Raw genomic sequence first — 71,200 nt, forward strand, 5'->3', positions numbered from 1 at the left:
TGACATCCATCTTGCCACTTTATTCCTAGGAACTGAGTTTCCTGTGCAGGCCCTTTCATTTGCTTTGCTTAATAGTGAAACCTACACCCAGAAGAATTTGGATTACTTGCTCTCCTTTCTCAAAAACTTCCTCTGCTGTATCTCCCCCACACTGCAATGTCATCAGTGTACTTCAGGAGCTTGGGAAAAGCTCTGCCATAAACATGCAGTCAGTGCTGGAAATGGACAATGCCAGAGGCTGGGGGTGACAAATGTCCAGAGCCACCTTCGTGGTCTGCCCATGTCCCCAAGGGCATAGACAAAAAGGGAAGAGTGGAAGTGCAAAGAGAGCAGCACTGCAAGACCGTGTCCTGCTGCTGTCTGTGACCATTGGACCTGGGAAGCAGCAACCCCGTTTCAAACACTGATGAGAGGACAGGCCCACTGGGCAGTGAGGGGCAGCCCCCCATGAGCACTGAGGCCGCTGCTCTGTGGTGCAGATGGGCTCTTGGCCCCTGAACTACTCCTGCATACGTGAGTTGCTCTCCCAGTTTCAGAGAAGATGGGAAAACATGGGAATGGAGACATGTATTTCTGCTGGCGTCTTTATTGTATTTATGTTCATAAATACAATTTATGTATGAGAGCCTTGATCTATGGGTACATGAGATAAGTGTGTTAAAGCATGACAGAAATGTGGCAGGCCAAGAAGAAAACTTTTTAAATCAGTCATGCCAGTGGAAACAATAATGAAGGCAAATAATAACGAGGGATTATCCAAATGATTTCTGAATTACCTTGGGGCTCCTGTTAGGCTGACGTGCATTTTTTGGAAGTTGAACAAGTACGTATTGCTCACTGCATTCTTGAGCTTCTGGTTCCTCAGGCTGTAGATGAGAGGATTCGCTGCTGGAGGCACCACTGAGTACGGAAATGATACCAGTAGGTCCAGGGATGGAGAAGAGAGAGAAGGGGGCTTCAGGTAGGCAAACGAGCCAGTGCAGACAAAGAGAGAGACCACAGCCAGGTGGGAGAGGCACGTTGATAAGGTTTTGTGCCAGCCTTGCTCAGAGGGCATCCTCAGCACAGACCTGAAGATATGCCCGTAAAACAGCACCATGAAAACTAAATATACATTAATAATGCTAAAATAAATAATTTCCATTTCCCTGAGGCAGTATGATTGTGAGCATGAGAGCCTAAGGATCTGGGCGATTTCACAGAAGAACTGGTCCACAGCATTGTCCTGCCACAGTGGTATAGGAAATGTATTGGCAGTGTGCAGTAGAGCATAGAGAACAGCAGTGCCCCAGGCAGCTGCAGCCATGGTGACACAAGCTCTGCTGCCCAGGAGGGTCCCGTAGTGCAGGGGCTTGCAGATGGCAACAAAGTTGGTCATAGGCCGTGACTGTGAGAAGGAAATACTCTGCTGTCATGAAGAAGGGAAAGAAAAAGACCTGTGCAGCACATCCTGTGTAGGAGATGGCCCTGGTTCATAAGTTCATAAGTTCATAAGGTTGGAAAGGACCTATAAGAACATCTAGTCCAACCATCCCCCTATCACTATCTCTACCCAACTACTAAATAAAATCCTTTAACACCTCATCTAAACGCTTCTTGAACAGCGCTAGGGATGGTGCCTCAACCACCTCCCTAGGCAGGCCATTCCAGTGCCTGACCACTCTTTCAGAAAAGAAATGCTTCCTCAGGTCTAATCTAAATCTTCCCCGGCGCAGCTTGTGGCCATTCCCTTTCGTCCTGTTGTTATTTATCAGGGAGAAGAGGCCAACCCCCTCCTCACCACAACCCCCCTTCAGGAAGTGGTAGAGTGCAATAAGCTCTCCTCTGAGCCTCCTCTTCTCCAGACTAAACAATCCCAGCTCCCTCAGCCGCTCCTCATAAGACTTGTGCTCCAGACCCCTCACCAGTTTTGTTGCCCTTCTCTGAACACGCTCCAGGGCCTCAATGTCCTTCTTGTAGTGAGGGGCCCAAAACTGAACACAGTACTCGAGGTGCGGCCGTACCAGAGCTGAGTACAGGGGGATGATCACCTCCCTGCTCCTGCTGGCTACACTATTTCTAATACAGGCCAGGATGCTGTTGGCCTTCTTGGCCATCTGGGCACACTGCCGGCTCATGTTGAGCCGAGCATCAACCAACACCCCCAGGTCCTTTTCCTCTCTACATTCTTCAAGCCATTCTGCCCCAAGCCTATAGCATTGCATGGGGTTATTGTGGCCAAAGTGCAGGACCCGGCACTTGGTCTTATTGAACCTCATCCCATTTAGCTCAGCCCAGCTAATCAGCCTATCCAAGTCCCTCTGAAGGGCCTCCCTACCCTCAGGCAGTTTGACACATCCTCCCAACTTTGTGTCATCTGCAAACTTACTGAGGGTACACTCATTTCCCTCGTCTAGGTCATCAATAAAGATATTAAACAAGATGGGCCCCAAAACTTACCCCTGGGGGACACCACTCATAACAGGACGCCAGCTGGACTTAACTCCATTAAACACTACCCTCTGGGCACGGCCCTCCAGCCAGTTCTCCACCCAGAGAAGAGTGAACCTGTCCACACCACGGGCTGCCAGTTTCCTTAGGAGAATACTGTGGGAGACTGTGTCAAAGGCCTTGCTGAAGTCCAGGTAGACTACATCAACAGCCTTTCCCTCATCTACCTGTCTGGTCACCCAGTCATAGAAGGAGATGAGGTTGGACAAGCACGACCTGCCCCTGGTAAACCCGTGCTGGCTGGGTCTGATCCCCTGGTTGCCATGCACGTGTCGTGTGATCTCCCTCAAGATCATCTGCTCCATAACTTTCCCTGATACCGAGGTCAGGCTGACAGGCCTGTAGTTCCCCGGGTCTTCCTTACGGCCTTTCTTGTAAATGGGAGTCACATCGGCAAGCCTCCAATCTTGTGGGACCTCTCCAGATAACCAGGAATGCTGAAAGATGGCAGAAAGTGGCTCAGCAATCACCTCTGCTAGCTCCCTCAGCACCCTTGGGTGGATCCCATCTGGCCCCATGGACTTGTGGCAGTTCAGATGGAGGAGTAGATCTCTGACCATCTCTGCTTGGATCACAGGGGGTGCATTATGCACCCCGTCCCGGACTTCCAGGTCAGGGCAAGTACCGTGTGGATAACTGTCCTGTCTATTAAAGACAGATGTGAAGAAGGCATTGAGAACCTCAGGCTTTTCCTTATCATCTGTGGTTATATTGCCTGCCTCGTTGAGTAAAGGAGGGAAATTTTCCTTAGTTTTTCTCCTGCTGTTAATATATTTGTAAAAGGGTTTCCTGTTCTCCTTTACAGCAGTAGCCAGCCTAATTTCAAGCTGGGCTTTAGCATTTCTAATTTTCTGCCTGCAGATCTTGGCCAGTTCTCTGTAGTCACCCCAAGTAGCCTGACCCATCTTCCAGAGGACATAGACTCTCTTTTTCTCTCGGAGTCTCAACAAAAGATCCCGGTTCATCCACACTGGTCTTTTTCTCCTCCGGTGTCCCAGAGGGCATTGGCCATGGCTTTGGGGAGAGTGGTGGAGATGCAGCCCATGTCGAGGAGGGCGAGGTTGAGGATGAAGAAGTACATGGGTGTGTGCAGGCACTGGTCGCAGGCTACGGCTGTGCTGATGAGGCCGTTGCCCAGGAGGGCAGCCAGGTAGATGCCCAGGAAGAGCCAGAAGTGCAGGAGCTGCAGCTGCCGCGTGTCTGCCAACGCCAGCAGGAGGAACTCGCTGATGGAGCTGCTGTTGGGCTTTTGGCACTTCTGGGTATCAGGACCTGTGGGCATGAGGACCTGTCCAAGGAGTATGAAAGTTAGAGACAGGTCTTTCCAAGGGTGAAATGTTTGTTGAGGTCAGTGATGTAAGCTACAGTTCATGACATTGAGTTTGCCATGAAGGCCTCTGCCTTTCTTCTCTCAAGGAAACAACCACATCCCTGTGAGGAATGTGTTGGTGCTGTGGTCACAGATTTTCTTTTAGAATTTGTCAGTTGAAATCACTTCTAATGCAAAAGTACCTGTAGGCGTCTGTACAACTGACACAAGAAGTCTTAGGGATGCTTTTTCTCCTATGGTTTCATCCTACTCATGATGCCCAAAGGGTGTTCAGTGAAGTCAGAAATCCTGAGCACTTCTGCTGCACTCAGTGTGAACGGCTGTGATTGAGACCTGGGAGGCAAAGAGATTCACTGCTGCTTAGTGCAGGATAAGGGGAGCTCGTGGGCCTGTTTCCAGTTGCTGTGAAATAGCACAGATTGGAGATGGAAGGCAAGTGCATTCACAAGTTACCTTCCAAAGAAGCCAGACCCTGCTGAGAGAAGAGGAACCGACTGCTCATCACACAACGCCCACCCTTTCTCAAGGGACATGAGCAAGACCTCATCACTGCACTTCTTAAAACAGACACCTAACATCCATTTCACCAACCCCACAGCATTTCCATGCATATCGTATCCTCTGCTTCTTCCCTCGACTTTGTTCTTCAGGCCATGGGAAAGATTTGCATCCTGAAGGTCAGACCACAGCTCCGAAGGGCCTCAGGGAGATGCATACTAAAAATGACCTCTCATTAAGGGAAAGCCAACTCTTTTCCAGCTTCACAGACTGCATTGCCCACATCTGCAGGTACTGCAGAGGGTGACGGACACATGCCTGAGTAGATGTTCCTATACTCTGAAGGAGCTCTGGCTGCAGAGGATCTAACAGCCGTGAGGGCTGTTTCTGGGTGGGGGCTTGCTCTGAAGAAGGTGTCCACGTTAAAGGCAGTTGTATGTTTTCTTCTGGGAAATTCTTCCTCTCAAAAGATTAAGCTATTACTTTTCTCTCTTTCCCTGATCATATCTCTCTTGCCCGCAGACTTTTCACCTGGAAAGTGTTTCCTCATCTTTTTCCTGTCTGAACCTACAGACACCAGCTCAGATGCAATGCATTCCTATTTGTTGATCAGAACCCATCCTGTTAGCAGGCACTGTGTAGGTGCATGCTCATGTTTGCAAGTGAGAAAGGGAATCATAAGAGAATCTCAATTGGATCAGCAAGGAAAATACATGCTCATAAGAACAAAAGAGACTGAAAGCATTTTAGGACTCTCAGCTGTGTGCTCAAACATGGTATATGATGTTCTGTTTCTCACTTTACATCTTTACACTCCCCTGGAAGCAGAAAATAGGAAACACAGCAGAAAATCCCAGTATTGGTCTTCCTTGTGGAAATTCCCCTTTGGTGCAGAGTAGCTGTGAGCTCTTTGCCCCTGGGCAGCTTCCTGGGCAGGCTGAGTGCTGAGCCTGGCAGGCGGCAGAGTCCCTACCCTGGCACGCAGCCCCTGGGGGTACAGCATTGACCCTGCTCTGCACGACAGCCCTGGGCACCCGGCTGCACAGCCTGCGGCCATCCTGGGTCAAGTGTGGCTGGGCAAGGCTGGGATGCTGGGGGAAGTTTTCTGCTGTGTGCCTTGCTTTCATTAGAGACATTCTTCTCCTGAGGGAAGGCCATTTGTAGCACCCATCTTGGTATATGGATGTGCACTTCTAGGAGCTGGTTTGGAAGGTGCTGATAAATTTTGTTCCCAATGGGGTGCTCAGCACGTGGTACAGCATGGGGAGCTGGAGATGGCAGGCTCGGGTGCTGAGAGCACTGTGAGGAACAGGAATTGTCCAGGAATTGCACTTGGTATCTACAGGGAGACAGTGGCTTTGCACAGGAAAATCCAGAGGCATTTACAATTGGTGGGAGCTGATTTCAGCCCCCTCGTATCAGAAGGATAGTCCTGACTAGATAAGGCCAAAGTGGAAGTTAGGAGAGGTGCTGGGGGCAGGAGGGGGGAGTTAAGGCTTTCATTTCATTACCAGAATCCCAAACAGCCTGAGCCAAACGCGTTGCCTCTCGTTCAGATGGAGACCTCAGCAACCTGAGGCAGTCTGTGCTCAGCACTGCAGGACTGCTCCTTGTTATGACATATCCATCTTGCTCTGAGAGACACAGAAAGATGAGAAAACAACAGCTTTGCACAATAACATAGGACCATAAGGTGCTGTTACTGAAACAGCCCCAGGCAAGGCTACAAGACTAAAAGAAGCTGAAGACAGGTCAGCTACTAGAAGCACATCTTTTTATGAGTCAAAGTAGCCATGAAAATTCTCTTTAAATAAAAGAAACAACCCCACATCTGATGTAAGCACCCTTTAACTTTCACAGCTGTGACCTAACTGCAGGACCTCCAGCTTTTTGATAAAACATCAGAGATTCCAAAGTTCTTTAGCCACTCGGAACGGGAATAGCCTTGGTATTTATCAGTGAGCATTTATAAATCCTATATCTCTAGTATAGCTTGCAATCCTTATCTAATGAAATGGATGTGCTTTTATAAGGCGGGGTTGTAGTTAGTCCTGGGAAGTCTGGGAGTCTGCATGGGGTGGGTGCCTGGCTTTTCTTACAGTACAGAAAGCTTTTAAATTCTGAGGACAGTGGTATTGGTGTATTACAGAGTGCACTGGCCTTCTATCCCTACTTCTAACTGAATGCTGCTATCAGCTACACTTTTGGTACAGGAGGGAATACTGTTTCACAGCGCACACATAGCACACAACTATTCTGCATGTGCCACGACTTTGCAGGGATCCCCTTGCCAACACAGAACTGAAAGGTTACAGCGAGCTGTGTCCTGCGGCCTTCAGCTTAAGGTCAGTAGGAGCACTCGCTGCTCCAAAAGCTGCAGGACCTGGCCTGGGGCAGATAGCTGGCAGTGCCGCTCACTCAGACAAGCAGCCCTCAGGGCTGTGCTCTGATGCTGCAGCAGGGAAGCCCTCAGCTGGAGCAGAGGTTATTCCCTGTTGAAGAAACTTACAGTCTGCAGCCTGACTTGCAATAGTATGTCCCAGATTCAGTGAACCCTCCAGGAAAAGTGGCTTCATTGCCTGCACTGAGAGACTTACCTTGCCAAGGGCTGTGAGAATTGTTCCTGTGGTGAGCTCTCAGCCTGCTTATGTGCCACACAGCCTGAAAGCTCTCTTCCTTCTCTTCTCTCCCCTTCACGGGCAGTTCAAGTCCCTAGCCCTGCTGTGTGCTGCACGAGTGCTGCTCCTGGGCACAGCTGTCTCTCTGCAGCACTGCCCACTCATAGAAGCTCCATGTGTCCCAGGTGCCACACAGCTCAGCAGCAGAGGATGTGATTTCTTCTTCCCAGTCATCTCCCTTGAGATGTCCTGGGGATTCCAGGGCTGACAGCCCCTGAAAGGCAGCGGGATCATCACTGCAAAACATACTTTCAAGTCAGATCATTTAATCACCACATGTCCACTGGATTCCAGGAGCATGGTTGGACACGTCTGCACATGAGAGAAGCAGATGTCCAATCTGGAAACCTCTGCTCGTGGCATGTATGACAAAGGGGACAGATCAGGACAGGGAGGGGTTGGCTTCCCTTATATATCCCAGTGATTCAGCTCAGGCAGTGCAGACATAACATTACACAATCATAGAATGGTTCAGGTTGGAGGGGACTTTACAGATCGCCTAGTTCTGGCCTCTAACTACAGGCAGATTTATAAACCATTAGATCAGGTTCCCAAGGATCCCATCCAACCTGGCCTTGAATCTCTCCAAGTTTGGATGGTGCTTACAGAAATTTGTCCTATTACTATCAGATACTCTCATCCTAACTCTAGGGTTAGGCACCTCATCCACTGATGGAAACCCTGGGGTTGAAATTGGATTAAGTTCCCCACTGGACTCTGGCACTCAGGAATCCTCTTAGTTGAGTTCAATGTGTACAATGAGGTGTCTGCTTGTGAGCCCCACATCCAATCCTTGGTCTTTATTCAACAGTAACTCAGTCGCTCACACGCTACTCAGTGATGATGAAGGTGCATGGGGTGCTGGGGTGCTGTGTGCTAGTGCTTGCAAACTGTGGTGGAAAATCTCTGAGATAGAGACCTCCTTCATGAGCATCAGTTGGAGCCAGAAGGAGGTATGCTTGGCCATCCTAAATGCCACCAGAGCCCTGTGCCTTTTGCACCTATCCCCATGCAGCATGTAGTGTTATTCCGCTGAGCAAATGGATGAGCTCACAAAAGAAGAGCCGGATCTTCCTCTCTGCTCCATCTGTGGCATACTGTGCAGTTGAAGGCATTACAAAGCTATGACGCATCTCCATTCTTTCTGTGATGACACTTGAGTTTGCTCTGGGCTCTCATTTTAAAGGCATCAGAAGAAGCCTAGGGATATGTCTGTTCCCAGTTGACAGGAAGGTGGCAAAAAAGGTTGTTCCAGTTTTAAAGAAGAGCAAGAAAGAAGACCCCAGCAATTAAGGACCTGTCAGTGTCACTTCAGTGCCAGGTAAAATTATGGTTAAAGTGATGTAGAGAGTTATTGAAAAACAGTTGTTTTTGGTCACAGCCAACTCTGGTTCATGAGGGGAAGATCCTGTTTAACTTCATGTCCTTTGGTGACACGGTCACCCATGTAGTTGATCAAGGGAAGCCAGCTGATGTTATATGTTAGGATTTCAGTAGAGCATTTGTTTCTCACATTATCCTTTTGGAAAAATGGTCTGGCATATGGAGAGATAGAATTGCACTGTGATACGTGAGCATTCGGCTGAAGGGTCAGTAAAATAACCCAGTGGGTTATTGTAAATGGGATTCCATCAGCTTGGCAAGTGGTCACTAACAGGGATTCGCAGGGCTGTGTTTTAGAGCCACTTCACTTTGATGTTTTCATCACCGGCTTACATGAAGAACTAGAAGAGTTTTTCAGGAAATTTGCTGATGATTTTGGATCGGGTGGAGCTGTTGACTCCACTGAAGGTGCATAGGCCTTGCAGAGAGATGTGGATGACTTAGAGAACTGGCCAATCACCAACCACTTGAAGTGAAACAAGAACAAGTGCCTGATTCTGCAGCTGCGTAGGGGCAACCCTGGCTGTACTCACGGAGTAGGGAATGGGACACTGGAGAGTGGTTCTGTTGACAGGGATTTGGGAGTCTTGATCAACAGCAAATTGAACGTGAGTCAGCAGTGTGCCCACTCAGCCAGGAAGGCCAACCTTCCTTTGAGGAGCAATGAGGACAGCAGTGCTAGACAGGTAAGGGAAGCAGTTGCCCTGCTCTGCTCTGCATTGCTGTGGCCTCACTTGGAGCATTGGTTGCACTTCTGGGCAATGCAAAACATAAAGGACATAGAACTATTGGAGAGTGTCCAAAGGAGGGCATTGGAAGAGGCCTCCTAGGGAAGTGGTTACAGCACCAAAATTGCTGGAGTTCAAGAAGCAAGACAACACCCTCAGTCATATGGTCTGTTATTTTGGATGGTCACACGGAGCCAGAACTTGGACTCAATGATCCTTGTGGGTCCTTTCTATTGCAGGATATTCTAGGATTCTGTGATAGTGGATATGAGCACAGTGATGTTGGAGTCACTGTGCTGTCTCAGTGCACAGGAGCTCAGTGACAAGAGCCATGAGACAAGAGACTTGGTGTTGTGGACATCAGTGTTGTCAGAATAACTGAGTTGTTGCAGTGGTCTGTATTACAGTGATGCCAGAGTCACTGGGCTGTCACAGCAGGCAGGAGTGTGTTGATGTTGGAGTTACAGCACAGAGATGCCAGAGTCACAGTGCTGTGAAGGAGAGACAAGGAGTGATGACACATCAATACAGACTGAGGGCTGATCTGCAGGAAAGGAGCTCTGCACATGAGTTAGCATCAAACATGGCATCCCCAGAGCCAAACTCTCCCAGTGAGGCTGTGGTGCCTCCACCTTGGGCCTGAGAGATCTGAAGTTCAAAGGTTCATTGTGCTTGACTACTACTTTTTCAGACTGGGCCCCTCTCACATCCAAATCGTGTGATGAGACACATTGCCCATGTGGGACTTGGGCCTCACAACATCTTGCACCCCACGCAGAGAGCTGCTGTCCCCTTGTCTTTCACTTGATATCACACAAACCTCCATCCCTATGCCACAGGAAGGTCCCTGAGCCAACATGAGGGACAGGATCTCCCTTTCAATTCTCTGGGGATCAGGGCTCGGCCTTTCTGCTTCGTGAGATAACAAAGGGCATCACAGCCACCATCACAGTCCCTTTGTCAGCCTGTAACCATGGCTTCCAGTGATCTGCTCCAACAAGTCCCTGGGGAGGCTGTGTTGATAATGGCCCTCCATGGGGCCTATTATTACTCCAAAGTCACTGCTACTTCTGACTTTAACTTCTTGAGCTCTTTCTGCTAACTTCTCTCTGCACTGGATGTTGATGAACTCAGCAGCAAATTTCCCCTGGGGCCCATTACAGTCTAAAGAGCCCTCGTGTGCCCTGTGCCTTCCTGTCATCTTCTTCAAGTGTTCAGAACTTGTACAGCAAGTTGGAGAAGTGTCTGGAGACAGTCTAAAGATGAAGAGGCTCATGAACATCTAATAGGCCAAATTGTTTATTTAATTACAGTCTGGCTTCAAAAAGAATTTGGAGCGGCACTCAGCAATGGATGTTGATCCAGGATGTCCCCGAATGAGTTTGTTCTGACACTGTGCAGACAAACATCCTCCTCAACTTTGCCACCCCATTTCTACTCACATTGGCCCCATGGGGAATGCATGACTTTTCCTCAGAAGTCACCCTCTCAGTGTTAAACCTCCTTTGCACGGACTTCAACTTGCTTTCCTCAGAGAACCAGCTGCACATGGACAAAGAAAGATTTTTTTCTTTTTTTTTTTTTTTGTGAACAAACAGAAAGGAACACGATGCAATTGAATGAACAGTAAAACAGTCTTCAACTGCATGCCATGTCCAAGCTGCATCTCATAAAGCTTGTCTTTCACAGGGAACATTTGTATAAGAAATGAGTTAGACAGAGATAGGAAGGGATAGATATAAATACAGTTAAGGAGTTGTCAGAAGAGTTCATTTGACTTTGGATAGATGGATGGAGCAAGTTCCAAACTCCCTGATGGTCACGAAGCAGCCAGGGAATTGGGAGGTATCTGAGTGAAGACCGAGCAAGAGATGGGGAAAATCTGGAGAGCAGTGGGAAGAGCATGTGTCCAGATGACTTGCTGAAAACATGCCCTGACTTGTGGTCATTTATTTTTTTATTCTTTTTGCAGTGTTACTGACATTAGCATCTTTCAGACTTACAGCTTCAAAAAGGAAAGAAGGTCCATTTGTGCCTTGCACAGAGCCTGGTGCCCCCAAAACATCCTGCCCAGAACTGCCCGTGGCAGCCCTCAGGGTTTGCACTGACTGAGTCACACTGTGTACCGATCTCTTTTCATTTCCTCAGATCTTGTTTTAGATGGTCACAAACAGCACAGGATGCTTCATGCTCTGTAAACATCTGCTCTCTTCCCATCAGCTGTCGGCCATAGGATCACAAGATAAGCCAGGCTGGAAGAGAACCTGGGGGATGTCTGCAGCCCAACCTGTCAGAAAGAGGGACACACCAAGTTGCTCAGCATTTGCACCTGATGGATTTTCCAAGCCTCCATGGGAACAGACTGCAGAGCCTCATTGGATGACATGCACCAATTCTTGCATCAGCTGGTGGTGAAAAAGGTGCTTTTCTGAAGCACAGGCCAAACCTCTCTTTTATTTCTCAACACGCACCATGGGGAAGGGCCTGGCTTTGTGCTCTCCATCACGTCCTCCAGGTTCTGGCAGGCTGCAGTGAGATCCTCTTCAGCCTTCCCTTCTCCAGGCTGGACAGGCCCAGATCCCTCAGCCTCTCCTCACACGTGAAGCATTCAAACCCAGACCTCTTGTTTGAGCCTTCCCAAGCCCCGTTCAGCTTGCTGACATCTTTCTTGTCTCGAGAATCTGAAATGGGAAGGCACTACTCTGGGTATTGCTTTCTCTCCTTCCAACCCAAGCCACTCAAGGATTCTGTGATTTCTGTCAGTCTCTTCCAACTCTGGATCCTGTTTCCTTAGGTGCTCGGAGTTCACCTCTTCTTGCATCAGCATTTCCCAACTGTTTCTGGCACATAGGATACCAAGAGGCCCAATCCAACTGATAAACAGTGAGATCAGGAAGGAAATGAGTATCAGTGATTTTTCCATGTCCTGTCTCACCAGGTTCCTTGCCCCATTCTACTGTGGGCCCACAGTCTCCCTAGCCTTCCTTTTCCTGCCTACACATTTCTTTAAGCTCTACCTCCCTTTGATATGCCTGGACACATTCAATTGCAGTGGAACTCTAGCTTTGCTAAACTCATCTCAGCAGGAACACTGGGAAAAATCTCTGTATTGCTCTGTTTGGGTTTGATCAGGGCAATCTTTCCCATTCCTGCAAGACTTCTGACATTGCTGCTTGGCTTTCTCTTCCTTGGAATGGACTTTTTCTACTTGTAAGTTCTGGTCCTTAGGTAGATAACACCTTTTTTGACCCTATTCCCCTCAGAGCCTTACCTTGCCTTCCCGTACCCCACAGACATTTGAAGAAGCCAAGCTGTGTTCTGCTGAAGCCCAAAGTTGTGAGCTTCTCTTTTGCCCTCTCTACAGACACCTGAGCTCCACCATGCCATGGCCACTGCAGCCCAGGACGCCTTTGACCTTCACATTCCTCACAAACCCTCCTTGCTGGTGAGTATGAGATCCAGCAGAGCACCTCTTCTCTTTAGTTCTTCTTTGGCTTGGTCATGAAGCTGTCAGCCGTGCTCTCCAGGGATCTTCTGGATGGCTTATGCCCTGCTGTGCTGCCTCTCCAGAAGATGTTGGAGTGAGTAAAGCCCCTGACTGTGACAAGGGCCTCAAAATGTGAGGCTCCTGTTTGTCTTTTTAGGTCCCCTTCCTCTTATTCTTCCTGACCTGGAAACCAGTAACAGGCACTGCTGGTCTCCTCTTTAAGCCATTTCCATCAGTTCACAGTGGGATCCTCTGCCCTCTCCAGGCAGAGCTCAGTGTGCTCTCACAGACAGAGCAGTAGCCTTCCTTGACCACCCCCTGTGAAGAGTCCTTATCCCTCTTTTTCATTGCTTCACAGGTGGGAACCATCCTGCCATGTTTCTGTGATCCAAGAAGATCCTAGGTCTGCAAATGCAAAAAGATTTCTAGCTCAAGGAGTTCATAGTTTTGGTGTTCTCCTTAGTGTAAAGACACTTTAGAAAGCTTTCCATTCCCAAAGCATCACTGGATGTATCCTGGCTGGATCCTGTGTCTACACGATGGTAGTGGTGCTCAGAAGGTGGAACGCGGGCAATAGAGCCATTGTGGGGCTTGGAGCTGTCCAGCCAGCACCAACACTCCTAGGGCATGGCTTTCCTGAAGGTGCTGTGCTGCATTTTGCCAGCTGGCTGTGGGTGTGCTGGAGACCCCAGGGAACTGCCATTCAAAAGAGTTCATAAGTTCATAAGTTCATAAGAGTTCATAAGTTCATAAGTTCATAAGAGAGCCCAGAACAAACTCAGGTGTCATCATTGAAGGAGCGTAGGTGTGTCCTAGCTTTGTAATGCCTTGAACTCCAGAATATGGCACAGATGGAGCAGAGACAATGACCTGGCTCTTATGCTGAGCTCATCCATTCGGTCAGCGGTATAACTCGGCATGCTCCAAGGGGACAGGTGAAAAATGATACTCTCAGGTGTCCTAAAATCAGAGCTCTGGTGTCATTTAGGATGACCAAGAATACTCCCATTCACATTTGGCTCCCAGCTAATGCTCAGAAAGGAGGTGGCTATCTCTGAGGTTGTCTACCACAGCTTGCAGGCAGTGTTGCCCACATCTAGGTGCACCCCAGGCACCTTGTTCATCAGCAATTGTCTGTAAGTGAGCAAGTGACTCTGCTGAAATTTTTGCACATGGATGGTGGTGAGGCTCTGGAACAGATTGCCCAAGTAGGTGGTGGATGCCCCATCCATGGAGGCATTCAAGGCCATGTTGGATGGGTTGTTGGACAACATGATCTGGGGGTTGGCAACGCTGCCCATGGCAGGGGGGTTGGGAGTGAGTGACTTTAATATCCCTTCCAACCTAAGCCATTCTACGTCTCCATTATGTGTGAGTCTGCGATCATCCAGCAGCCTTTCAGAAGCTGTTGGCCATGGAGAGTCACGGACATCTCCAGGGAGATGGGGAGAAGAAAATCACATCCTCTCCCGCTGAGTTGGGCTGGTCCCCTGGGACACTAGGAGCTCATACAAGCAGGCAGAGCTGCAGAGAAACAGCTGTGCCCAGGAGCAGTTCCTGTGCACCACGTATTAATGCTGGGGACATGATCGGCAGGTGACGGGGAGAAGAGAGAAAGGAGAGGGAACTTTCAGGATATGTGGGATGTGAGCAGGCTGTGAGCTCACTGGAGCAGCATTAGTCATGGCCTTTAACACCGTATGTCAAGTAAGTGAAGACAGTAAAGCAAAACTAATTGCACAGAGTTTGGAATGAGAGGTCTGAGTGTAGACAGGGTAAAGATATGGGATGTGGGAACTGATTTTCTCTGAGGACGGTCTTGATTTGTCATTATCTTCTGCACTCCTAACAGCAACTCCACGCCCAGGAATAGCAGAGAATATGCCCAACAGCAGCTCCATCAGCGAGTTCCTCCTGCTGGCGTTGGCAGACACGCGGCAGCTGCAGCTCCTGCACTTCTGGCTCTTCCTGGGCATCTACCTGGCTGCCCTCCTGGGCAACGGCCTCATCAGCACAGCCGTAGCCTGCGACCAGCGCCTGCACACACCCATGTACTTCTTCCTCCTCAACCTCGCCCTCCTCGACTTGGGCTGCATCTCCACCACTCTCCCCAAAGCCATGGCCAATGTCCTCTGGGACACCAGGGCCATCTCCTACGCTGGATGTGCTGCACAGGTCTTTTTCTTTTTGTTTTTATTTTCAGCAGAGTATTCCCTTCTCACAGTCATGGCCTATGACCGTTTTGTTGCCATCTGCAAGCCTCTGCACTACGAGACCCTCCTGAGCAGCAGAGCTTGTGCCACCATGGCAGCAGCTGCCTGTGGCACTGGTGTTCTCTATGCTCTGCTGCACACTGCCAATACATTTTCTATACCACTGTGCCAGGGCAATGCCGTGGACCAGATTTTTTGTGAAATTCCACAAATCCTCAAGCTCTCATGCTCGCAATCAGACTACCTCAGGGAAACTGGATTTATTGTGGTAAGTGTTCTTGTCGTACTTGGGTGCTTTGTATTCATAGTGCTGTCCTACGTGCACATTTTCAGGGTCGTGCTGAGGATGCCCTCTGATCAATGCCGGCAAAAAGCCTTCTCCATGTGCCTCCCTCACCTGGCCGTAGTTTCCCTGTTTGTGGGCACGGTCTTCTTTGCCTACCTGAATCCCCCTTCCCTGTTCTCTCCATCCCTGAACCTGGTGGTGTCATTTTTGTACTCAGTAGTGCCTCCAACACTGAACCCCCTCATCTACAGCATGAGGAACCAGGAACTCAAGGATGCAGTGAGGAAAATGATGGCAAGGACACATTTCAGGAGGGATTAACTTCTCATCTTTCTCTACAACTGACTCACTGTTGTTCCTGTAGCAGGCTCATATTATGCATTTTCACCTTTAAAATGCTTATCTATTTCTATTAATTGATACAATTGTGTTTGCTGTTCATTTATATGTGTGAGTGTGTAATAAATATTATTGGTTATTATTCCTAAACATGCGTTTGGATTCTGTCTGCTTCTACTGAGGCATCACGCTGCTCTCTATCTCCTGGAGCCCATACGAATTCTGGGCCAGTGCTGACTCTCACGCAGGCTCTGTTCTTATCTCTGTATCTATAGAGAAATGAGATGCCAGCAGGCACTGTGGAGGTGATACAGGCTGGATTAGCATAAGGGATGTTCGTTTTAGCCTAAGGACCAATAGATTAGTTCATCAAAAGGAATCCAATTGTGCTCATCCTGAAACTTTTTCTTGGGTTGCATATAAATTGTTTTGACTTATAGTGCACCAAATTAGAAAGTTGCTCGTTACGTTATAACAAGCAATGGGAATTTGCCATACTGGGGAGAAAAGAGCTAACAGGTGATCCTGAGGGCACTGTGTTGAGGAGGAAAATGAAATCAAAGGGAGGAAGTAGGTGCTGTAGGAAGGAGGATGTGAGGAGTCAGGGGCTGTGCTGGGGGCACACCTCCGTAGCCCTGCATGCATGCTGCCCCATGCGGTGCCTGCACAGAGCTCCCAGGGGCTGCCTGAGGGGTGGTGGAGCCGGGCTGTCCTGCAGAGGGGAATGGACACGGAGACACTGTGCTGAAGGGCTGGGGCCCCAAAACCACCCCGGAACTCAGCAACTCCGGATGTGCTGTGCTCACCTTGCCTGGCTCTGCTGCTCTCTCACTGCCCCTCCTCAACAGGACGGGGGGGGAAATAAATTAAACAGCTCTCAGGTGGAGACAAAAAGCACCTTATTTTTTCCTTGCTTAGAGCCTAATGATAACAAATGTTGTGTATTAATGGCTGAAATGGAAGTGATTTGCTATGTTTGTATTTCAGTTTTGTTGTCTCACATCCTGACCTTTTATTTAACATGGAACAATAATAACTTCCTAAATTAGCCCTGTGTACAAGTTAGTTATTGCTGTTCTTGCATGAGCCAGCAGTGCACGCTTGCAGCCTGAGAGGCCAAGTGTACCCAATTATGCTCATCCTGAAACTTTTTCTTGGGTTGCTCTGGTTTCGCATAGGATGGCCCTGAATACTCCCATTTACATCTGGCCCCCAGCTGATGCTCAGAAAGGAGGTGGCTATCTCTGAGGTTGTCTATCGCAGCTTCCAGACACTTTTGTGTAGGGTATTTTTGAGAAGAAGTGTAAGCAATCCTTGCCATAACGTTAGCAATTGTTTGAAAAGTAGCACACACAAACAGAACAGAAACTGTGTAGAACAGCAGAAAGGCATTTACCAGCGAGAAGAAGATGCGTGCTTTGGCCACAGTAGCGACTAGATGAAACAACTGGAACAAACATAGCAGGTGCACGATCGTATACTGTGAACCAACCAGATCTTAGCACATACTGCCTTTCTGTGTATATATGCTTTGAGTTATTGCTTAATAAACAAACATTAGCTTGCAAAAAAAAAAAAAAAAAAAAGAAAAAAAAGAAATAGCCTCCAGCCCTCACAATAACTGGGATTCCGTGTTTTTACTTATTGTTTTTTTCAATTGTTGTATTGTAAATAACTTCTGCATGCCATAGTGAATGATGAAAAACATCTGGATTATCCACTGGATGGTATATTAGTAACAACACTGGTCATGGTATAACAAAAATGGGTGATTTTTCTGTGGTACCAATGTTGCCTTAAGAATTAGAATTATTAGGTATAATTTAGGTTGCTGTGCGCTATTGTTTTCTATTTTTAGTGATAGATTAAATATAAACTGTACAGGATTTATGTTTCCACTGCTGGAATCCATGGAAATAACTTTTTTTAGTGTAGTCTTATCTTTTCATTATGATGTTATTAGCCTATCAATTAGCTTTTCCTTAGTTTGTCAAGGCAAAACCAGGAAAGGAATCCCAGGCAAAACCAGGAAAGGAATCCCAGACAAAGGGATGACACTGTACTGTAGAATGATTCACTCTCTTTCATCCACTAATCAGAATTTTAAAAATATGACTATGCATAACTTGAGACAAAGGCACACACTATCTTACTTCAATTTACCATATGATTCTAACAGAGAATGCTTGGGTATTGCCCAACAGATGTTTTAGTCCACTGATTCTTTCAATTGGCACCTATGTCAGGGGCCTTTAGAAGAACGATCTTGGGAAGGAACAATTACCTGCCATGAGAGAAAAGGTCTAGGAGGAGAAGCGGTTCACTGATTAAGTGCATGTTTTCTCCTTTGCCACAAGTGGACATGCCCTCTATTGCAATAGCAAGTAAAAAACCTTTGTTGCTCCACCAAGATCTTTGCCTGATAAAAATTGATTGATTCTGAGCTTTTCTTGCGCAAGAAAACATGAGGGAGGTGTGGGGATAGAGGGGAGAGTGGGGATAGAGTGGGGAATGTGGAGATATGGGGCGCAGAGACCCCATTCTCTCCCAAATGGGGGCCTCAGCAGAGCTTTTGGTTTCGCTTTCAATTCTGCATGGTATGGGTGAAAGCCGGGCAGCCATTGGTTCCAGTGCTGCCCACAGGTGGAGCACACGCTGGGATTGTCTGTGTTGCAGTGCCTCAAAGCCCCTCTTGATGTGGGCAGAGTCCCAGCTTCAGGGTGGTTTGCAGCAATTGGGAGCAGTTTGGGGAATTTTTCAGGTCACTGGGGGCACTTTAGGGGTAATTCTGGGAGAACCTGGGACAAATCAGGAGCACTTGAGAGGGAGTTTGTAAAATTTTGGAGGCAGTTTGTGGCAGTTAGGGAACCGGGAGCAGCATGCGGTCCTCAGAAGGGCAAAGATAGAACCAGAGTCCATCTGCAGAGCCCCCTCAGCACTGGAATCCCAGTGGGTGGGTGGGCATGTGGGTGCAGCACACTATAGAGACATACTTGGCTAGTGGAGGACATGATTATGTGAGCCTAGGCTAACGTCTAAGGCCTACAGGCTGTGGTGCATGTGATACAGACTCTGGTCAGTCACAGTCCATGACAAATTCAGCAAGAAAAGAGAGATGCATAAGCAGAAAATTGGCAGAAGAGCAAAAAGTTACAATTTAGGGTGAGGTAAGAAACTGCTTGCTGCCAACAATTCAGAGTAGAAACTTAGGTGCGTGACTGCCTCGTGCTACCCCCTTACCAATCGTTTATGGAGGCGTTACACGTGATTCACACCTGCAAACAATCACGAGTATGCTTTGTATTCTTTAAGAGTCGTATTTTTTCCTATAAACTGTCACTGTTATCACTCTAATAAAGTGGCAGAGTCCGTTCTTTTTCTGCTGACAGCACACGGCCATCCAGCAGCATCAGTAGGGCTGGCTGTTGATGTTCTGTTCAAAGTAGCGAGGAATGCGTCTTGACACCTCCCAGCAGCCTGCCAGAGCCAGAGCCAGAGCCTGGGGCTCCTTTGTGTTCCTCTGCCCTCATCGCAGCACTTCTCACCTTGCCCACCCCTCCCATCTTCCTGCAGGTCCTTCTGCTGGGAGCACCGCCCGCAGCAGGCAGTGGAGGCAGTGCCAGTGCAGGACACCATGTGCATCATCTGCATGGACCCCGTGGGGGACAGCAGCTCATATGGCACCATGGTGTGCCCATCCTGCAAACACACCTGGTTCCACCGGGCCTGTGTCCAGGTAGGAGCCCTTCCCTTGCCCCGTGGGAACGGTGGGAGCTTAGCAGCATCAGGTCCCGCTCACGCTGATGCTACTTGTGTTTCTGCTGCAGGAACAGGCCATGTGCGCTGGAATTTATTGCTTCCAGTGTCCCCTCTGCAGAGACAGGGACAAGTTTATCCCAGAAATGCTCATCCTGGGGATCTGAAACCCAGTCAGGTTGGTGTCTTTCAGCCAGTTCACAAGATGTGAGGATACATGAGATGTTCCTGCCCAGGGACTGACAACCCCGGCAGGCCTGGCGCTTTGCTGCCATTAAACCAGGCCTCAGCATCATTGGGAAGCTGGAGCTGGGGATTGGGTGGAGGAGGAAGGATGCCATGGATTAGTTTTATTTCTGGCGTAGTGGGTGCTCATGATGTTCCCTCCCTTCTCTGACAGGAGGCCAACATGGGAGGACAATGATGCATATGCATCACTACCAGAGAGGCATGAGCGCTGCAATGCCAGTGAGTGCCGTTACCCACATGGCAGGGAGCAGGGAGAGGGAGCAGGGTGAGTTACCTCAGCAGCCCTCTGGGGCTCTGCATGGGATCACAGCCTCAGCGCAGGGTTGGGGAGCATGGACTGAACAGCAGAGCTGTGCCAGGCACTCTCTGGCTCAGGTCAATTAGTCCTCATGTCCACAACCCATTTGTTTCCCCATGCCCTGGGAGCTGCTGCTCTGCACTCCTGCGCTGCACAGGGCACCTATCGGTGCTGCTCCAACTTGAGTGAGAGCACCTCCACCTGGGAGTACAATGCCTGCGCTGGAGAGGGCACCAGTAAGAGGCAAACAGCTGTGTGCTGCATGCTCAGGGCGGCCTTGCTTATGTCCCTTTACCCTGGAGAGGTGGGAGTCAGTCCCACCCCCAGGCAGGAGTTCAATCCTGCTCACCTTCCTGCCTCTCTTACAGACTCCAGCACCACCAGCCAGCATGGACTGGGGCCATCCCAAGGCTCCCCAGCTCTGGAGAGCAGTACTTTCAGCACCACCAGCCAGGCACCATCGGAGCCAGATCGTGGGTCCCGTGTGCCTGAGAGCAGCAGCTTGTCCAGACGGTATGGGACAGACCATGGGAGAATCTCCCCACGTTTATCTCGAATTGAAAATAGCTTTAATGAGCTCCGAGAGCACCATGGGAGCTGCCGTAATGCTGCCCCAGACTTGGCCAGACAGGGAAAGTCAGAGTCCTTGAGGCCCTCCCTAGCATGTGGCTACAACCTCCAGCCCAGGGAGGGCGTGCTCAGACACAAAGTCGCTCTCCACTGCAGTGCCAGGTCCCAGGTTCCACAAGCCAGCCCCAAACACGCCGTGGGAGCAGGCACCCACCAACCCCAAGTGCTGAGAGCTGTACCCACAGCTTCAGCCAACGGGCAGCACTGGGGTCCTCGAGGGGCTCCACAGCAGCTGATGGAAGCCAGTGCACACAGCCAGGGAGGGCCCGGACTCGAAGCTGCTCCCCTCACCAACGTTGTGATGCAGAATCCCAGAGCCAGCCTTGTTTACTCTGCAGGAGTCGGTTCAGGAGGACAGAGCCAGCCCAGGAGCCAAGCCACTCCCGAGTACCACGTCGGGCCCTGAACATCAACAGCCAGTCCCAACAACGCCATGGGAGCAGCAGTTTTTGACATCTTGGGGCTGCTGCCAGATGCAGATGGGCCAGGACCTGGTTGGACTGTTGAACCTGATGACCTTTTTGGTCTTTTCTAATCTTAATGACTCTGCAAATCTAAATGCACTTGAGAGGATGTCTGAGGAGCAGATAAAAGGCTGCGGGGCTCAGGCCAAGCTGAGGAGGTGCATGGACGGCAGGAGGAAAGGGATTTTCACATCTAGAATGGAAAGAAGAAGCAGAGGAAGAAGAGGAAGATCCAGGCGAGGGGCCCTCCTCAAACCCACTACCACTGAGAAAGGCAACTAAGAAAAGTGAGAGACATGGAGAGGACAGTGATATGAGGAAGTCACTGCTACCACTATTGATGCCTGAAGATGATTGAAATCCAAAGCTCAAGAAAGGCGTTTGTACAGCGCTCAGATGAAACTGTTGTCACCTGGCTGCTTCAGTGTTGGGACAGTGGTGCCAGCAGCGTGTCCCTAGATTGTAACAAAGCTCGCCAACTAGGAAGCATTGCCCGAGACCCAGCTATCAACAGAGGGACTAGTAGATGTCTGAATGGAGTTGCCACCCTCTGGAAATGAATGTTAGTAGCTGTGAAGAAAAGACATCCCTACAAAGATGATCTGGACCTTGAGATGAGAAAATAGAATAACACTGAGAAAGGCATCCCATATTTGAGAGAAATAGCCATGGTGGAAATGCTGTATGATTCTATATTAGTTCCTAATGATCCACACCATGACCTTGCTCCTGAGAGAGTGAGGAGTACACCCAATATATTTCAGAGGCTCTCAAGAACAGCACTGGAGAGGTACGTCAGTATGCTAGGATCAATGTTCCATAGATATGAGGGCCACACAGAAGACCCTCAGTTTTTGAACTGATTCTTACACTTCAAAACTTTGAACAATTTCTTCCATCACACGCTTCCATTTCTGCCATATCAACGGTAGCAGAAAGACTAGATAAAATGGAGAAGACATAGGAAAGTATACTGGAGATACTGTCCCTAGTGATTAACAGGGATGAACCCGTGGCACTATCAGAACCATCTGAAGAAGATGAGTATGATCCAAGGAATGTGAGGAAGGAGCTGACCAAACTGATGAAAGTCTCATCTATCAAATGCAAATGTTTCCCTGCTTGAGCAAATGACAGAGGTAACTCCATGTCATGTGCGGCCATGTGGAGCTAATTACATGCAAATGGAGAGGACATGGAGAAGTGGCATAAAAATCCCACTCCTGCACTGTGAGCATGGGTGAGAGAATTACAGCAAAGATCAACCACCAACAAAATTCCTCCAGTCACTGCAGGTAACCAATAGAGGGGCCCTGCCCCCAGCCAGGGGAGATAAGGGCTAGCACTCTGGCACGCTTTGTCTTTCATCCTGCCACAGATGTGCTTCCCCTGCAGTTTTACTAACATAAGTTTCTCAGATTTTGGATAATTTTGTCTCTCCCAGATTGTTCGATTTTGTTAGATGTAGTAAAATTACCATTTATCTTCAAATTGTTGCCATTGGTTTATGCTTTTGCTTTGTTTTCTTTTTCTTCCCCAGACTCATCTGTTGTCTGCATACACTTCCCCCTTACCCCCCCAGCCCCCCACTACCCACACACGGCTCTGCTCTGGTTGCCGCAGATTTATTTTCCTCCCTCTCTCCCTTTTTGTTTCCTTGTGTCCCTGTGACAGATAACCGTGACATCAGTAAATTCCAGTAAATACCCTGAATATGTTTAACCATCAGTGGGATGGTGTCTTCCCCAGCTAAACAAGGAAAACTGAGAAAATAGAGAACCTTACGTAACTGTTCTTGAGGTAGAACCCCAGGTTCTCCCCTTTCTGTTTTTGCAAACAGTTTGATTTGCTTGTTCCACTATAGCTTGACAAGTACTTTCCACATCCTTGAAGCCATTTAGCAATAATTGCACTGCTTATTGTCAGACCACTTTTCACTGTCAAATGCACCATCAACCAGTAAACAATGCTTATCATTTCAAGTGGATTAGCTGATAAACACACTGCTACATATGATTTTGTCAAAAATCCAACCTTTGTACAGCAGAGTTAAGAATACGATTAATAAAAAATTGCCTACACCACCTCTCCCATTATCCCATCTTAAACAAAGGAATAGTGAAAAGTGAAGAAGTGAAGTTTTATCTTTATAGCTATTCTGGACTTATCTTTCCATGCTGAAGCATGCGGTCATATACAGAACAAAGTTATGGGGATAGAGAAAGGAAAACAAAGTAGGTAGGGAGAAAGTAAATGATTTGCTAAATCTTACAGCAGGCAATAAACAAAAAAAATTTGACCGCTGAAACAAAAAAAATATATGACCGCTGAAGCATGCGGTCATATACAGAACAAAGTTATGGGGATAGAGAAAGGAAAACAAAGTAGGTAGGGAGAAAGTAAATGATTTGCTAAATCTTACAGCAGGCAATAAACAAAAAAAATTCTGGAGATAGATCTGAAATTTGTGAAGCTGTAACCATGTTAAAGAACCCTTCTGGTTCTTTACTGAAATTGAAGGTACTTCTTGGGCTGTTTGCATACCCATTAACTTCTTTTTGTTCAATGCATCTTCCATCTTGTAAAGGTTTGTCTGATGTTAAAAGCTTCCGAAGGCATTCACTGCTATTAAGGCAAGCCCCCATCCTTAGATCCATAGTAGTGTTAAGTTAAAGGTGTTTGGCTGAGGTGGCTTGGAACCTTCAGCTGTTCCTGCAATTGTAGCACCTTTTGTCTTTCCCAGGATGTAATGCGTGGACAGAAGCCTCCACTAGGACAGTCATTGAGAACTCTGTGGATGCCACCCTACTGCAAGCCTCTATCATATTGACCAGGTTAGTTTGTCTCGGTAATGACATCAAAATCCTATGGCAGTCCATATTTGCATTCTCTATGTCCAGTTTCATGATAATGGCACTTTTTGCATCCTCATCTGCCACCTGTTTATTAAGGGCACCAAGTAACCTACTGATAAATTGCATGTCAGATTCTTGTGGTCCCTGCCTAACTTGTGTGAATGATGTCTCCCTTTGTCCATCCTCAGAGAGGGTTAACAGCACCTTCAAGGCAAATTGCACTGAAGTGCACAGAGCATCTTCTGGTAGTTGTGCTTGAAGTTGTGGATTATTAAAGGGAGTGGCTCCTGTCAATTGGGCTGTACCTATCCCAAATAGGGGATCTGGCTGAGGTCGCTCCAAATTCCTAAGTGCTTCATCTTCACACAAGTGCTGCCAATGATCTTTTCATAGCAATCTTTGTGCAGGTTTCAACAACAGACTGGCTAATTGGCCACAATCATATGGCATTAATAGCTGGGTAGCGAAGATATTGTCCAGCAATGCCTGAGTAAATGGCGCTCCCAGACCGCATGTAAGAACCGCCTTGCAGATTGTCTTTTATTAAATCCCAATGAAACTGTCTCAAGTCTTGGTATCTCCCATACCAAGACTGTAAATGTTTGTGGGACAGGAATCTCCTCTTTTGCTGCCTGCTGAAATACCTTTTTAACTCTTAAAGAATACAAAGCGTAATCCAGATTGTTTGCAGGTGTGAATCACGTGTAACGCCTCCATAATCGATTGGTAAGGGGTTAGCACGAGGCAGTCACGCACCTAAGTTTCTTCTCTGATTTGTTGGCAGCAAGCAGTTTCTTACCTCACCCTAAATTGTAACTTTTTGCTCTTCTGCCAATACAGCTTATTTTCTGCTTATGCATCTCTCTTTTCTTGCTGAATTTGTCAAGGACTGTGACTGACCAGAGTCTGTATCACATGCACCACAGCCTGTAGGCCTTAGACCTTAGTTTGGGCTCACATAATCATGTCCTCCACTAGCCAAGTATGTCTCTATAGTGTGCTGCACCCACATGCCCACCCACCCACTGGGATTCCAGTGCTGAGGGGGCTCTGCAGATGGACTCTGGTTCTATCTTTGCCCTTCTGAGGACCGCATGCTGCTCCCGGTTCCCTAACTGCCACAAACTGCCTCCAAAATTTTACAAACTCCCTCTCAAGTGCTCCTGATTTGTCCCAGGTTCTCCCAGAATTACCCCTAAAGTGCCCCCAGTGACCTGAAAAATTCCCCAAACTGCTCCCAATTGCTGCAAACCACCCTGAAGCTGGGACTCTGCCCACATCAAGAGGGGCTTTGAGGCACTGCAACACAGACAATCCCAGCGTGTGCTCCACCTGTGGGCAGCACTGGAACCAATGGCCACCCGACTTTCACCCATACCATGCAGAATTGAAAGCGAAACCAAAAGCTCTGCTGAGGCCCCCATTTGGGAGAGAATGGGGTCTCTGCGCCCCATATCCCCACATTCCCCACTCTATCCCCACTCTCCCCTCTATCCCCACACCTCCCTCATGTTTTCTTGCGCAAGAAAAGCTCAGAATCAATCAATTTTTATCAGGCAAAGATCTTGGTGGAGCAACAAAGGTTTTTTACTGGCTATTGCAATAGAGGGCATGTCCACTTGTGGCAAAGGAGAAAACATGCACTTAATCTGTGAACCGCTTCTCCTCCTAGACCTTTTCTCTCATGGCAGGTAATTGTTCCTTCCCAAGATCGTTCTTCTAAAGGCCCCTGACATAGGTGCCAATTGAAAGAATCAGTGGACTAAAACATCTGTTGGGCAATACCCAAGCATTCTCTGTTAGAATCATATGGTAAATTGAAGTAAGATAGTGTGTGCCTTTGTCTCAAGTTATGCATAGTCATATTTTTAAAATTCTGATTAGTGGATGAAAGAGAGTGAATCATTCTACAGTACAGTGTCATCCCTTTGTCTGGGATTCCTTTCCTGGTTTTGCCTGGGATTCCTTTCCTGGTTTTGCCTTGACAAACTAAGGAAAAGCTAATTGATAGGCTAATAACATCATAATGAAAAGATAAGACTACACTAAAAAAAGTTATTTCCATGGATTCCAGCAGTGGAAACATAAATCCTGTACAGTTTATATTTAATCTATCACTAAAAATAGAAAAAAATAGCGCACAGCAACCTAAATAATACCTAATAATTCTAATTCTTAAGGCAACATTGGTACCACAGAAAAATCACCCATTTTTGTTATACCATGACCAGTGTTGTTACTAATATACCATCCAGTGGATAATCCAGATGTTTTTCATCATTCACTATGGCATGCAGAAGTTATTTACAATACAACAATTGAAAAAACAATAAGTAAAAACACGGAATCCCAGTTATTGTGAGGGCTGGAGGCTATTTCTTTTTTTTCTTTTCTTTTTTTTTTTTTTTTCTTGCAAGCTAATGTTTGTTTATTAAGCAATAACTCAAAGCATATATGCACAGAAAGGCAGTATGTGCTAAGATCTGGTTGGTTCACAGTATACGATCGTGCACCTGCTATGTTTGTTCCAGTTGTTCATCTAGTCGCTACTGTGGCCAAAGCACGCATCTTCTTCTCGCTGGTAAATGCCTTTCTGCTGTTCTACACAGTTTCTGTTCTGTTTGTGTGTGCTACTTTTCAAACAATTGCTAACCTTATGGCAAGGATTGCTTACACTTCTTTTCAAAGATCCCCTACACAAAAGTGTCACAAATCCATCTCTCATATCTCTTCATAGAGATAAGGAAGTGATATGGGACCATGCCAGAGGCCTTTCAGAAGTCCAGGTAAATCTCAGAACTAAGGTTGTGTTACAGTAAAACACATCTTTTTATAGCACATACAATTAAATTGTTCATTAAATTGTTTCTTTGCCTTGCAGTACCTGCAGCTAGCACCTGGTAGATAAGAGTGTTTCTGTAACTAAGCAACCTTCACTTAGGAATCCAGAGCACTGTGACTGACAGTGTCTGCAGTTCAGCAGATGTCCAAAGCATTGAGAGGTGAATCGTTCCCAGCTCTCCAGTGACACAACAGTGTGGGTCGGACAGCAAGAACAGCAATAACTAACTTGTACACAGGGCTAATTTAGGAAGTTATTATTGTTCCATGTTAAAGAAAAGGTCAGGATGTGAGACAACAAAACTGAAATACAAACATAGCAAATCACTTCCATTTCAGCCATTAATACACAACATTTGTTATCATTAGGCTCTAAGCAAGGAAAAAATAAGGTGCTTTTTGTCTCCACCTGAGAGCTGTTTAATTTATTTCCCCCCCCGTCCTGTTGAGGAGGGGCAGTGAGAGAGCAGCAGAGCCAGGCAAGGTGAGCACAGCACATCCGGAGTTGCTGAGTTCCGGGGTGGTTTTGGGGCCCCAGCCCTTCAGCACAGTGTCTCCGTGTCTATTCCCCTCTGCAGGACAGCCCGGCTCCACCACCCCTCAGGCAGCCCCTGGGAGCTCTGTGCAGGCACCGCATGGGGCAGCATGCATGCAGGGCTACGGAGGTGTGCCCCCAGCACAGCCCCTGACTCCTCACATCCTCCTTCCTACAGCACCTACTTCCTCCCTTTGATTTCATTTTCCTCCTCAACACAGTGCCCTCAGGATCACCTGTTAGCTCTTTTCTCCCCAGTATGGCAAATTCCCATTGCTTGTTATAACGTAACGAGCAACTTTCTAATTTGGTGCACTATAAGTCAAAACAATTTATATGCAACCCAAGAAAAAGTTTCAGGATGAGCACAATTGGATTCCTTTTGATGAACTAATCTATTGGTCCTTAGGCTAAAACGAACATCCCTTATGCTAATCCAGCCTGTATCACCTCCACAGTGCCTGCTGGCATCTCATTTCTCTATAGATACAGAGATAAGAACAGAGGCTGTGTGAGAGTCAGCACTGACCTCAGAATTCGTATGGGCTCCAGGAGATAGAGAGCAGCGTGATGCCTCAGTAGAAGCAGACAGAATCCAAACGCATGTTTAGGAATAATAACCAATAATATTTATTACACACTCACACATATAAATGAACAGCAAAAAAAAAATGTATCAAGTAATAGAAATAGATAAACATTTTAAATGTGAAAATGCTTAATATGAGCCTGCTACAGGAACAACAGTGAGTCAGTTGTAGAGAAAGATTCTCATGTTTAAACCCTGCTGAAATGTGTCCTTGCCATCATTTTCCCCACTGCATCCTTCAGTTCCTGGTTCCTCATGCTGTAGATGAAGGGGTTCAGTGTTGGAGGCACTACTGAGTACAAAAATGACACCACCAGGTTCAGGGATGGGGAGAACAGGGAAGGGGGATTCAGGTAGGCAAAGAAGCCCGTGCCCACATACAGGGAAACCACGGCCAGGTGAGGGAGGCACATGGAGAAGGCTTTTTGCCGGCCTTGCTCAGAGGGCATCCTCAGCACGGCCCTGAAAATGTGCACGTAGGACAGCACTATGAATACAAAGCACCCAAATAAGAACACTTACCACAATAAATCCAGTTTCCCTAAGGTAGTCTGAATGCGAGCATGAGAGCTTGAGGATTTGTGGAATTTCACAAAAAATCTGGTCCACGGCATTGCCCTGGCACAGTGGTATAGAAAATGTATTGGCAGTGTGCAGCAGAGCATAGAGAACAGCAGTGCCCCAGGCAGCTGCAGCCATGGTGGCACAAGCTCTGCTGCTCAGGAGGGTCTCGTAGTGCAGAGGCTTGCAGATGGCAACAAAACGGTCATAGGCCATGACTGTGAGAAGGGAATACTCTGCTGAAAATAAAAACAAAAAGAAAAAGACCTGTGCAGCACATCCTGCGTAGGAGATGGCCCTGGTGTCCCAGAGGACATTGGCCATGGCTTTGGGGAGAGTGGTGGAGATGCAGCCCAAGTCGAGGAGGGCGAGGTTGAGGAGGAAGAAGTACATGGGTGTGTGCAGGCGCTGGTTGCAGGCTACGGCTGTGCTGATGAGGCCGTTGCCCAGGAGGGCAGCCAGGTAGATGCCCAGGAAGAGCCAGAAGTGCAGGAGCTGCAGCTGCCGCGTATCTGCCAACGCCAGGAGGAGGAACTCGCTGATGGAGCTGCTGTTGGGCATCTGCTCTGCTATTCCTGGGCGTGGAGTTGCTGTTAGGAGTGCAGAAGATTATGACAAATCAAGACCATCCTCAGAGACAATCTGTTCCCACATCCCATACCATTACCCCGTCTGCACTCAGAGCTCTCATTCCAAGCTCTGTGCAATTAGGTTTGCCTTTGATGAAGTGTCCTGTTGGCAGGGTAAGCGCGTGTTTGTGTCTGCTGTAAATGACAAGGGAGAGGGAAGGCTGAAAGCATCTTAGGAGACTGTTCACAGAACGGCAGATTGAGAAAGGAGCAATGCAGGATTCTCAGACATGTGTTGCTATTTCCCAGCTCCTTTCAGATTCCTGCCTCCAACCCTTTCCCCTTCCCTAAGAACAGCAAATGGAAAATCCCTGCCTTGTCTCTCCTCTTGCAAAGCACCCTTGGAAACATTCTGGGGTGCAGTGCAGCTGTGATGCCCTGCCCCAGACAGCAGCTGTGGCAGCAGAAGTCCCCTGCCCTGCCCACACGTCTCCCCACAGCACCCTGGGCAGCTCCCCGGGCAGACTGAGTGCTGAGCCTGGCAGGAGGCAGAGTCCCTGCCCCGGCACAGCCCCTGGGGCACAGCAGGGACCCTGCTCTGCACGACAGCCCTGGGCACCCGGCTGCACCCCCAGCAGCACAGCCTGCAGCCGTTCTGGCACACGCAGCCCTCAGGGCTGTGTTCTGACGTTGCAGCAGGGAAGCCCTCAGATGGAGCAGGTCTTTTTCCATGAGAAAGAAACAACGAGCGATTGCAGCCTGAACTGCCATGAGATAACCCCGATTTACTGATCCCTCCAGGAAAAGCAGCTGCATTGCCTGCAGCGAGAGACTTACTGTGTTAAAGGCTGTGAGTAATGCTGCTCCAGTGAGCTCACAGCCTGCTCACATCCCACACATCCTGTAAGTTCCCTCTCCTCTCTCTCTTCTCCCTCTGTCACCTGCAGATCATGCCCCCAGCATTAATACGTGGTTCACAGGAACTGCTCCTGGGCACAGCTGTTTCTCTGCAGCTCTGCCCGCTTGTATGAGCTCCTAGTGTCCCAGGGGACCAGCCCAACTCAGCGGGAGAGGATGTGATTTTCTTCTCCCCATCTCTCTGGAGATGTCCGTGACTCTCCATGGCCAACAGCTTCTGAAAGGCTGCTGGATGATCGCAGACTCACACATAATGGAGACGTAGAATGGCTTAGGTTGGAAGGGACATTACAGTCACTCACTCCCAACCCCCCTGCCATGGGCAGCGTTGCCACCCCCCTGATCACGTTGTCCAACAACCCATCCAACATGGCCTTGAATGCCTCTATGGTTGGGGCATCCACCACCTCCTTGGGCAGTCTGTTCCAGAGCCTCACCACCATCCATGTGCAAAAATTTCAGCAGAGTCACTTGTTCACTTACAGACAATTGCTGATGAACAAGGTGTCTGGGGTGCTCCTAGATGTGGGCAACACTGCCTGAAATCTGTGTTGACAACCTCAGAGATAGCCACCTCCTTTCTGAGCATTAGCTGGGAGCCAAATGTGAATGGGAGTATTCTTGGCCATCCTAAATGACACCAGAGCTCTGATTTTAGGACTCCTGAGAGTATCATTTTTCACCTGTCCCCTTGGAGCATGCCGAGTTATACCGCTGACCGAATGGATGAGCTCAGCGTAAGAGCCAGGTCATTGTCTCTGCTCCATCTGTGTCATATTCTGGAGTTCAAGGCATTACAAAGCTAGGACACACCTACGCTCCTTCAATGATGACACCTGAGTTTGTTCTGGGCTCTCTTTTGAATGTCAGTTCCCTGGGGTCTCCAGCACACCCACAGCCAGCTGGCAAAATGCAGCACAGCACCTTCAGGAAAGCCATGCCCTAGGAGTGTTGGTGCTGGCTGGACAGCTCCAAGCCCCACAATGGCTCTATTGCCCGCGTTCCACCTTCTGAGCACCACTGCCATCGTGTAGACACAGGATCCAGCCAGGATACATCCAGTGATGCTTTGGGAATGGAAAGCTTTCTAAAGTGTCTTTACACTAAGGAGAACACCAAAACTATGAACTCCTTGAGCTAGAAATCTTTTTGCATTTGCAGACCTAGGATCTTCTTGGATCACAGAAATATGGCAGGATGGTTCCCACCTGTGAAGCGATGAAAAACAAGGGATAAGGACTCTTCACAGGGGGTGGTCAAGGAAGACAAGGATAGGCTACTGCTCTGTCTGTGAGAGCACACTGAGCTCTGCCTGGAGAGGGCAGAGGATCCCGCTGTGAACTGATGCAAATGGCTTAAAGAGGAGACCAGCAGTGCCTGTTACTGGTTTCTTGATCAGGAAGAACAAGAGGAAGGGGACCTAAAAAGACAAACAGGAGCCTCACATTTTGAGGCCCTTGTCACAGTCAGGGTCTTTACTCACTCCAGCATCTTCTGGAGAGACAGCACAGCAGGGCATAAGCCATCCAGAAGATCCCTGGAGAGCGCAGCTGACATGTTCATGACCAAGCCAAAGAGGAATTAAAGAGAAGAGGTGCTCTACTGGATCTCATACTCACCAGCAAGGAGGGTTTGTGAGGAATTGTGATCAGATGTTTACAGGGCATGAAGCGTCCTGTGCTGTATGTGACCATCTAAAACAAGATCTGAGGAAATGAAAAGAGATCGGTACACAGTGTGACTCAGTCAGTGCAAACCCTGAGGGCTGCCACTGGCAGTTCTGGGCAGGATGTTTTGGGGGCACCAGCCTCTGTGCAAGGCACAAATGCATCTTCTTTCCTTTTTGAAGCTGTAAGTCTGAAAGATGCTAATGTCAGTAACATAGCAAAAAAGAATAAAAAATAAATGACCACAAGTCAGGGCATGTTTTCAGCAGGTCATCTGGACACATGCTCTTCCCACTGCTCTCCAGATTTCCCCCATCCCTTGCTCGGTCTTCACTCAGATACCTCCCAATTCCCTGGCTGCTTCGTGACCATCAGGGAGTTTGGAACTTGCTCCATCCATCTATCCAAAGTCAAATGAACTCTTCTGACAACTCCTTAACTGTATTTATATCTATCCCTTCCTATCTCTGTCTAACTCATTTCTTATACAAATGTTCCCTGTGAAAGACAAGCTTTATGAGATGCAGCTTGGACATGGCATGCAGTTGAAGACTGTTTTACTGTTCATTCAATTGCATCGTGTTCCTTTCTGTTTGTTCACAAAAAAAAAAAGAAAAAAATCTTTCTTTGTCCATGTGCAGCTGGTTCTCTAAGGAAAGCAAGTAGAAGTCCGTGCAAAGGAGGTTTAACACTGAGAGGGTGACTTCTGAGGAAAAGTCATGCATTCCCCATGGGGCCAATGTGAATAGAAATGGGGTGGCAAAGCTGAGGAGGATGTTTGTCTGCACAGTGTCAGAACAAACTCATTCGGGGACATCCTGGATCAACATCCATTGCTGAGTGCCGCTCCAAATTCTTTTTGAAGCCAGACTGTAATTAAATAAACAATTTGGCCTATTAGATGTTCACGAGCCTCTTCATCTTTAGACTGTCTCCAGACACTTCTCCAACTTGCTGTACAAGTTCTGAACACTTGAAGAAGATGACAGGAAGGCACAGGGCACACGAGGGCTCCTTAGACTGTAATGGGCCCCAGGGGAAATTAGCTGCTGAGTCCATCAACATCCAGTGCAGAGAGAAGTTAGCAGAAAGAGCTCAAGAAGTTAAAGTCAGAAGTAGCAGTGAATTTGGAGTAATAATAGGCCCCACGGAGGGCCATTATCAACACAGCCTCCCCAGGGACTTGTTGGAGCAGATCACTGGAAGCCAAGGTTACAGTCTGACAAAGGGACTGTGATGGTGGCTGTGATGCTGAGAAAACCCTTTGTTATCTCACGAAGCAGAAAGGCCGAGCCCTTATCCTCAGAGCATTAGAAGGGAGATCCTGTCGCTCATGTTGGCTTAGGGAGCTTCCTGTGGCATAGGGATGGAGGTTTGTGTGATATCAAGTGAATAGACAAGGGGACAACAGCTCTCTGCGTGGGGTGCAAGATGTTGTGAGGCCCAAGTCCCACATGGGCAATGTGTCTCATCACAGGATTTGGATGTGAAAAGGGCCCAGTCTGAACAAGTAGTCAACTACAACGAACCTTTGAACTTCAGATCTCTCAGGCCCAAGGTGGAGGCACCACAGCCTCATTGGGAGAGTTTGGCTCTGGGGATGCCATGTTTGATGCTAACTCATGTGCAGAGCTCCTTTCCTGCAGATCAGCCCTCAGTCTGTATTGATGTGTCATCACTCCTTGTCTCTCCTTCACAGCACTGTGACTCTGGCATCTCTGTGCTGTAACTCCAACATCAACACACTCCTGCCTGCTGTGACAGCCCAGTGACTCTGGCATCACTGTAATACAGACCACTGCAACAACTCAGTTATTCTGACATCACTGATGTCCACACCACCAAGAATGTTGTCACATGGCTCTTGTCACTGAGCTCCTGTGAACTGAGACAGCACTGTGCACAGCCCTGGGAATCCCTGTTAGTGACCACTTGCCAAGCTGATGGAACCTCATTTACAATAACCCACTGGGTTATTTTACTGACCCTTCAGCCAAACGCTCACCCATCACAGTGCGTTCCTATCTCTCCATATGCCAGAACATTTTTCCAGAAGGGTAATGTGAGAAACAAATGCTCTACTGAAATCCTAACATATAACATCAGCTGGCTTCCCTTGATCAACTACATGGGTGACCGTGTCACCAAAGGACATGATGTTAAACAGGATCTTCCCCTCATGAGCCAGAGTTGGCTGTGACCAAAAACAACTGTTTTTTAATAACTCCCTGCATCACTTTAACCATAATTTTACCTGGCACTGAAGTGACACTGACAGGTCCTTAATTGCTGGGGTCTTCTTTCTTGCTCTTCTTTAAAACTGGAACAACCTTTTTTGCCACCTTCCTGTCAACTGGGAACAGACATATCCCTAGGCTTCTTCTGATGCCTTTAAAATGAGAGCCCAGAGCAAACTCAAGTGTCATCACAGAAAGAACGGAGATGTGTCATAGCTTTGTAATGCCTTCAACTGCACAGTATGCCACAGATGGAGCAGAGAGGAAGATCCGGCTCTTCTTTTGTGAGCTCATCCATTTGGTCAGCAGAATAACAGTACATGCTCCATGGGGATAGGTGCAAAAGGCACAGGGCTCTGGTGGCGTTTAGGATGGCCAAGCATACCTCCTTCTGGCTCCAACTGATGCTCAGGAAGGAGGTGTCTATCTCAGCTGAATCAGCACTGCCTCAGCTGAATCACTGTGCTGTATAAGGGAAGCCAACCCCTCCCTGTCCTGATCTGTCCCCTTTGTCATACATGCCACGAGCAGAGGTTTCCAGATTGGACATCTGCTTCTCTCATGTGCAGATGTGTCCAACCATGCTCCTGGAATCCAGTGGACATGTGGTGATTAACTGATCTGACTTTGAAGTATGTTTTGCAGTGGACATCCCGCTGCCTTTCAGGAGCTGTCAGCTCTGGAATCCCCAGGACATCTCAAGGGAGATGACTGGGAAGAAGAAATCACATCCTCTGCTGCTGAGCTGTGTGGGGCACCTGGGACACAAGGAGCTTCTATGAGTGGGCAGTGCTGCAGAGAGACAGCTGTGCCCAGGAGCAGCACTCGTGCAGCATACAGCAGGGCTAGGGACTTGAACTGCCCGTGAAGGGGAGAGAAGAGTAGGAAGAGAGCTTTCAGGCTGTGTGGCACATAAGCAGGCTGTGAGCTCACCGCAGGAACAATTCTCACAGCCCTTGGCAAGGTAAGTCTCTCACTGCAGGCAATGAAGCCACTTTTCCTGGAAGGTTCACTGAATCTGGGACATACTATTGCATGTCAGGCTGCAGACTGTAAGTTTCTTCAACAGGGAATAACCTCTGCTCCAGCTGAGGGCTTCCCTGCTGCAGCATCAAGCACAGCCCTGAGGGGTGCTTGTCTGAGTAAGCTGCACTGCCAGTTATCTGCCCCAGGTCAGGTCCTGCAGCTTTTAGAGCAGTGAGTGCTCCTACTGACCTTAAGCTGGAGGCCACAGAACACCTTTCAGTTCTGTGTAGGCAAGGGGATTCCTGCAAAGTCGTGGCACATGCAGAATAGTTGTGTGCTATGTGTGCGCTGTGAAACAGTATTCCCTCCTGTACCACAAGTGTAGCTGATAGCAGCATTCAGTTAGAAGTAGGGACAGAAGGCCAGTGCACTCTGTAATACACCAATACCACTGTCCTTGGTATTTAAAAGCTTTCTGTACTGTAAGAAAAGCCAGGCACCCACCCCATGCAGCCTCCCAGACTTCCCAGGACTAACTACAAACGCGCCTTATAAAGCACTTCCATTTCATTAGACAGGGATTGCATTCTATACTTGAGATTTAGGCTTTATAAATGCTCACTGATAAATAGCAAGGCTACTCCCATCCTGTGTGGCTAAGGAACTTCTCTACCCCTTTGGAATCTCTGATGTTTTATCAAAAAGCTGGAGGCCCTGCAGTTAGGAGACAGCTGTGAAAGTTAAAGGTGCTTACATCAGATGTGGTGGTGTTTTTTTTATTTAAAGAGAAGTTTCATGGCTACTTTGAATCATAAAGAAGATGTGCTTTTAGTAGCTGACCTGTCTTCAGCTTCTTTTAGTCTTGTAGCCTTGCCTGGGGCTGTTTCAGTAACAGCACCTTATGGTCCTATGTTACTGTGCAAAGCTGTTGTTTTAAGCTTCTGTCTAGAAGAGTTGTTACATGTTCGAGACAGAAGTCTGGCAGTCAGAAGAAAGAGTTAAAAAAAAAAAAAAAAGCACTGTGCGCCAATTGACCAGGAATTACCAGGTGTTCAGGTAATGAGAGCTGTAGGTCGAACCTACATGAAAGCCTTAACTCTACATGAAAGCCTTAACTCCCCCCTCCTGCCCCCAGCACTAACTCCCACTTTGGGAGAGCCCACTCTCCTAACTTCCACTTTGGCCTTATCTAATCAACATTATCCTTCTGATACGAGTGGGCTGAAATCAGCTCCCACCAATCGTAAATGCCTCTGGATTATCCTGTGCAAAGGAACTGTCTCCCTGTAGATACCAAGTGCCATCCCTGGATGACTCCTCTGCCTCACAATGCTCCCAGCACCCATCCTGCCAACTTCAGCTCCCTGTGCTGTACCACGTGCTGAGCACCCCATTGGGAACAAAATTTATCAGCACCTTCCAAACCAGCTCCTAGAAGTGCACATCCATATACCAAGATGGGTGCTACAAATGGCCTTCCCTCAGGAGAAGAATGTCTCTAATGAAAGCAAGGCACACAGCAGAAAACTTCCCCCAGCATCCCAGCCTTGCCCAGCCACACTTGTCCCAGGACGGCCGCAGGCTGTGCAGCCGGGTGCCCAGGGCTGTCGTGCAGAGCAGGGTCAATGCTGTGCCCCAAGGGGCTGTGTGCCGGGGTAGGGACTCTGCCGCCTGCCAGGCTCAACACTCAGCCTGCCCAGGGGCAAAGAGCTCACAGCTACTCTGCACCAAAGGGGAATTTCCACAAGGAAGACCAATACTGGGATTTTCTGCTGTGTTTCCTATTTTCTGCTTCTAGGGGAGTGTAAAGATGTAAAGTGAGAAAGAGAACATCGTATATCATGTTTGAGCACACACCTATGCACACAGCTCAGTCCTAAAATGCTGAGCACACAGCTCAGTACACAGTTTCTAGGGGAGTGTAAAGATGTAAAGTGAGAAACAGAACATCATATATCATGTTTGAGCACACAGCTAAGCACACAGCTCAGTCCTAAAATGCTGAGCACACAGCTCAGTCCTAAAATGCTATCAATCTCTCTTGCTTTAATGAGCATGTATTTTCCTTGCTGAATCAATTGAGTTTCTCTTATGTTCCCTTTCTCACTTGCAAACATGAGCATGCACCTACACAGTGCCTGCTAACAGGATTGGTTCTGATCAACAAAGAGGAATGCATTGTGTCTGAGCTGGTGTCTGTAGGTTCATACAGGAAAAAGATGAGGAAACCCTTTCCAGGTGAAAAGTCTGCAGGCATGAGAGATATGATCAGGGAATGAGAGAAAAGTAATAGCTTAATCTTTTGAGAATAAGAATTTCCCGGAAGAAAACATATAACTGCCTTTATCGTGGACACCTTCTGCAGAGCAAGCCCCCACCCAGAAACAGCCCTCACGGCTGTTAGATCCTCTGCAGCCAGAGCTCCTTCAGAGTATAGGAACATCTACTCAGGCATGTGTCCGTCACCCTCTGCAGTACCTGCAGATGTGGGCAATGCAGTCTGTGAAGCTGGAAAAGTGTTGGCTTTCCCTTAATGAGAGTTATGATGCATCTCCCTGAGGCTCTTCAGAGCTGTGATCTGACCTTCAGGATGCAAATCTTTCCCATAGCCTGAAGAACAAAGTCGAGGGAAGAAGCAGAGTGATGCTATATGCATGGAAATGCTGTGGGGTTGGTGAAATGGATGTTAGGTGTCTGTTTTAAGAAGCGCAGTGATGAGGTCTTGCTCACGTCCCTTGAGAAAGGGTGGGCGTTGTGTGATGAGCAGTTTATAGACTCATAGATTCATAGATTCATTAGGTTGGAAATAACCTACAAGATCATGTAGTCCAACCATCCTCTTATCGCCATCCCTACCCACTAAACTACTAAATCCAATCCCTTAGCACCTCTTCTAAACGCTTCTTGAACAGCGCTAGGGATGGTGCCTCAACCACCTCCCTAGGCAGGCCATTCCAGTACCTGACCACTCTTTCTGAGAAGAAATGTTTCTAAATCTAAATCTATTCTAATGTTTCTAAATCTATTCTAAATCTTCCTCAGCACAATTTGTGGCCATTCCCTCTCGTCCTGTCATTAGTTATCAGGGAGAAGAGGCCAACCCCTTCCTCACCACAACCCCCCTTTCAGAAAGTGGTAGAGTGCAATAAGGTCTCCTCTGAGCTTCCTTTTCTCCAGACTAAACAATCCCAGCTCCCTCAGCCGCTCCTCATAAGACTTGTGCTCCAGACCCCTTACCAGTTTTGTTGCCCTTCTCTGAACACGCTCCAGGGCCTCAATGTCCTTCTTGTAGTGAGGGGCCCAAAACTGAACACAGTACTTGAGGTGCGGTCGTACCAGAGCTGAGTACAGGGGGTTGATCACCTCCCTGCTCCTGCTGGCTACACTATTTGTAATACAGGCCAGGATGCTGTTGGCCTTCTTGGCCACCTGGGCACACTGCTGGATCATGTTAAGCCGAGCATCAACCAACACCCCCAGGTCCTTTTCCTCTCTACATTCAAGCCATTCTGCCCCAAGCCTATAGCATTGCAAGGAGTTATTGTGGCCAAAGTGCAGGACCCGGCACTTGGCCTTACTGAACCTCATCCCATTGAGCTCAGCCCAGCTATTCAGCCTATCCAAATCCCTCTGAAGGGCCTCCCTACCCTCAGGCAGATCGACACATCGTCCCATCTTGGTGTCTGCAAACTTTCTGAGGGTACACTCAATCCCCTTGTCTAGGTCATCAATAAAGATATTAAACAAGACGGGCCCCAAAACTGACCCCTGGGGGACACCACTCGTAACAGGATGCCAGCTGGACATAACTCCATTTACCACTACCCGCTGGGCACGGCCCTCCAGCCAGTTCTCCACCCAGAGAAGAGTGAAGCTGTGCACACCACAGGCTGCCAGTTTCCTCAGGAGAATACTGTGGGAGACCGTGTCAAAGGCCTTACTGAAGTCCAGGTAGACTACATCAACAGTTTTTCCTCATCTACCAGTCTGGTCACCCAGTCATAGAAGGAGAAGAGGTTGGACAAGCACGACCTGCCCCTTGTGAACCCGTGCTGGCTGGGTCTGATCCCCTGGTTGCCATGCACGTGTCGTGTGATCTCCCTCAAGATCATCTGCTCCATAACTTTCCCTGATACCGAGGTCAGGCTGACAGGCCTGTAGTTCCCTGGGTCTTCCTTACGGCCTTTCTTGTAGATGGGAGTCACATCGGCAAGCCTCCAATCTGGTGGGACCTCTCCAGATAACCAGGAATGCTGATAGATGGCAGAAAGTGGCTTGGCAATCACCTCTGCCAGCTCCCTCAGCACCCTTGGGTGGATCCCATCTGGTCCCATGGACTTGTGGCAGTTCAGATGGAGGAGTAGATCTCTGACCGTCTCTGCTTGGATCACGGAGGGTGCAATATGTGTTCCGTCCCAGACTTCCAGGACAGGGCAAGCACCCTGTGGACAATTGCTCTGTCTATTAAAGACAGATGTGAAGAAGGCATTGAGAACCTCAGTCTTTTCCTTATCATCTGTGGTTACATTCCCTGCCTCATCAAGTAAAGGAGATAAATTTTCCTTAGTTTTTCTCTTGCTGTTAATATGTAAAAATGTAAAAGGGTTTCCTGTTCTCCTTTACAGCAGTAGCCAGTCTAAGTTCAAGCTGGGCTTTAGCGTTTCTAATTTTCTGCCTGCAAATCTTGTCCAGTTGTCTCTAGTCACCCCAAGTAGCCTGTCCCATCTTCCAGAGGACATAGACTCTTCTTTTCTCTCGGAGTCTCAACAAAAGTTCCCGGTTCATCCACACTGGTCTTTTTCTCCTCCAGCTCGACTTACGGGACTCCGGGACAGCCTGCTCCTGTGCCTTTAAGATTTCCATCTTGAGGAGCATCCAGGCTTTCTGGACCCCTTTACCCCTCAGGAGCGAGTCCCAAGGGACCCTTGCAACAAGCGTCCTGAAAAGGACTAAGTCAATGAATAAGTCTACCCTCCGGAAGTCCAAGGTAGCAGTTTTGCTAGTCACCCTCTTGACATCACCAAGAATAGCAAACTCCACCATTTCATGGTCACTCTGGCCAAGACAATCTCCAACCTTCACATCTCCTACTAGTCCTTCCCTGTTAGTGAAGAGTAGGTCTAGCAAGGCATCTCCCCTGGTAGGCTCTTGCACCAGCTGTGTCAGGAAGCAGTCATACACACATTCTAGAAATCTCATGGACTGCTTCCTCTGCGCAGTATTATATTTCAAGCATATGTCAGGGAAGTTGAAGTCCCCCATGAGAATGAGTGCTGGCCATCGTGCAACATCTATGAGTTGTTTATAGAACACCTTGTCTATTTCTTCATCCTGACTAGGTGGTCTATAACAGACCCCCACCACGATGTCACTCCTAATGTCCATCACCCTGATCCTTATCCATAGAGACTCTACTTTATCATTTCCAAATCTTGATTTGTCATTATCTTCTGCACTCCTGACAGCAACTCCATGCCCAGGAACAGCAGAGCAGATGCCCAACAGCAGCTCCGTCAGCGAATTCCTCCTGCTGGCATTGGCAGTCACGCGGCAGCTGCAGCTCCTGCACTTCTGGCTCTTCCTGGGCATCTACCTGGCTGCCCTCATGGGCAACGGCCTCATCAGCACAGCCGTAGCCTGCGACCAGTGCCTGCACACCCCCATGGACTTCTTCCTCCTCAACCTCATCCACCTCGACCTGGGCTGCATCTCCACCACTCTCCCCAAAGCCATGGCCAATGCCCTCTGGGACACTAGGGCCATCTCCTACGCAGGATGTGCTGCACAGGTCTTTTTCTTTTTGTTTTTGTTTTCAGCAGAGTATTCCCTTCTCACAGTCATGGCCTATGACTGCTTTGTTGCCATCTGCAAGCCTCTGCACTACGGGACCCTCCTGGGCAGCAGAGCTTGTGCCACCATGGCTGCAGCTGCCTGGGGCACTGCTGTTCTCTATGCTCTGCTGCACACTGCCAATACATTTTCTATACCACTGTGCCAGGGCAATGTTCTGGACCATTAGTTTTTTGTGAAATTCCACAAATCCTCAAGCTCTCATGCTCGCATTCAGACTACCTCAGGGAAACTGGATTTATTGTGGTAAGTGTTCTTGCCATATTTGGGTGCTTTGTATTCATAGTGCTGTCCTACGTGCACATTTTCAGGGCCGTACTGCGGATGCCCTCTGAGTAATGCCGGCAAAAAGCCTTCTCCATGTGTCTCCCTCACCTGGCCGTGGTTTCCCTGTATGTGGGCACGGGCTTCTTTGCCTACCTGAATTCCGCTTCCCTGTTCTCCCCATCCCTGAACCTGGTGGTGTCATTTTTGTACTCAGTAGCGCCTCCAACACTGAATCCCCTCATCTACAGCATGAGGAACCAGGAACTCAAGGATGCAGTGGGGAAAATGATGGCAAGGACACATTTCAGCAGGGTTTAAACATGAGAATCTTTCTCTACAACTGACTCACTGTCATTCCTGTAGCAGGCTCATATTATGCATTTTCACCTTTAAAATGGTTATCTATTTCTATTAATTGATACTTTTTTTTGCTGTTCATTTATATGTGAGTGTGTAATAAATATTATTGGTTATTATTCCTAAACATGCATTTGGATTCTGTCTGCTTCTACTGAGGCATCACGCTGCTCTTTGTCTCCTGAAGCCCATATGAATTCTGGGTCAGTGCTGACTCTCACGCAGCCTCTGTTCTTATCTCTGTATCTATAGAGAAATGAGATGCCAGCAGGCACTGTGGAGGTGATACAGGCTGGATTAGCAAAAGGGATGCACGTTTTAGCCTATCAACCAATAGATTAGTTCATCAAAAAGAAACCAATTGTGCTCATCCTGAAACTTTTTCTTTAGTTGCTGTGGTTTCGCTTAGGATGGCCAAGAATACTCCCATTTAATCTCTGTCGAAACCAGGTAGACGTCACCGCAGACCGCAAGCCTCCCCAGCAGCACTCTCTTGACGCCTCCTCGGATCGCTCAGCTCCGTCGGAGTAGGGTAGACATGGCCGAACATTGCACGACGACCCTGGGGCGCCCTCTAAGCGCCTCCGCTTAGCACGCTGAACTCCGTCGAAACCGGGTAGACGTGGCCGAAGATCGCACGGTGCCCCGGCTGCCACCTCCGTCTGCTGCCGCCGCCGCTTGTGATGAGAGACCGGGTCGTTTCCGTAGCCAGGAAGACGTGTCTGGCGTTCCCTAGCGGCACCGGCATCGAGCATCGGACGCCACCATTCGAGACGCGAGAGACAGCTGTGTAGACCTGGCCGGCATTTTGAGACGCAATGGGCAGCAAACTCTCCCCGCCACCGTTAGGGAAGCGCAAGAAAGATTAGCCGGGTAGACGTGGCCGGCATTTTTAAACGCGCTGTGATTTCTCGCCACCGAGAAGCGCGTTTCTCCCCCCTGGCTGGGGGGCAGGGGCTATTGTGGCTGGTAGGTACCTCGCTCAGTTCTGAAGGAGTACCGTTCAGACAGGAGGATGTCTCACTTGGACTGGAGGGTGTCTCTTTCAGGTTGGAGGATGTCCATGTTGGATTGGAGAGCTTCTTGTTGAGACTGGAGGGCAACTCGCTTGGTCTGGAGGGAGTCTAGATTGGACTGGAGTGTCTGATTGTCAGCTAAATGAGTCTCTTTCTGGATCAGGAGATTGTCCCTTTCAGCTCGGAGACTCTCTCGCTCTATTTCAAAAACTCGATGCCTCTCTAGGATAGTATTGAATAAGGCTCGGTAAGCATAAGCCAGACCCCAAGTACTTCGGGCCTCCTCAGGTCTCTTTGAGCCGCAACATCCCTGTCTCAAATATCTGCTTAAGTTCTCAGGATCTTGCAGGTGTTCAGGAGAAAAGTTCCATGACACCGGTGTTGCCCATTTCTCTAAAGTCTCTCTTAAGTCCCTCCAAACCTCCTGCCAGTCAGTATTCTCTGGCTCTGGGGAAGGCTTTCTCAAAGTATTATAAATACAGATACTGATGAAGAGTACGTTCAGGGAGACTGACACCACAATCATTACGAGAACTTGATGAGCATCCAGAAAACGCATACTGAATTCAAAGGACAGGCCAGGAGTGTTTAAAAATCACAAGTTCCATAGAGTTAGCAATTCCATCTGGAGTTACTCCCTCCGGAAATGAATGGCACATTGTATACAAAAGCTAGGTAGGTAAGTCCATCAGTGTTTTTAGTTTATCATATAGAGACCAAGCTCCATGGATCAGACTGGCAAACTTAATTAAGTCCCAGTACATTCTGAGCATAACAAGTTAAAAAATGATGAAATACAGTCCCTTTAAGAGCAGTTTAAAAAGAGAATGCTTTTTTTTTTTTTTTTATTCTTTACTGAAACTTTCTTAAACTTTACTAAGAACCCGCCGCTGTTAGGGAAGCGCGAGTTTCACCCAATTCTGGGCACACTTGGCCGGAGACAGCAAGCCATCCGACTGCGCCATCTCCAATCCGCCGCGGAGCGCTCGGCTCCATCGGAATCGGGAAGACGTGGCAGGCGACGGCAAGCCGCCCCGGCAGCGCTCACTAGACGCGTCCTCATTTCGCTCAGCTCCGTCGGAGCTCGGTAGACGTGGCCGAACATTGCACGACGACCTCGGAGCGCCCTCTAGGCGCCTCCGTTTGGCACGCCCAACTGCTTTGGAACCGGGTAGACGTGGCCGGAGATCGCACGGCGCCCTCGCAGCCTCCTACGTCCGCCGCCGCCGCCGTTCACGACGGGCGACCAGTAGCCGGGAAGACGTGTCCGGCGTTCCCTAGCGGCAGCGGCATGGAGCACCGGACACAAACGTTCTAGACGGCTTTAGCAGGGTAGACCTGGCTGGCGTTTCCGAAACGCACAGGCAGCGAGCTCTCGCCGCAGCCGTTCCCGTTAGCGCGTTACGGCTGTTGCCGGGTAGACGTGGCCGGACATTGCACGATGAAATCGTAGCGCCCTCAAGGCACCTCCTATTGGCACTCCAACTACGTCAAAACCGGGTAGTCGTTGCCGGAGATGGCAAGCAGAACCGGTGGCGCCCTCTATCCGCCTCTTCGGATCGCTCAGCTCAGTCAGAACCGGGTAGACGTGGCCGAGGATCGCCAGGTGCGAAGAGGTTTGCCCGGTTCTGGGCACACTTGCCTGGAGTCGGCAAGCCAACCGGCTGCGCCATCTCCAATCCGCCGCAGAGCGCTCGACTCCGTCGGAACCAGGTAGACGTGGCAGGCGATGGCAAGACGCCCTAGCAGCGCCCTCTAGACGCCGGCTCGGATCGCTCAGCTCCATCGGAGCTCAGTAGACGCGGCCGGACATTGCACGACGCCCCTGAAGCGCCCTCTAGGCGCCTCGGCTTGGCACGCCCTACTACGTCGATACCGGGTAGACGTGGTCGCGGATGGCACGGCGCTTGGCTGCCACCCTCGTCCGCCGCCGCTGGCGACGAGCGACCGGATCGGCTGTAGCCGGGAAGACGTGGCCGGCGTTCCCAAGCGGCACCAGCATCGAGCACTGGACGCCAACGTTCGAGACTCGCGAGATGGTATTAGCTGGGTAGACCTGGCCGGCATTTCGAGATGCAACGGGCAGCGAGCTCTTGCCGCCGCCGTTCGGGAAGTGCGGAACGGCTGTAGCTGCGTAAACGTGGCCGGCGTTTTTAAGACACATGCGCTGTGATCTCTCGCCGCCGCCGTTTGGGAAGCGTGAGAGGTTCGCCCGAGACGGGCACACTTAGCCGGACACAGCAAGCCACCCGGCAGCGCCATCTCCAAGCCGCCACGGAGTGCTCAACTCTGACCCTAACCAACAGCCCCAAAACAACCAAAGGAAGGGCAGCCCAAAGGAAGGACAGCAGGCCAGGGTGCGTCCACGGTGAGGGGGATAGGGTGCAAGGTGGAAAAACCCCACAGCTCGCTCAAGTGAATGAAGACCTGGTGAGCAGAAGGAAGGACGGACAGGCAGCTGACTAGACGATTGATCTCAGGGAAGGAAGGAAGGGAGGGAGGAAGAATATGGGGGAGGAAAAATTCAAAAGCAATTGGCCGGCGGATCCAGGATGGAGGTTCAGGGAAAGCTGGCTGCCGAGTCTGGATGGAGTGTTGTGACTGGGAGAAAAAAAAAAAAAAGAAATGGGGTTTAGGTGCACAATACAAACGTACGTACGTACATACATACCTAAATATGTATACAAGTTATATAAAAATAAAGAGGCAGCCCTCCTGACCAACCACTCCCCCCCACTGAAAAAAAAAACGGCCAGAAATTGAAAAAACAAAAAAATAAAGATAAATACGAGGAAAACAAATTAAAAAGATGAAAACGTATTTTTGTCTTGAGACAAAAACCCAAAGAAAGCATTCATTATTCAATAATTAATTCAATAATTATTCATTTTAATTAAAAAACAAAAACAAAAAAACACCGCCTTTCACCACCACCACCAACTCCTCCTCCCCCCCCAAAAAAAACAAAACACTTAAAAGTAATAAAAAGTTTGGTAAAAACATGACACAGATGTCGGGCGGGGTGGATCTGTGGCAGGTAAGGTTGGAGGGGGGGAGGGGGGGGGTGTTAAGGGAGGGAGGGAGGCAGAGGGAGAGAGACGCGGAGCCCAGCCTGGCCGCCTCATCACATCTACCCCGCTGAAGAAGGAATCTTCGGCTGGACAAAAATAATTAAGAAGTAAAAATAAAAACAATCACGGATAAATAAATGAAAAAAAAAAACACGGGGCAGAGGGGCCTGGGAGGGGGAAGCGAGCAGGCCGACAGGTCTACCCGTCTGCCCGCCAGCCAGCCCGCCCTCATGGAATGCGCTGCAGCGGTGGGCGGGGAGAAGGATGGGGGGGGGGGCAGGGGGCACAATCGCAGTTACATAAATAGTTAAATATATATATAGGAAAAAAAATAATCGAACGATGTTATATTTTTGTAATAAAATTTACTTTCGAGAGACAAGTATGAAATAGATATTTTCGACAGGTGAAAAATAAAAAATAGTATAAAAAATATTTTTGTGAAACAAAAACAAAACATGAAAATTTTTTTTTTTTCGCGAAATAAATAATTTTTAAAATGAAAAAAATAAATATGAAAATACGTTTTCTTTTACAAAAGTTTGTGAAAATAGATTTGAAAATGGAAAAAATCATATAAATTGTGAAAAATATATAATTAAAAAGGAATAAAATTATTGAAAAAAAAATAAAGAAATATAATTTAAAAACAGTCACAAAATAAAAACCATTTAAAATATATTATTTCGTGAAATAAATACATAAAAATAAATAATTAGAAATGGAAAAGTAAATAATTAAAAAGTTGAACAATGAGAAAAAATAAATTGTGAACTAAATTATGAAAAAATAATTAAAAAGAGCTACAATTAAATAAAATTGATTAAAGAATTGAATATATATGTATTTGGAACCGAATAAATGATAATTAAAAAATAAAAATTTAAAAAATACAATTAAAACCGGATGAAAAGTAAATAATTAAAGAAATGAATACTTATGAAAGTTAAATATTTTGAGATAAAGTACAGAAATAAAAAAATACAAAAATAATTTTCTTTTTCTGAAATAACTCTGAAAAGGGAAAAAATAAATGATACCTAAAAATTTTAAAAAACTTTAAAAAAATCGTGAGAGAATGAAAAAAAAATTAAAAAGAGCAAAAGGTAAATAAATAAGAATTTGAATGTTGAAAATATATATATAGTTATATATATACATGGAAATAAATAAATAAATAAATGTTGCCGCAAAAAAAGTTAAAGAAATAATGAAATGTTAGGTGGAAAAAAAAAATACGCTGCAGCCCTGGGGACGGGAGGGGGAAGCGAGCCGGCCCACAGCTCTACCCGTCTGCTCGCGGCCGGCCAGGCAGGCAGCTGTCGTGGCAGACGCCGCAAGTGGGGGGCGGGGGCTCTGGAAGAGAAGATTAGATGGTAGATAGACAGACAGATAGATAAGGAAAGAGGAAAGAAAAGGCGAAAAGAAAAAGGAAAGGAGAAAGGGAATTGAAAGGGGCAGGGAAGGGAAAGAAAAAAAAGTCGGCCAGGTCAACCCCCTGGCTCGGGGCGGAAAAGGCCGCCAGGAAGCTCGGCCCGCCAGGTCTACTCCCAGCTGTGCCGGAGGGAAGGAAGCGGTGCACCCCGCCGGTTGAGCCGCCCGACCTCCCCCTTCGCGCCGCGCGGCGCGAGATCTGAGGCTGCAGCGGGAGACGAACCCCAAGGAAGGGGGCGCGCCCGGAGGCGGGATGCGGGACGCCCCACGCCGGCGAGACCGAGGGCGAAAGCGCGGAGGGAGGCGGCGGCGACGAAGGACGGGACGCGGCCTCGCGACGGGGCCCGGGGGCGAAGCGGCGGCGTGGCCCTGAACGTGCGGAGTCTCTCCGCCCGAGACTGAGGCCGCGGGGGAGGGGAGGACGGGGTAACACATCTACGGCCAGGAGAGGCCGGGGGGGAGGCGCGCCACCACGTCTCCTCTCATACCACTCGCCCTTTCCCGCCGGCCGGCCGACCGCACTCCGGCCCCGCGCTCTCGCGGATCGCGACGCGGACAGCCCGAGTCTTTAAACCTCTGCCCGGCTCTGCGGCCGGGGTGCTGGTGATGGGGGAAAGGGAACGCGGCCAGGGGCCGGTCCCGCCCCCACAACAACCCCCCCCCCCAAACGACGACGTGCAGGCGACACACGGAAACCTTTTCAAGAGCTAGGCTACGTTTGCCACCTGTTTAGAGTAGAGGTAAGGAAAATAATCATAACCCTTCAAATCTCCTTCTTCAAAAATGTATTTTCATTGACATTTACTATTGTATTTCCATCAATAAACTCGCAGTGAAACTTAACTTCTAATCCCGTCTTCACAATGATATTATAAACTCACAGCAGAACATGGGAATTCAATTAATGAGTTCAGAAACCAGTATGTATTAAAGAAGAACAAGTACAGAATGGTGAAAGTTTTGAAAGCTCAAGTATCTGAGTATTTCTACTTTGTGTTCTGGAGTCTTTCACAACTTGACAGAAAGCTTTGTGAACATGCATTAATCCCACACCAGTCATCTCTTGCTATTCAATACATATTGCAAGGCTTAAAAGAGGAAAGAAAAAACATCATAGAATTAGATTATACTGCATTGGAAGGGATCCACGAGAATCTGAGTCCAGCTGCACAGATGACCATCCAAAAATCAAACCAACTGCCTGAGAACATAGCCCAAGCAATTACTATTCTAAAATAATTATGTCTGTGTACAAGTTCAATCAAGTCAAATCGGCACGTGCTACCAGGTGTACCATAGTGTATAAAAGAAGCAAAAGTTAAGAGGACACTGGTGGAGGTGTGCACATAGCCCAGACTGGCTGAAGACTGACAAGTACAGAGAATCCAAACCTCTACTTCAAAGCCAGCAGCCAGCCCCAGAACCTTCTAAATGTTATATCTCTTCAATTAAGTCGAGCATCAGCCCATCAATTCAGCAGTAGTATTTCAAAACACATCAGCTGCTGTTTTACCTTCCCATAATGCTTACAGAATTTAGGTGTCCACCGTCCTACTGAAACTACTACTGCAAAAGGACAAGACATGGTGTTCATACAGAAAAGCACAGACGGTCTTACTTTGTGATAGACAAAAAGCCTAATGGTGCTCCAGCTTGAGAATTACTTACATTAATTACTCATTCAATCAGACATTCACACCTAGCATCTAAGACTTCAAGAATATTAAACTAAAAAAGCTTCATTAAATAATTTCTATACTCCCTTTTACTCAAGTTTCATGCTTTTTTTTTTCTTGCTTTGTTTTTTGCTATACTAAATCTTGCTGTTTGATCACGCTCACACCAGGAGGAAAAAAAAAAAAAAAAACAACAACCGTGTCTGGTAGTCAACTTTGGCCACCTGGAAAGGAGGAAGCAGCAGCCAGATACAAATTTGCATCATAAATGACTGCCCATATGTTCAAGTACTATCTCAACCAGGCTCCTAAAATATTTAGCAGCTTGCATGGTCTCAAGTTTCCTATCATTCCTCTACAATCATTCCTCTAATTAATAAATAAATAAAAAGTCACATCTTATCATCACACGTTCTGATGCTGGCACTTTCTAAGGAAAGTATTTCCCAAACTTCACTGGTACACTACTTTAGGAGCAGCAAGACAACCCACAGGTTTATTCGGTTTCAATACCCACCCCAATATGGCAGCTATTTCTACTATTTAAAGATGAACTTTTGTGCTCAGTCAAAAGATATGCATTAATTCCTGGAAATTCTGTTTTTACCTTTCAGGAATTCTTTCCTGGGTTCTTTGCCAGAAATGCTACATTTGCAAAGGAATCAGTAAGGCCAATCCCTCCACCCATTTATCCCTGCTGTCGACTCACAGTAACAGGGAGTGAAGTTTTGATTAAAGCCCCAAGAGCATGAATAGACAGTAGACAAAAGGAGATGAGGAATTCTGCAATAATTTCATCAGCATAAGATTAGGAAGAATAAAAGAAATCACATCAATACCTGAAAGGTAAATTCATGTCTATATAGTTCATAAAGTTTGGCTGAGAATAAGAGTTCTTCTTTAAAAGGGTTAGCTGTTATATAAAGTAGGATGATTAACATTTCAACCAAACGGAGAACAAACCACAATGTAGGTTGGCCCAAGCTACAGTGTTTTATTAAAATCTTTGCTGTTTTCATCTTAGCATAACCTACATTCCCCACACGATTCCCTTTGTGACCCACTAGATTCACATGCAGATCCTGGATTAGCAAATGGCCATCATCTTTCAAGATTTAGGGGTACAGAGAAAAAATTGAAACTATGGAAAACTGTCGAGGTATTTTTTATTTTATTCAGTATCACTAATAAAAGTCTATCAGCTTAATTTGACTCAGCAAATTTACAAGTTATTAAACATAAAAGCTTTATGCAGTCAAGGGAGTGCTTATATAGAAAAATGAATGAAAATGGCTTAGATAAAATGTTTCACCCAAAGCGATTTCAGCTGCTGTCAGAGCTGTGCAAATGCTTTTTCCACCTGATCTAAACTAAAAATACAAAACATTTACAAAATAGTTCACTTTCTTGATGTATGGGAACTGCTGAATCACGGCCTGAATCACTGATTGGTCACCTGAGGTGAGCACCAAGTCAGCCATGGAGCCACAGGTGAAGGTGATATACCTGTGTGATTGGAAGGGGTGGAGCCTGGCTCCACCTCTCCCAAACCCCATTTAAGTGCTGACCACCACTAGGGTTGGATTTCTTCTTGGAGATTCCTCCCACATGGAGTCCTGTGTGAGCCTTGACATCCTGATGGTGAGCCATCTTCTCTTTTGTATTATTTGTATACTCTCTATATCGAACAACTCAAAATATACCGTCGTCTATGCTATTTCTTTGTGAAGTACCATCCTTGGGAGTTATTTACCCCACAACTCCACAGGTGGTAATAACTGCACTGACTGTGCAAACTTCCTTGGAAGTTAATCAGTTAGTTGGAATTAGTCAGATAATCAAAGCTGATGCAACAAACTGAGGAATAATAAGAGCTCGTGCTCTTCTCGTTTACTCAGCTAACATGAGTAGTGATTTTAAAAAGAAAAAAGGGAGAAGGGGAAAAGATTGAAGTTGTTCTATGTGGCTTTTCAGTGCTAGGACCTAATGGTAGCAGGTAAACATTCAGATGTATGTTCTTGTAGAGCATCCGTGGCTCTCTCAGGAAGATGATAGTTGCCGTATTTACCCTATTCCCATATAACCATGGAAATCTGTTGTCTCCTTGATAGCAAAAGCATATTTCATCTATGGACTGCATCTGCACCTCCATGAAGGCAGCTGTTCTGCTGAAGCAGACAAACTCATTCTGCTTTGACCTGAAGAAAAGGCAGATGAAATACAACTGCAACCAGGCAGAGGAGTGGGATGGTGTGCACCCCTTGGGTAAAGCTTTATCACCAGTTAGCTGTGCCTCACTGTGGAAAAGGAGTCACTGCCTAAAGGAGTGAGCAGCACTGGGAAGAAATGGGAACGGAACCATCTTTCAAGATAAACCTGAAGGTGCTGGAAAGCACTCAGAAGAGGCCCCTCAGTCATGCAGCCATCCCAAATGCCTGTGCCCTTCTGGGTACCAGCAGCACAGCAAGCAGCAAGGTCAGAGCCTTTCTCTCTCGTTTCAGTTATTGCTTACCTTTACCAGCAATCTCTGTGTGAAATTTTGTTCAAGTATTTTATTTAATTAGCCCCTAGGAAGCAATGGCTTGAAAATCATGGCGTCACTACATCCTTATGCACGCACATTCAGGCACATACCCACAGGGGCCACCCCACCACCTCTGCACTCTCACTTGCAAACACCTCCTTGCACGCCCCATTTACATGAAGATGACATGAAGATGTGTGCAATTCCATCCTTGCACATGTTCATGTGCATTTTTGGAAATCATAAGTTCATAAGGTTGGAAAGGACCTACAAGTTCATCTAGTCCAACCATCCTCCTATCACTATCTCTACCCAACTACTAAATCAAATCCTTTAGCACCTCATCTAAATGCTTCTTGAACAGCGCTAGGGATGGTGCCTCAACCACCTCCCTAGGCATGCCATCCCAGTGCCTGACCACTCTTTCAGAAAAAAAATGTTTCCTCAGGTCTAATCTAAATCTTCCCCGGCGCAACTTGTGGCCATTCCCTCTCGTCCTGTCGTTATTTATCAGGGAGAAGAGGCCAACCCCCTCCTCACCACAACCCCCCTTTCAGGAAGTGGTAGAGTGCAATAAGGTCTCCTCTGAGCCTCCTCTTCTCCAGACTAAACAATCCCAGCTCCCTCAGCCGCTCCTCATAAGACTTGTGCTCCAGACCCCTCACCAGTTTTGTTGCCCTTCTCTGAACACGCTCCAGGGCCTCAATGTCCTTCTTGTAATGAGGGGCCCAAAACTGAACACAGTACTCGAGGTGCGGCCGTACCAGAGCTGAGTACAGGGGGATGATCACCTCCCTGCTCCTGCTGGCTACACTATTTCTAATACAGGCCAGGATGCCGTTGGCCTTCTTGGCCATCTGGGCACACTGCCGGCTCATGTTGAGCCAAGCATCAACCAACACCCCCAGGTCCTTTTCCTCTCTACATTCTTCAAGCCATTCTGCCCCAAGCCTATAGCATTGCATGGGGTTATTGTGGCCAAAGTGCAGGACCCGGCACTTGGTCTTATTGAACCTCATCCCATTGAGCTCAGCCCAGCTGTTCAGCCTATCCAAATCCCTCTGAAGGGCCTCCCTACCCTCAGGCAGTTTGACACATCCTCCCAACTTGGTGTCATCTGCAAACTTACTGAGGGTTCAAATCACACCATTTCACACGCATCTGTACATCAACATATGTGCAGAAGCGTACATACATGTGCAAAGGCTTCCCTACTCACATACCTGTGCATTCACACATACACACGCACGTTTGGACAACTGATTGCACACACCATTCATGTTCATGCAACTATGTGCAAAACCATACTCATGTGCAAAAGATTTCATTGCATACACACATGTTCACACACACGTGTGAACATGTGTGTGTGCACAACTGTGGGCAAACCAATCTCTTTGCACACTCATGTGCAAGAAGACGCAAACACAGCTCTTGTTTTGCACATAGCCATGACTGTGCACACATGTCACGGTGTTATCCATGACAGGGACACAAGGAAAAAAAGAGGGAGAAAGGGAAGGAAGAAATAAAAATCTGCACTGTCAGTGGCCACGTGGCTGCCCAAGCACAACTCTGTGCTCTGGGGGCTGGGAGGAGGAAGGAGAAGGGCATTCAGATAACAGATAGGTTTAAAGAAAAAGGACAGTGATTTGAGGAGGAACCTGATTGTTATTTCGTTGTTTTTCAGTAGCCTGACACTTGGGCACTTGAGCATTTACATGATGCACCTTTACAACCATATTTTTTGTTTGGGCACCAATGTCTCTCCACAGTTCAGCAGCCCAAATAGGTTTACCCTTCCATTGCCAGTTGTTGTGTTCCCACTGCTGCAACCACCCCCATAAAGCATTTGCCACCATCCATAAGTCAGTATAAAGATACAACATTGGCCACCTCTCCCATTCAGCCACATGTAAGGACAGTTGGACAGCCTTTACCTCTGCAAATTGACTTGATTCTCCTCCTTCAGTGGCCTCTGCAACTCATCATCGCGTGGGGCTCCACACAGCAGCCTTCCATTTGCAGTGCTTCCCCACAATATGACACAATCCGTCAGTGAACAAGGCGTATCTCTTTTCATTGTGTGGTAGTTCATTGTATGGTGGGGGTCTCTTAAGCACATGATACATCTGCTGGTGTTGTTCCAAACTTTTTACCTTCAGGCCAGTCCATGATCACCTCCAGGATTCCTGGAGGACTGAGGTTCCCCATCCGAACTCGATGTGCAATCAGCGCAATCCACTTTCTCCAAGTGGCATCAGTAGCATGATGGGTAGAGGGAGCTGTTCCTTTGAACATCCAGCTCAGCACTGGCAGTCAAGGTGCCAGAAGGAGCTGCATTTCAGTGCTGATTACTTCGGAAGCAGCTCGAACCCCCTCGTACACAGCTAAGATCTTCTTCTCAGTTGGAGTGTAGCACTCCTCAGACCCCCTGTATGCTCAACTCCAGAACCCAAGGGGTCAGCCTCAGGTCTCTCCAGAGGCTCTTTGCCACAAACTCCAAGTGGGACCTACCTTTCCAGCAGCAGTGTAGAGGATATTCTTGACATCCTGTCCCATCTGCACTGGCCCCAGGACCACAGCTTGAGCAATCTCCTGCTTAATTTGCTCAAAGGCCTGCTGCTGCTCAGGACCCTCACACAAAATGGTATTTCTTCTGTTACCTGATAAAGGGGGTTTACAATGAGGCTACAGACAGGAATGTGCATTTTCCAAAAGTCCACTATGCCCAGAAAAGATTGAGTTTCTTCTTTACTAGTGGGTGGAGACATGGCAGTAATGTTGTTAATCACATCTACTGGGACGTAATGACATCCATCTTGCCACTTTATTCCTAGGAACTGAATTTCCTGTGCAGGCCCTTTCATTTGCTTTGCTTAATAGTGAAACCTACACCCAGAAGAATTTGGATTACTTGCTCTCCTTTCTCAAAAACTTCCTCTGCTGTATCTCCCCCACACTGCAATGTCATCAGTGTACTTCAGGAGCTTGGGAAAAGCTCTGCCATAAACATGCAGTCAGTGCTGGAAATGGACAATGCAAGAGGCTGGGGGTGACAAATGTCCAGAGCCACCTTCGTGGTCTGCCCATGTCCCCAAGGGCATAGACAAAAAGGGAAGAGTGGAAGTGCAAAGAGAGCAGCACTGCAAGACCGCGTCCTGCTGCTGTCCGTGGCCATTGGACCTGGGAAGCAGCAACCCCGTTTCAAACACAGATGAGAGGACAGGCCCACTGGGCAGTGAGGGGCAGCCCCGCATGAGCACTGGGGCCGCTGCTCTGTGGTGCAGAAGGGCTCTTGGCCCCTGAACTACTCCTGCATACGTGAGTTGCTCTCCCAGTTTCAGAGAAGATGGGAAAACATGGGAATGGAGACATGTATTTCTGCTGGTGTCTTTATTGTATTTATGAACTGAGAGCCTTGATCTATACGTACATGAGATAAGTGTGTCAAAGCATGACAGAAATGTGGCAGGCCAAGAAGAAAACTTTATAAATCAGTCATGCCAGTGGAAACAATAATGAAGGCAAATAATAACAAGGGACTATCCAAACGATTTCTGAATTACCTTGGGGCTCCTGTTAGGCTGATGTGCATTTTTTGGAAGTTGAACAAGTACGTATTGCTCACTGCATTCTTGAGCTTCTGGTTCCTCAGGCTGTAGATGAGAGGATTTGCTGCTGGAGGCACCTCTGAGTACGGAAATGATGCCAGTAGGTCCAGGGATGGAGAAGAGAGAGAAGGGGGCTTCAGGTAGGCAAACGAGCCAGTGTAGACAAAGAGAGAGACCACAGCCAGGTGGGGGAGGCACGTGGATAAGGTTTTGTGCCAGCCTTGCTCAGAGGGCATCCTCAGCACAGACCTGAAGATATGCACGTAGGACAGCAATGAAAACTAAACATAAGAAGACTAAACAAATGCTAAAATAAATAATTTCCATTTCCCTGAGGTAGTCTGATTGTGAGCATGAGAGCCTAAGGATCTGGGCAATTTCACAGAAGAACTGGTCCACAGCATTGTCCTGCCACAGTGGTATAGGAAATGTATTGGCAGTGTGCAGCAGAGCATAGAGAACAGCAGTGACTGTGAGAAGTAAATACTCTGCTGTCATGAAGAAGGGAAAGAAAATTACCTGTGCAGCACATCCTGTGTAAGAGATGGCCCTGGTGTCCCAGAGGGCATTGGCCATGGCTTTGGGGACAGTGGTGGAGATGCAGCCCAGGTCGAGGAGGGCGAGGTTGAGGAGGAAGAAGTACATGGGTGTGTGCAGGCACTGGTCGCAGGCTACGGCTGTGCTGATGAGGCCGTTACCCAGGAGGGCAGCCAGGTAGATGCCCAGGAAGAGCCAGAAGTGCAGGAGCTGCAGCTGCCACGTGTCTGCCAACGCCAGCAGGAGGAACTCGCTGATGGAGCTGCTGTTGGGCTTTTGGCACTTCTGGGTATCAGGACCTGTGGGCATGAGGACCTGTCCAAGGAGTATGAAAGTTAGAGACAGGTCTTTCCAAGGGTGAAATGTTTGTTGAGGTTAGTGATGTAAGCTGCAGTTCATGACATTGAGTTTGCCATGAAGGCGTCTGCCTTTCTTCTCTCAAGGAAATAACCACATCCCTGTGAGGAATGTGTTGGTGCTGTGGTCACAGATTTTCTTTTAGAATTTGTCAGTTGAAATCACTTCTAATGCAAAAGTACCTGTAGGCGTCTGTACAACTGACACAAGAAGTCTTAGGGATGCTTTTTCTCCCATGGTTTCATCCTACTCATGATGCCCAAAGGTTGTTCAGTGAAGTCAGAAATCCTGAGCACTTCTGCTGCACTCAGTGTGAACGGCTGTGATTGAGACCTGGGAGGCAAAGAGATTCACTGCTGCTTAGTGCAGGATAAGGGGAGCTCGTGGGCCTGTTTCCAGTTGCTGTGAAATAGCACAGATTGGAGACGGAAGGCAAGTGCATTCACAAGTTACCTTCCAAAGAAGCCAGACCCTGCTGAGAGAAGAGGAACCGACTGCTCATCACACAACACCCACCCTTTCTCAAGGGACGTGAGCAAGACCTCATCACTGCGCTTCTTAAAACAGACACCTCACATCCATTTCACCAACCCCACAGCATTTCCATGCATATAGCATCACTCTGCTTCTTCCCTCGACTTTGTTCTTCAGGCAATGGGAAAGATTTGCATCCTGAAGGTCAGATCACAGCTCCGAAGGGCCTCAGGGAGATGCATCATAACTCTCATTAAGGGAAAGCCAACACTTTTCCAGCTTCACAGACTGCATTGCCCACATCTGCAGGTACTGCAGAGGGTGACAGACACATGCCTGAGTAGATGTTCCTATATTCCGAAGGAGCTCTGGCTGCAGAGGATCTAACAGCCATGAGGGCTGTTTCTGGGTGGGGGCTTGCTCTGAAGAAGATGTCCAGGTTAAAGGCAGTTATATGTTTTCTTCCGGGAAATTCTTATTCTCAAAAGATTAAGCTATTACTTTTCTCTCTTTCCCTGATCATATCTCTCATGCCTGCAGACTTTTCACCTGGAAAGTGTTTCCTCATCTTTTTCCTGTTTCAACATACAGACACCAGCTCGGACGCAACGCATTCTCATCTGTTGATCAGAACCCATCCTGTTAGCAGGCACTGTGTAGGTGCATGCTCATGTTTGCAAGTGAGAAAGGGAACATAAGAGAAACTCAATTGGTTCAGCAAGGAAAATACATGCTCATAAAAACAAAAGAGACTGAAAGCATTTTAGGACTCTCAGCTGTGTGCTCAAACATGGTATATGATGTTCTGTTTCTCACTTTACATCTTTACACTCCCCTGGAAGCAGAAAATAGGAAACACAGCAGAAAATCCCAGTATTGGTCTTCCTTGTGGAAATTTCCCTTTGGTGCAGAGTAGCTGTGAGCTCTTTGCCCCTGGGCAGCTCCCTGGGCAGGCTGAGTGCTGAGCCTGGCAGGCGGCAGAGTCCCTACCCCGGCACGCAGCCCCTTGGGGCACAGCATTGACCCTGCTCTGCACGACAGCCCTGGGCACCCGGCTGCACAGCCTGCGGCCGTCCTGGGTCAAGTGTGGCTGGGCAAGGCTGGGATGCTGGGGGAAGTTTTCTGCTGTGTGCCTTGCTTTCATTAGAGACATTCTCCTGAGGGAAGGCCATTTGTAGCACCCATCTTGGTATATCGATGTGCACTTCTAGGAGCTGGTTTGGAAGGTGCTGATAAATTTTGTTCCCAATGGGGTGCTCAGCATGTGGTACAGCATGGGGAGCTGGAGATGGCAGGATGGGTGCTGAGAGCACTGTGAGGAACAGGAGTTGTCCAGGAATGGCACTTGGTATCTACAGGGAGACAGTGGCTTTGCACAGGAAAATCCAGAGGCATTTACAATTGGTGGGAGCTGATTTCAGCCCCCTCGTATCAGAAGGATAATGCTGATTAGATAAGGCCAAAGTGGAAGTTAGGAGAGGTGCTGGGGGCAGGAGGGGGGAGTTAAGGCTTTCATTTCATTACCTGAATCCCAAACAGCCTGAGCCAAACGTGTTGCCTCTCGTTCAGATGGAGACCTCAGCAACCTCAGGCAGTCTGTGCTCAGCACTGCAGGACTGCTCCTTGTCATGACAGATCCATTGTGCTCAGCCCAGACTGCCCTGCTCTCACACCGAGGGCTGGGGATGGCCCACAGCGTGGCTCACCGACTGCCTCCTTTCTGTGCATCTTTTTGCTTTTGTTTTTTTTCCTTAAAGGAAAATGCAACAAATCGCATTCCCCATGAAGAAACTAACTCTTCTACCTGGTAATTCCTGGTAACTTGGCTCACAGTGCTTTTTTTTTATTATTATTTATAACTCTTTTTTCCTGACTGCCAGACTTATGTCTGGAACATGTAACAACTCTTCTAGACAGAAGCTTAAAACAACATCTTTGCACAATAACATAGGGCCATAAGGTGCTGTTACTGAAACAGTCCCAGGCAAGGCTACAAGACTAGAAGAAGCCGAAGACAGGTCAGCTACTAGAAGCACATCTTCTTTATGATTCAAAGTAACCATGAAACCTCTGTTTAAATAAAAGAAACAACCCTACATCTGATGTAAGCGCCCTTTAACTTTCACAGCTGTGACCTAAATGCAGGACCTCCAGCTTTTTGATAAAACATCAGAGATGCTGAAGTTCTTTAGCCACTCGGAACGGGAATAGCCTTGGTATTTATCAGTGAGCATTTATAAATCCTATATCTCTAGTACAGCTTGCAATCCTTATCTAATGAAATGGATGTGCTTTATAAGGCGGGGTTGTAGTTAGTCCTGGGAAGTCTGGGAGTCTGCATGGCGTGGGTGCCTGGCTTTTCTTACAGTACAGAAAGCTTTTAAATACCGAGGACAGTGGTATTGGTGTATTACAGAGTGCACTGGCCTTCTGTCCCTACTTCTAACTGAATGCTGCTATCAGCTACACTTGTGGTACAGGAGGGAATACTGTTTCACAGCGCACACATAGCACACAACTATTCTGCATGTGCCACGACTTTGCAGGGATCCCCTTGCCAACACAGAACTGAAAGGTTACAGCGAGCTGTGTCCTGCGGCCTTCAGCTTAAGGTCAGTAGGAGCACTCGCTGCTCCAAAAGCTGCAGGACCTGGCCTGGGGCAGATAGCTGGCAGTGCCGCTCACTCAGACAAGCAGCCCTCAGGGCTGTGCTCTGATGCTGCAGCAGGGAAGCCCTCAGCTGGAGCAGAGGTTATTCCCTGTTGAAGAAACTTACAGTCTGCAGCCTGACTTGCAATAGTATGTCCCAGATTCAGTGAACCCTCCAGGAAAAGTGGCTTCATTGCCTGCACTGAGAGACTTACCTTGCCAAGGGCTTTGAGAATTGTTCCTGCGGTGAGCTCACAGCCTGCTTATGTGCCACACAGCCTGAAAGCTCTCTTCCTTCTCTTCTCTCCCCTTCACGGGCAGTTCAAGTCCCTAGCCCTGCTGTGTGCTGCACGAGTGCTGCTCCTGGGCACAGCTGTCTCTCTGCAGCACTGCCCACTCATAGAAGCTCCATGTGTCCCAGGTGCCACACAGCTCAGCAGCAGAGGATGTGATTTCTTCTTCCCAGTCATCTCCCCTGAGATGTCCTGGGGATTCCAGGGCTGACAGCTCCTGAAAGGCAGCGGGATCACCACTGCAAAACATAATTCAAAGTCAGATCAGTTAATCACCACATGTCCACTGGATTCCAGGAGCATGGTTGGACACGTCTGCACATGAGAGAAGCAGATGTCCAATCTGGAAACCTCTGCTCGTGGCATGTATGACAAAGGGGACAGATCAGGACAGGGAGGGGTTGGCTTCCCTTATATATCCCAGTGATTCAGCTCAGGCAGTGCAGACATAACATTACACAATCATAGAATGGTTCAGGTTGGAGGGGACTTTACAGATCGCCTAGTTCTGGCCTCTAACCACAGGCAGATTTATAAACCATTAGATCAGGTTCCCAAGGATCCCATCCAACCTGGCCTTGAATCTCTCCAAGTTTGGATGGTGCTTACAGAAATTTGTCCTATAACTATCAGATACTCTCATCCTAACTCTAGGGTTAGGCACCTCATCCACTGATGGAAACCCTTGGGTTGAAATTGGATTAAGTTCCCCACTGGACTCTGGCACTCAGGAATCCTCTTAGTTGAGTTCAATGTGTACAATGAGGTGTCTGCTTGTGAGCCCCACATCCAATCCTTGGTCTTTATTCAACAGTAACTCAGTCGCTCACACGCTACTCAGTGATGATGAAGGTGCATGGGGTGCTGGGGTGCTGTGTGCTAGTGCTTGCAAACTGTGGTGGAAAATCTCTGAGATAGAGACCTCCTTCCTGAGCATCAGTTGGAGCCAGAAGGAGGTATGCTTGGCCATCCTAAATGCCAGCAGAACCCTGTGCCTTTTGCACCTATCCCCATGGAGCATGTAGTGTTATTCCGCTGACCAAATGGATGAGCTCACAAAAGAAGAGCCAGATCTTCCTCTCTGCTCCATCTGTGGCATACTGTGCAGTTGAAGGCATTACAAAGATATGACGCATCTCCATTCTTTCTGTGATGACACCTGAGTTTACTCTGGGCTCTCATTTTAAAGGCATCAGAAGAAGCCTAGGGATATGTCTGTTCCCAGTTGACAGGAAGGTGGCAAAAAAGGTTGTTCCAGTTTTAAAGAAGAGCAAGAAAGAAGACCCCAGCAATTAAGGACCTGTCAGTGTCACTTCAGTGCCAGGTAAAATTATGGTTAAAGTGATGTAGGGAGTTATTGAAAAACAGTTGTTTTTGGTCACAGCCAACTCTGGTTCATGAGGGGAAGATCCTGTTTAACTTCATGTCCTTTGGTGACACGGTCACCCATGTAGTTGATCAAGGGAAGCCAGTTGATGTTATATGTTAGGATTTCAGTAGAGCATTTGTTTCTCACATTATCCTTTTGGAAAAATGGTCTGGCATATGGAGAGAGAGAAATGCACTGTGATACGTGAGCATTCGGCTGAAGGGTCAGTAAAATAACCCAGTGGGTTATTGTAAATGGGGTTCCATCAGCTTGGCAAGTGGTCACTAACAGGGATTCGCAGGGCTGTGTTTTAGAGCCACTTCACTTTGATGTTTTCATCACCGGCTTACATGAAGAACTAGAAGAGTTTTTCAGGAAATTTGCTGATGATTTTGGATCGGGTGGAGCTGTTGACTCCACTGAAGGTGCATAGGCCTTGCAGAGAGATGTGGATGACTTAGAGAACTGGCCAATCACCAACCACTTGAAGTGAAACAAGAACAAGTGCCTGATTCTGCAGCTGCGTAGGGGCAACCCTGGCTGTACTCACGGAGTAGGGAATGGGACACTGGAGAGTGGTTCTACTGACAGGGATTTGGGAGTCTTGATCAACAGCAAATTGAACGTGAGTCAGCAGTGTGCCCACTCAGCCAGGAAGGCCAACCTTCCTTTGAGGAGCAATGAGGACAGCAGTGCTAGACAGGTAAGGGAAGCAGTTGCCCTGCTCTGCTCTGCATTGCTGTGGCCTCACTTGGAGCATTGGTTGCACTTCTGGGCAATGCAAAACATAAAGGACATAGAACTATTGGAGAGTGTCCAAAGGAGGGCATTGGAAGAGGCCTCCTAGGGAAGTGGTTACAGCACCAAAATTGCTGGAGTTCAAGAAGCAAGACAACACCCTCAGTCATATGGTCTGTTATTTTGGATGGTCACACGGAGCCAGAACTTGGACTCAATGATCCTTGTGGGTCCTTTCTATTGCAGGATATTCTAGGATTCTGTGATAGTGGATATGAGCACAGTGATGTTGGAGTCACTGTGCTGTCTCAGTGCACAGGAGCTCAGTGACAAGAGCCATGAGACAAGAGACTTGGTGGTGTGGACATCAGTGATGTCAGAATAACTGAGTTGTTGCAGTGGTCTGTATTACAGTGATGCCAGAGTCACTGGGCTGTCACAGCAGGCAGGAGTGTGTTGATGTTGGAGTTACAGCACAGAGATGCCAGAGTCACAGTGCTGTGAAGGAGAGACAAGGAGTGATGACACATCAATACAGACTGGGGGCTGATCTGCAGGAAAGGAGCTCTGCACATGAGTTAGCATCAAACATGGCATCCCCAGAGCCAAACTCTCCCAGTGAGGCTGTGGTGCCTCCACCTTGGGCCTGAGAGATCTGAAGTTCAAAGGTTCATTGTGCTTGACTACTACTTTTTCAGACTGGGCCCCTCTCACATCCAAATCGTGTGATGAGACACATTGCCCATGTGGGACTTGGGCCTCACAACATCTTGCACCCCACGCAGAGAGCTGCTGTCCCCTTGTCTTTCACTTGATATCACACAAACCTCCATCCCTATGCCACAGGAAGGTCCCTGAGCCAACATGAGGGACAGGATCTCCCTTTCAATTCTCTGGGGATCAGGGCTCGGCCTTTCTGCTTCGTGAGATAACAAAGGGCATCACAGCCACCATCACAGTCCCTTTGTCAGCCTGTAACCATGGCTTCCAGTGATCTGCTCCAACAAGTCCCTGGGGAGGCTGTGTTGATAATGGCCCTCCATGGGGCCTATTATTACTCCAAAGTCACTGCTACTTCTGACTTTAACTTCTTGAGCTCTTTCTGCTAACTTCTCTCTGCACTGGATGTTGATGGACTCAGCAGCTAATTTCCCCTGGGGCCCATTACCGTCTAAAGAGCCCTCGTGTGCCCTGTGCCTTCCTGTCATCTTCTTCAAGTGTTCAGAACTTGTACAGCAAGTTGGAGAAGTGTCTGGAGACAGTCTAAAGATGAAGAGGCTCATGAACATCTAATAGGCCAAATTGTTTATTTAATTACAGTCTGGCTTCAAAAAGAATTTGGAGCGGCACTCAGCAATGGATGTTGATCCAGGATGTCCCCGAATGAGTTTGTTCTGACACTGTGCAGACAAACATCCTCCTCAACTTTGCCACCCCATTTCTACTCACATTGGCCCCATGGGGAATGCATGACTTTTCCTCAGAAGTCACCCTCTCAGTGTTAAACCTCCTTTGCACGGACTTCAACTTGCTTTCCTCAGAGAACCAGCTGCACATGGACAAAGAAAGATTTTTTTCTTTTTTTTTTTTTTTGTGAACAAACAGAAAGGAACACGATGCAATTGAATGAACAGTAAAACAGTCTTCAACTGCATGCCATGTCCAAGCTGCATCTCATAAAGCTTGTCTTTCACAGGGAACATTTGTATAAGAAATGAGTTAGACAGAGATAGGAAGGGATAGATATAAATACAGTTAAGGAGTTGTCAGAAGAGTTCATTTGACTTTGGATAGATGGATGGAGCAAGTTCCAAACTCCCTGATGGTCACGAAGCAGCCAGGGAATTGGGAGGTATCTGAGTGAAGACCGAGCAAGAGATGGGGAAAATCTGGAGAGCAGTGGGAAGAGCATGTGTCCAGATGACTTGCTGAAAACATGCCCTGACTTGTGGTCATTTATTTTTTTATTCTTTTTGCAGTGTTACTGACATTAGCATCTTTCAGACTTACAGCTTCAAAAAGGAAAGAAGGTCCATTTGTGCCTTGCACAGAGCCTGGTGCCCCCAAAACATCCTGCCCAGAACTGCCCGTGGCAGCCCTCAGGGTTTGCACTGACTGAGTCACACTGTGTACCGATCTCTTTTCATTTCCTCAGATCTTGTTTTAGATGGTCACAAACAGCACAGGATGCTTCATGCTCTGTAAACATCTGCTCTCTTCCCATCAGCTGTCGGCCATAGGATCACAAGATAAGCCAGGCTGGAAGAGAACCTGGGGGATGTCTGCAGCCCAACCTGTCAGAAAGAGGGACACACCAAGTTGCTCAGCATTTGCACCTGATGGATTTTCCAAGCCTCCATGGGAACAGACTGCAGAGCCTCATTGGATGACATGCACCAATTCTTGCATCAGCTGGTGGTGAAAAAGGTGCTTTTCTGAAGCACAGGCCAAACCTCTCTTTTATTTCTCAACACGCACCATGGGGAAGGGCCTGGCTTTGTGCTCTCCATCACGTCCTCCAGGTTCTGGCAGGCTGCAGTGAGATCCTCTTCAGCCTTCCCTTCTCCAGGCTGGACAGGCCCAGATCCCTCAGCCTCTCCTCACACGTGAAGCATTCAAACCCAGACCTCTTGTTTGAGCCTTCCCAAGCCCCGTTCAGCTTGCTGACATCTTTCTTGTCTCAAGAATCTGAAATGGGAAGGCACTACTCTGGGTATTGCTTTCTCTCCTTCCAACCCAAGCCACTCAAGGATTCTGTGATTTCTGTCAGTCTCTTCCAACTCTGGATCCTGTTTCCTTAGGTGCTCGGAGTTCACCTCTTCTTGCATCAGCATTTCCCAACTGTTTCTGGCACATAGGATACCAAGAGGCCCAATCCAACTGATAAACAGTGAGATCAGGAAGGAAATGAGTATCAGTGATTTTTCCATGTCCTGTCTCACCAGGTTCCTTGCCCCATTCTACTGTGGGCCCACAGTCTCCCTAGCCTTCCTTTTCCTGCCTACACATTTCTTTAAGCTCTACCTCCCTTTGATATGCCTGGACACATTCAATTGCAGTGGAACTCTAGCTTTGCTAAACTCATCTCAGCAGGAACACTGGGAAAAATCTCTGCACTGCTCTGTTTGGGTTTGATCAGGGCAATCTTTCCCATTCCTGCAAGACTTCTGACATTGCTGCTTGGCTTTCTCTTCCTTGGAATGGACTTTTTCTACTTGTAAGTTCTGGTCCTTAGGTAGATAACACCTTTTTTGACCCTATTCCCCTCAGAGCCTTACCTTGCCTTCCCGTACCCCACAGACATTTGAAGAAGCCAAGCTGTGTTCTGCTGAAGCCCAAAGTTGTGAGCTTCTCTTTTGCCCTCTCTACAGACACCTGAGCTCCACTATGCCATGGCCACTGCAGCCCAGGACGCCTTTGACCTTCACATTCCTCACAAACCCTCCTTGCTGGTGAGTATGAGATCCAGCAGAGCACCTCTTCTCTTTAGTTCTTCTTTGGCTTGGTCATGAAGCTGTCAGCCGTGCTCTCCAGGGATCTTCTGGATGGCTTATGCCCTGCTGTGCTGCCTCTCCAGAAGATGTTGGAGTGAGTAAAGCCCCTGACTGTGACAAGGGCCTCAAAATGTGAGGCTCCTGTTTGTCTTTTTAGGTCCCCTTCCTCTTGTTCTTCCTGATCAGGAAACCAGTAACAGGCACTGCTGGTCTCCTCTTTAAGCCATTTCCATCAGTTCACAGTGGGATCCTCTGCCCTCTCCAGGCAGAGCTCAGTGTGCTCTCACAGACAGAGCAGTAGCCTTCCTTGACCACCCCCTGTGAAGAGTCCTTATCCCTCTTTTTCATTGCTTCACAGGTGGGAACCATCCTGCCATGTTTCTGTGATCCAAGAAGATCCTAGGTCTGCAAATGCAAAAAGATTTCTAGCTCAAGGAGTTCATAGTTTTGGTGTTCTCCTTAGTGTAAAGACACTTTAGAAAGCTTTCCATTCCCAAAGCATCACTGGATGTATCCTGGCTGGATCCTGTGTCTACACAATGGTAGTGGTGCTCAGAAGGTGGCACGCGGGCAATAGAGCCATTGTGGGGCTTGGAGCTGTCCAGCCAGCACCAACACTCCTAGGGCATGGCTTTCCTGAAGGTGCTGTGCTGCATTTTGCCAGCTGGCTGTGGGTGTGCTGGAGACCCCAGGGAACTGCCATTCAAAAGAGTTCATAAGTTCATAAGTTCATAAGAGTTCATAAGTTCATAAGTTCATAAGAGAGCCCAGAACAAACTCAGGTGTCATCATTGAAGGAGCGTAGGTGTGTCCTAGCTTTGTAATGCCTTGAACTCCAGAATATGGCACAGATGGAGCAGAGACAATGACCTGGCTCTTATGCTGAGCTCATCCATTCGGTCAGCGGTATAACTCGGCATGCTCCAAGGGGACAGGTGAAAAATGATACTCTCAGGTGTCCTAAAATCAGAGCTCTGGTGTCATTTAGGATGACCAAGAATACTCCCATTCACATTTGGCTCCCAGCTAATGCTCAGAAAGGAGGTGGCTATCTCTGAGGTTGTCTACCACAGCTTGCAGGCAGTGTTGCCCACATCTAGGAGCACCCCAGGCACCTTGTTCATCAGCAATTGTCTGTAAGTGAGCAAGTGACTCTGCTGAAATTTTTGCACATGGATGGTGGTGAGGCTCTGGAACAGATTGCCCAAGTAGGTGGTGGATGCCCCATCCATGGAGGCATTCAAGGCCATGTTGGATGGGTTGTTGGACAACATGATCAGGGGGTTGGCAACGCTGCCCATGGCAGGAGGGTTGGGAGTGAGTGACTTTAATATCCCTTCCAACCTAAGCCATTCTACGTCTCCATTATGTGTGAGTCTGCGATCATCCAGCAGCCTTTCAGAAGCTGTTGGCCATGGAGAGTCACGGACATCTCCAGGGAGATGGGGAGAAGAAAATCACATCCTCTCCCGCTGAGTTGGGCTGGTCCCCTGGGACACAAAGTGCTCATACAAGCAGGCAGAGCTGCAGAGAAACAGCTGTGCCCAGGAGCAGTTCCTGTGCACCACGTATTAATGCTGGGGACATGATCGGCAGGTGACGGGGAGTAGAGAGAAAGGAGAGGGAACTTTCAGGATATGTGGGATGTGAGAAGGCTGTGAGCTCACTGGAGCAGCATTACTCATGGCCTTTAACACCGTATGTCAAGTAAGTGAAGACAGTAAAGCAAAACTAATTGCACAGAGTTTGGAATGAGAGGTCTGAGTGTAGACAGGGTAAAGATATGGGATGTGGGAACTGATTTTCTCTGAGGACGGTCTTGATTTGTCATTATCTTCTGCACTCCTAACAGCAACTCCACGTCCAGGAATAGCAGAGCAGATGCCCAACAGCAGCTCCATCAGCGAGTTCCTCCTGCTGGCGTTGGCAGACACGCGGCAGCTGCAGCTCCTGCACTTCTGGCTCTTCCTGGGCATCTACCTGGCTGCCCTCCTGGGCAACGGCCTCATCAGCACAGCCGTAGCCTGCAACCAGCACCTGCACACACCCATGTACTTCTTCCTCCTCAACCTCGCCCTCCTCGACTTGGGCTGCATCTCCACCACTCTCCCCAAAGCCATGGCCAATGTCCTCTGGGACACCAGGGCCATCTCCTACGCTGGATGTGCTGCACAGGTCTTTTTCTTTTTGTTTTTATTTTCAGCAGAGTATTCCCTTCTCACAGTCATGGCCTATGACCGTTTTGTTGCCATCTGCAAGCCTCTGCACTACGAGACCCTCCTGAGCAGCAGAGCTTGTGCCACCATGGCTGCAGCTGCCTGGGGCACTGGTGTTCTCTATGCTCTGCTGCACACTGCCAATACATTTTCTATACCACTGTGCCAGGGCAATGCCGTGGACCAGATTTTTTGTGAAATTCCACAAATCCTCAAGCTCTCATGCTCGCAATCAGACTACCTTAGGGAAACTGGATTTATTGTGGTAAGTGTTCTTGTCGTACTTGGGTGCTTTGTATTCATAGTGCTGTCCTACGTGCACATTTTCAGGGTCGTGCTGAGGATGCCCTCTGATCAATGCCGGCAAAAAGCCTTCTCCATGTGCCTCCCTCACCTGGCCGTAGTTTCCCTGTTTGTGGGCACGGTCTTCTTTGCCTACCTGAATCCCCCTTCCCTGTTCTCTCCATCCCTGAACCTGGTGGTGTCATTTTTGTACTCAGTAGTGCCTCCAACACTGAACCCCCTCATCTACAGCATGAGGAACCAGGTACTCAAGGATGCAGTGAGGAAAATGATGGCAAGGACACATTTCAGGAGGGATTAACTTCTCATCTTTCTCTACAACTGACTCACTGTTGTTCCTGTAGCAGGCTCATATTATGCATTTTCACCTTTAAAATGCTTATCTATTTCTATTAATTGATACAATTTTGTTTGCTGTTCATTTATATGTGTGAGTGTGTAATAAATATTATTGGTTATTATTCCTAAACATGCGTTTGGATTCTGTCTGCTTCTACTGAGGCATCACGCTGCTCTCTATCTCCTGGAGCCCATACGAATTCTGGGCCAGTGCTGACTCTCACGCAGGCTCTGTTCTTATCTCTGTATCTATAGAGAAATGAGATGCCAGCAGGCACTGTGGAGGTGATACAGGCTGGATTAGCATAAGGGATGTTCGTTTTAGCCTAAGGACCAATAGATTAGTTCATCAAAAGGAATCCAATTGTGCTCATCCTGAAACTTGTTCTTGGGTTGCATATAAATTGTTTTGACTTATAGTGCACCAAATTAGAAAGTTGCTCGTTACGTTATAACAAGCAATGGGAATTTGCCATACTGGGGAGAAAAGAGCTCACAGGTGATCCTGAGGGCACTGTGTTGAGGAGGAAAATGAAATCAAAGGGAGGAAGTAGGTGCTGTAGGAAGGAGGATGTGAGGAGTCAGGGGCTGTGCTGGGGGCACACCTCCGTAGCCCTGCATGCATGCTGCCCCATGCGGTGCCTGCACAGAGCTCCCAGGGGCTGCCTGAGGGGTGGTGGAGCCGGGCTGTCCTGCAGAGGGGAATGGACACGGAGACACTGTGCTGAAGGGCTGGGGCCCCAAAACCACCCCGGAACTCAGCAACTCCGGATGTGCTGTGCTCACCTTGCCTGGCTCTGCTGCTCTCTCACTGCCCCTCCTCAACAGGACATGGGGGGAAGTAAATTAAACAGCTCTCAGGTGGAAACAAAAAGCACCTTATTTTTTCCTTGCTTAGAGCCTAATGATAACAAATGTTGTGTATTAATGGCTGAAATGGAAGTGATTTGCTATGTTTGTATTTCAGTTTTGTTGTCTCACATCCTGACCTTTTCTTTAACATGGAACAATAATAACTTCCTAAATTAGCCCTGTGTACAAGTTAGTTATTGCTGTTCTTGCATGAGCCAGCAGTGCACGCTTGCAGCCTGAGAGGCCAAGTGTACCCAATTATGCTCATCCTGAAACTTTTTCTTGGGTTGCTCTGGTTTCGCATAGGATGGCCCTGAATACTCCCATTTACATCTGGCCCCCAGCTGATGCTCAGAAAGGAGGTGGCTATCTCTGAGGTTGTCTATCGCAGCTTCCAGACACTTTTGTGTAGGGTATTTTTTAGAAGAAGTGTAAGCAATCCTTGCCATAAGGTTAGCAATTGTTTGAAAAGTAGCACACACAAACAGAACAGAAACTGTGTAGAACAGCAGAAAGGCATTTACCAGCGAGAAGAAGATGCGTGCTTTGGCCACAGTAGCGACTAGATGAAACAACTGGAACAAACATAGCAGGTGCAGGATCGTATACTGTGAACCAACCAGATCTTAGCACATACTGCCTTTCTGTGTATATATGCTTTGAGTTATTGCTTAATAAACAAACATTAGCTTGCAAAAAAAAAAAAAAGAAAGAAAAAAAAAAAGAAATAGCCTCCAGCCCTCACAATAACTGGGATTCCGTGTTTTTACTTATTGTTTTTTCAATTGTTGTATTGTAAATAACTTCTGCATGCCATAGTGAATGATGAAAAACATCTGGATTATCCACTGGATGGTATATTAGTAACAACACTGGTCATGGTATAACAAAAATGGGTGATTTTTCTGTGGTATTTAGGTTGCTGTGCGCTATTTTTTTCTATTTTTAGTGATAGATTAAATATAAATTGTACAGGATTTATGTTTCCACTGCCGGAATCCATGGAAATAACTTTTTTTAGTGTAGTCTTATCTTTTCATTATGATGTTATTAGCCTATCAATTAGCTTTTTCTTAGTTTGTCAAGGCAAAAGCAGGAAAGGAATCCCAGGCAAAACCAGGAAAGGAATCCCAGACAAAGGGATGACACTGTACTGTAGAATGATTCACTCTCTTTCATCCACTAATCAGAATTTTAAAAATATGACTATGCATAACTTGAGACAAAGGCACACACTATCTTACTTCAATTTACCATATGATTCTAACAGAGAATGCTTGGGTATTGCCCAACAGATGTTTTAGTCCACTGATTCTTTCAATTGGCACCTATGTCAGGGGCCTTTAGAAGAACGATCTTGGGAAGGAACAATTACCTGCCACGAGAGAAAAGGTCTAGGAGGAGAAGCAGTTCACAGATTAAGTGCATGTTTTCTCCTTTGCCACAAGTGGACATGCCCTCTATTGCAATAGCAAGTAAAAAACCTTTGTTGCTCCACCAAGATCTTTGCCTGATAAAAATTGATTGATTCTGAGCTTTTCTTGTGCAAGAAAACATGAGGGAGGTGTGGGGATAGAGGGGAGAGTGGGAATAGAGGGGGGAATGTGGGGATATGGGGCACAGAGACCCCATTCCCTCCCAAATGGGGGCCTCAGCAGAGCTTTTGGTTTCGCTTTCAATTCTGCATGGTATGGGTGAAAGCCGGGCGGCCATTGGTTCCAGTGCTGCCCACAGGTGGAGCGCACGCTGGGATTGTCTGTGTTGCAGTGCCTCAAAGCCCCTCTTGATGTGGGCAGAGTCCCAGCTTCAGGGTGGTTTGCAGCAATTGGGAGCAGTTTGGGGAATTTTTCAGGTCACTGGGGGCACTTTAGGGGTAATTCTGGGAGAACCTGGGACAAATCAGGAGCACTTGAGAGGGAGTTTGTAAAATTTTGGAGGCAGTTTGTGGCAGTTAGGGAACCGGGAGCAGCATGCGGTCCTCAGAAGGGCAAAGATAGAACCAGAGTCCATCTGCAGAGCCCCCTCAGCACTGGAATCCCAGTGGGTGGGTGGGCATGTGGGTGCAGCACACTATAGAGACATACTTGGCTAGTGGAGGACATGATTATGTGTGCCTAGGCTAAGGTCTAAGGCCTACAGGCTGTGGTGCGTGTGATACAGACTCTGGTCAGTCACAGTCCTTGACAAATTCAGCAAGAAAAGAGAGATGCATAAGCAGAAAATAAGCTGTATTGGCAGAAGAGCAAAAAGTTACAATTTAGGGTGAGGTAAGAAACTGCTTGCTGCCAACAAATCAGAGAAGAAACTTAGGTGCGTGACTGCCTCGTGCTAACCCCTTACCAATCGATTATGGAGGCGTTACATGTGATTCACACCTGCAAACAATCAGGAGTATTCTTTGTATTCTTTAAGAGTTATATTTTTTCCTATAAACTGTCACTGTTATCACTCTGATAAAGTGGAAGAGTCCGTTCTTTTTCTGCTGACAGCACACGGCCATCCAGCAGCACCACTAGGGCTGGCTGTTGATGTTCTGTTCAAAGTAGCGAGGAATGCGTCTTGACACCTCCCAGCAGCCTGCCAGAGCCAGAGCCAGAGCCTGGGGCTCCTTTGTGTTCCTCTGCCCTCCTCGCAGCACTTCTCACCTTGCCCACCCCTCCCATCTTCCTGCAGGTCCTTCTGCTGGGAGCACCGCCCGCAGCAGGCAGTGGAGGCAGTGCCAGTGCAGGACACCATGTGCATCATCTGCATGGACCCTGTGGGGGACAGCAGCTCATATGGCACCATGGTGTGCCCATCCTGCAAACACACCTGGTTCCACCGGGCCTGTGTCCAGGTTAGAGCCCTTCCCTTGCCCCGTGGGAACGGTGGGAGCTTAGCAGCATCAGGTCCCGCTCACGCTGATGCTACTTGTGTTTCTGCTGCAGGAACAGGCCATGTGCGCTGGAATTTATTGCTTCCAGTGTCCCCTCTGCAGAGACAGGGACAAGTTTATCCCAGAAATGCTCATCCTGGGGATCTGAAACCCAGTCAGGTTGGCGTCTTTCAGCCAGTTCCCAAGATGTGAGGATACATGAGATGTTCCTGCCCAGGGACTGACAACCCCGGCAGGCCTGGCCCTTTGCTGCCATTAAACCAGGCCTCAGCATCATTGGGAAGCTGGAGCTGGGGATTGGGTGGAGGAGGAAGGATGCCATGGATTA

At 48.0% G+C, this 71,200-nt stretch overlaps 3 protein-coding genes and 3 pseudogenes across 3 annotated transcripts; 5 read left to right on the plus strand and 1 right to left on the minus strand.

Moving 5' to 3' along the window:
* The first annotated feature begins 14,475 nt into the window (after positions 1-14,475).
* On the plus strand, positions 14,476-15,414 carry LOC136055895 (olfactory receptor 14C36-like). The gene has a single exon (XM_065747762.1). It carries the CDS (start codon positions 14,476-14,478, stop codon positions 15,412-15,414), a length of 939 nt encoding a protein of 312 aa, XP_065603834.1.
* Positions 15,415-18,441: 3,027 nt separating this feature from the next.
* On the plus strand, positions 18,442-20,818 carry LOC136055873 (uncharacterized). Its single transcript, XM_065747747.1, is given in 8 exon segments — positions 18,442-18,449; positions 19,006-19,168; positions 19,260-19,366; positions 19,589-19,696; positions 19,854-19,873; positions 19,876-19,978; positions 20,078-20,417; positions 20,420-20,818. Coding segments are annotated over 8 exon segments (1,248 nt in total).
* Positions 20,819-27,837: 7,019 nt separating this feature from the next.
* On the minus strand, positions 27,838-28,771 carry LOC136055896 (olfactory receptor 14C36-like; annotated as a pseudogene).
* An 11,290-nt stretch (positions 28,772-40,061) lies between these two features.
* On the plus strand, positions 40,062-41,835 carry LOC136055874 (olfactory receptor 14A16-like; annotated as a pseudogene).
* Positions 41,836-66,168: 24,333 nt separating this feature from the next.
* Positions 66,169-67,107, plus strand: LOC136055899 (olfactory receptor 14C36-like). Its single transcript, XM_065747765.1, has one exon. The coding sequence runs from the start codon at positions 66,169-66,171 to the stop codon at positions 67,105-67,107; it is 939 nt and encodes a 312-aa protein (XP_065603837.1).
* Positions 67,108-69,687: 2,580 nt separating this feature from the next.
* The window catches only part of LOC136055875 (G2/M phase-specific E3 ubiquitin-protein ligase-like), a 5,237-nt pseudogene continuing 3,724 nt past the window's right edge, over positions 69,688-71,200 (plus strand).

Source organism: Cyrtonyx montezumae, unplaced genomic scaffold, assembly GCF_038088225.1.
Source record: "Cyrtonyx montezumae isolate F1298 unplaced genomic scaffold, pur_monq_1.0 scaffold_49, whole genome shotgun sequence".
NCBI lineage: Eukaryota > Metazoa > Chordata > Aves > Galliformes > Odontophoridae > Cyrtonyx > Cyrtonyx montezumae.

Excerpts from the sequence above, each read along its gene's own strand:
- LOC136055895 (XM_065747762.1), top strand. The coding sequence starts at position 14,476 with ATGCCCAACAGCAGCTCCATCAGCGAGTTCCTCCTGCTGGCGTTGGCA.
- LOC136055899 (XM_065747765.1), top strand. The coding sequence starts at position 66,169 with ATGCCCAACAGCAGCTCCATCAGCGAGTTCCTCCTGCTGGCGTTGGCA.